This window comes from Rutidosis leptorrhynchoides, chromosome 3, assembly GCF_046630445.1.
Source record: "Rutidosis leptorrhynchoides isolate AG116_Rl617_1_P2 chromosome 3, CSIRO_AGI_Rlap_v1, whole genome shotgun sequence".
Taxonomy (NCBI): domain Eukaryota; kingdom Viridiplantae; phylum Streptophyta; class Magnoliopsida; order Asterales; family Asteraceae; genus Rutidosis; species Rutidosis leptorrhynchoides.
In genome coordinates, this window is record NC_092335.1 from 101,090,801 (window position 1) to 101,162,889 (window position 72,089).

The 72,089-nt window shown below is 33.9% G+C and overlaps 4 protein-coding genes and 2 non-coding genes across 8 annotated transcripts; 1 reads left to right on the plus strand and 5 right to left on the minus strand.

Annotated features, from left to right (window-relative positions):
* Window positions 1–18,938: 18,938 nt before the first annotated feature.
* Window positions 18,939–21,917, plus strand: LOC139896574 (thiol-disulfide oxidoreductase LTO1-like). Its single transcript, XM_071879219.1, has 7 exons — window positions 18,939–19,162; window positions 19,296–19,545; window positions 19,861–20,117; window positions 20,292–20,404; window positions 20,556–20,703; window positions 21,177–21,314; window positions 21,430–21,917. Exons 1-7 carry the CDS (start codon window positions 19,055–19,057, stop codon window positions 21,562–21,564), a joined length of 1,149 nt encoding a protein of 382 aa, XP_071735320.1. The 5' UTR covers window positions 18,939–19,054; the 3' UTR covers window positions 21,565–21,917.
* Window positions 21,918–22,285: 368 nt separating this feature from the next.
* LOC139903702 (U4 spliceosomal RNA) lies at window positions 22,286–22,436 on the minus strand. Its single transcript, XR_011778504.1, has one exon. It is a non-coding gene; the product is annotated as a U4 spliceosomal RNA (small nuclear RNA).
* Window positions 22,437–23,690: 1,254 nt separating this feature from the next.
* Window positions 23,691–23,843, minus strand: LOC139903698 (U4 spliceosomal RNA). Its single transcript, XR_011778501.1, has one exon. It is a non-coding gene; the product is annotated as a U4 spliceosomal RNA (small nuclear RNA).
* A 559-nt stretch (window positions 23,844–24,402) lies between these two features.
* Window positions 24,403–28,175, minus strand: LOC139900247 (cation/H(+) antiporter 2-like). Its single transcript, XM_071883037.1, has 4 exons — window positions 28,020–28,175; window positions 26,613–27,611; window positions 25,127–26,043; window positions 24,403–24,664 (listed from the first exon to the last, which is right to left on the minus strand). The coding sequence occupies exons 1-4, from the start codon at window positions 28,173–28,175 to the stop codon at window positions 24,403–24,405; spliced, it is 2,334 nt and encodes a 777-aa protein (XP_071739138.1).
* Window positions 28,176–28,632: 457 nt separating this feature from the next.
* Window positions 28,633–34,181, minus strand: LOC139896575 (ribonuclease E/G-like protein, chloroplastic). Of its 3 annotated transcripts, none has more exons than XM_071879221.1 (12): window positions 34,164–34,181; window positions 32,874–33,024; window positions 31,700–32,790; window positions 31,033–31,347; window positions 30,901–30,942; window positions 30,690–30,814; window positions 30,319–30,466; window positions 30,159–30,231; window positions 29,856–29,968; window positions 29,598–29,717; window positions 29,353–29,505; window positions 28,633–29,009 (listed from the first exon to the last, which is right to left on the minus strand). In XM_071879221.1, exons 2-12 carry the CDS (start codon window positions 33,001–33,003, stop codon window positions 28,812–28,814), a joined length of 2,508 nt encoding a protein of 835 aa, XP_071735322.1. In that variant the 5' UTR covers window positions 33,004–33,024; window positions 34,164–34,181; the 3' UTR covers window positions 28,633–28,811. The 3 variants fall into 3 exon arrangements, with proteins under 3 accessions (XP_071735322.1, XP_071735323.1, XP_071735321.1); XM_071879222.1 differs by lacking the exon at window positions 34,164–34,181 and adding an exon at window positions 33,176–33,255 and having other exon boundaries at window positions 31,700–32,712; XM_071879220.1 differs by lacking the exon at window positions 34,164–34,181 and adding an exon at window positions 33,176–33,255.
* Window positions 34,182–35,831: 1,650 nt separating this feature from the next.
* Window positions 35,832–38,242, minus strand: LOC139896577 (uncharacterized). The gene is made up of 7 exons (XM_071879223.1): window positions 38,111–38,242; window positions 37,886–38,018; window positions 37,337–37,440; window positions 37,072–37,243; window positions 36,846–36,986; window positions 36,663–36,754; window positions 35,832–36,560 (listed from the first exon to the last, which is right to left on the minus strand). The coding sequence occupies exons 1-7, from the start codon at window positions 38,203–38,205 to the stop codon at window positions 35,966–35,968; spliced, it is 1,332 nt and encodes a 443-aa protein (XP_071735324.1). The 5' UTR covers window positions 38,206–38,242; the 3' UTR covers window positions 35,832–35,965.
* Between the last annotated feature and the right edge of the window lie 33,847 nt (window positions 38,243–72,089).

The following is a 72,089-nucleotide window of genomic DNA, read 5'->3' on the forward strand; positions in this document are numbered from 1 at the left end:
AAATCTTATTCATCCACTCGTCCGAACCGACAATCATCCCGGTATAATAGAAGAAGTCAACGAGCTTCGCGCCCGAGTTGTAGCCTTGGATAATATAGTGCAAACCCTACCAGCTTCAGCAACAGCACCGGTAACACCAGTACTACCAATAACATAAGCCTCAACATCACATGCCTCAACATCGCAATCTATACCTCGAACACAGTCTTCGTTCTACATCTTGTTCTACATCGGTTATCTTCGTTCTTCATGATGATTATGTAATCTCTAATATTTTAGAGATTATGTATTCTAGTTATAACGGTAAATCAAATGAGAATAATATTATATTAACTCATTAAATCTATGATTACATCTGAAGAAAATATATATGTAAGTATATTTTCATAAAGATTGTAATTAAAAATTCTTTCGTACAAACTGTTAATGGTGAAAATATTTTAACGGGTAGGTAATACCCGAGGAATATTTAAATTTCACATTAATAAGTTAAACTGTACATTCTTCGAATCTAATTCAACAGTCATTCACTATCCTACTTACAACCACCGATATACGTATCCGTTCATCGCAGGATAACCATTTTCATCCAATTTCATATTTGGATTTTGATTTACCAGAATCCAACAAGTGGCATAATGAAGAAAATATTGGACAAAATAAAATTTGTTAGAAACAAACAAATTAACTATGAGAAATTTTGTTAAGAATCCACGCTAACTGTTCCTAGCTAATTGTTCCTAGCTAACTGATTACATTTTATTTGTCGCAATTTAATTATCGCAATTTATTTTATCGCAATTTAATTCTCGCAATTTTATTTATCGTCATTTAATTTCTGTTATTTATTTTACGCACTTTAAATATCGGGACACGTATACAAGGTTTTGACATATCATATCGACGCATCTATATATATATTATTTGGAATAACCATAGACACTCTATATGCAGTAATGATCGAGTTCTCTATATAGGGTTGAGGTTGATTCTACAATAATATATATAGTTTGAGTTGTGATCGAGTCTGAGACGAATACGGGTCACGATATGTATTAATTAATTCGAATATTATATATTAAACTATATATGAATTATCGGACTGTTAACTGTAGACTATCGACTGTGGACTAATAACATTGAACAATTAAAAATGAATTAAAATATTGATTATAACATATGAAACTAAACATTTCTTCAAGATTGCTACTGGAATTCATCTTAAACCTCATTTGTATCTTGACGATTACGATCTGCGATTCAAACCTTTCATAATTCTTGAAAACACTTCAATCGATAGGATGAACCAACCGCACTTCATCTACAGAAGAAGAGATTGATGCATATAGTTATGCACCTGAAAACACTCGGAACCTGAGTAAACGTTTAAAACGTGTATGTGCTAGCTCCTTTGGCATTGTTATTACCGAAAATAACATTTCAACTCTTTTTCAAATTAGCCAATTTTGTCACAGCTTCAGCAAATCAACCTCGACTTCCATTCGAATTAGCCTTATTATAACCTCGATATATAAGTTTGCCTGTCGTCATCGTTACTGGAGAACCGTTTATATTCCACCGCATTAGCAGTAAACTTATCAGCAACATCATTACTCATTGGCTTAAGTCTCTCCGAAAGACCATTAGATTTGTTCATTAAAACTCTATCATATACTCATCCGCATTTTGTAACAAGAATTGCAATACCAATTATCGAGAATTAGTAATTAGTATTTTGAATCTCGCTGAGTTACTACATCAACAATTATATGTAAACATATAACATTTATCTCTTAGAATTATGATCTTCCATTCTGAAATTTTGAAAAGCACTCAGTCTACAAATCAATACTCTGAATGTTGAAAAAGCTGAATGAAGCAGCAGAAACTGTAGACAACCGTAAACGACCTTAACCGTCAAAAGTCTGATGATAAAGAATAGTATGTTGGAAAAGCTTAGAAAAGTTGAAACTGGAAAACGGATTGAGCAAACTATGAAGAAGGCTGTGGACAAACCTCAAAGACTAAACCTGCCTTCAAAGAATCCAAATGATTCAATATCTGCTGAAGTCATTAACGGATACCTTGCTCCTTACTCTAGACCTTTGTGGACGATATTCTTCATCATCCTCTGATCTTAGATATTCCAAGATATCATCGTATATTTCATTATAAATATCCTCCATATTTCTGAAGATATTTTCATAACTATTCTTATCTGAAATCATTCATCTCTTCGCGCTATCAGTGTTACATCATATAAGAAACTGTTAGTTTCTATATTCTGTAAACTTTCGAGTTTAAACTATGAATGTTTTTGAATTAGTGTTGGGAACTGAAGCATGAGTTAGTATAATATAATGACACTTGATCAACGTGATTATATTACAGTAAGTCATGCTGAGTTTCTAATGGAACGTGATGATTCACAGATTATAACGTCATCATATGCCATGTTATATGACTCTTACATTCTATCTAATCTATAAACATATCAAGAACATATTTTCTTGATAGTCTTATCTATTCTCTTGAATTATGGTAAACTAACCAATCAAAATCATGCTATTACAATTTCTCTCTTAGATCGTTAGTCATGTTCATTCGAAACTTCATACTTACGAATTCTGAACCATTACTCGCTTTACTAGAGGTCGAGAAGAGAATAAAAAGGCAAAGAGCTCCAAAATATAAGAAAAGATATAAAATCCAATAACAACACGGAGGTTACAAACCTTGGATGTTAATACGAAAAGCAATATAAAGATACGGTATAATTAAAAATAGTATCACCCCAAGGTAATAGTAGAAGTAAACAGATTTTTCTGGTGGAAGATTGAGATGAAGGATGACAGAAATGTTAATTTGAAAAATATCAAGGATTAGAATGGAATTAAATATTTTCACAATCTTTTGGACGTATGAACTAAGAAAGAAAGTATAGGAATGGTGAGAATAATGGAACAGAAGAGCTTAATTTATAATGGAAATATCAGACAGAATAATCGAGGCAAATTCACTGTATTTAACTATAGAGATCTTAATTTCCTTATTCACCGAAGAATCATATCTTGTAGATTTCGAAGATTTTTTTTTTTAATCTCTTGAATTTCGGAATTCAACCAAGACAACATCAAAAGTTAAGACGAAACTTTATTTCTCCAATTCACTCTTTAGTGATAACTTCACTCATACGCTTCGAATAATCGAATTGTTTTATCTGTATTACTCAATAGTGATAAAACTCTAATTATCAATTAATATTCGTCATGAAAACATTCTTATTGTTAGTTATGACGACCCCACTCAAATTTCGGGACGAAATTTCTTTAACGGGTAGGTACTGTGACGACCCAGGAATTTCCGACCAAATTTAAACTTAATCTTTATATGTTTCAGATATGATAAGCAAAGTCTGTAATGTTGAGTCTCAAAATTTTGAATTGTTTTCATACAATCAAATTAACTTCGACCATTTCCGACGATTCACGAACTATTACATATAAATAAATAAATACATATATATTTAAATAAATAAATATCTATAATACTTTGAAATATAGTTGATTTAATATATGATTTAAATTATAAAATAATATAAGAGATAATAAAATTTATTATATAAAATATATATATATATATATATATATATATATATATATATATATATATACATAAAAAGTATATTAAATATATTTTGTGATTTCGAAATTATTTAGTAAACAACGGTAACGCTCAATTGTAATTCGATTAATATTAAATGAGTTAAAAAGGAACTTATGTGATTTTAAAATAAACTGTGATACGAAAAATGAGTTATATAAGTTATAGGCTTATTAAAAGTATATTTAGGACCTAATTATTTAATTTTAACACTTTTTACATTTTACCCATAAATGAGAGGAACCGTTGATGTAATTTTTATTTATTAAACTAATGACTGAATTTTATACCATAATGACCAAAATAAATAAATGGACTTAATTTTAAAATATGGGATTTTCTGAATTAAATTTATCCGTAACTGTTTAGCATTGAACCATGATATAACACTGTGTTGGAAAACCGTCGGTAGAAGACTCCAACTCTCTGGCGGCTACGCTATACATAATTGGAGTATGATTAATTTACTGTTTTCCTTTTTATTATATTTGTGTTTTAGTGTTTGTCATTGATTCCTTGCACCAACTCCATTTTTGCATACATAATATAGATATGCAAATGCAAATAGATTACACACACATACATGAAGAACCCTTCTACTCACCACCATCACCTTCAAACCTACTTGGTCACTTTAACTCATCACCACCATCGACTCATCTTCAAGCCGGACATTTCCACAACCCATCTTTGGTTCACCGTTCTCGATCACCACAAACCTCGCCATCGAAACCCATTTAGAACACACCAAGAATCATCATCAAATCACCCCATAACCTTTAACTACTACAACTATTTTTCTGTTTAGTACGTTGTATAAACAACCGGAACTATCACCACCCTCCATCACCTATGATCACCATGACCATGTAAACCACCACATACCCATACGCATCACCTTCACCCATATAATTGTTAATGCTACTGCTCGACTTATATTCATCAACGCCACCACCATTAGAACCGTCACCCTCGACCACAATATAAACCACGATGACCATCGTATGGTTTCTGTTTTTATTCCTGTTTTCCTTTCGACACCCAACACCACTGAAAACCACAATCTATGAACTGCAATTCGCTTCACTGTTACTGCTACTCTTTTTCTGTTTTTCTTCTGTTTTAACTGCTACACGACTCCTCCAGTTGCTATTGTTATAAGTTTCATAAACGTGGCCATATTCCAACAATGATGATAAAGATGTTCGTTTTCTTCTTGGCCGACATGTATCCAATAAGTGACCCACTTGGTTATTAAAGAAAAGAAAAAGAAACGAATCCTATAAGTTTTCTATTGCAACTTGATCGATTATTGATGTGGTAAAGAGAAGTGACGTCGCCATATATATATATAATGTTCGAATGTTCCTGTCACCATATATATATTTTTTTAAATCGCCCAAGGTATGAAATATCAAAAAGAACGTTCCATTTTTTTATTAAGGGTGTTGATATTTTAATGAACCCCACCCACTTTGCTTTATTCCTCTTCCTAATACCACCAAGCACCGACACTTGCAACTTTCAAACGCCTTTTCCTTTTTTATTAATTATTTCGCTGTTCTCATCAAAGTGATACTCGACTGCAGCTGTATGCAGATCACTTCTGTCACCATTTTTTTCAAAGGTGTCTGCCACATGAAGGTTAAAATAATATAGATAATGGTGACTTGATTTCCACTAATTACGTATGGACTTTCTGCTCTATGCCTTCAAAACTAGTCCCCACCTACACTTTATTTACGGATATGGAGTGATTAAGAATGATGAAGAATTAACGAGAATGATGATGACCTTTTTCTGTTTACACTCCTTTTGTCGTTCGACTTGTACCCGGCCAAACCCACACAATTTGCGTACATATTCAAAAAGAGGTAGAAACAAGTGTACAAATGATAAGGATAGTGGATTGGACTGCATGTTTTCTTTTCGATTCTGATTCATTAAAACAGTCCACGAATTGTGTTCTGTTGGGCCAAGGACTAATATTCTCCGTTGGGCCGAAACCCACTTTGGTCACAGTTAGTCGGACGATTAATGATAATGATGATAAGTAGTATAAGATTAAAATTTTGATCAAGATTGATAAAGTGGTGATTATGATAAAGATATTTGATGATACAGTGATGACTTAATGATAATGACGAATATAAAGATGATGATCGTGATAATGAGTTATGATGTTATGATTCATGAAATAATGAACATAAATATTGATGATTTGGGTTAGGAAGTTAAATAGATGATGAAGAAGAAGAAGGTAGTCAGATATTAGGTTAAAAGGATGTTATCGGGTTAGCGGGACGTCGTGGGTTCAAACCCGGATTTGAGCATTTTTGTTAGAATTACTTCTTTGAGGTAGTCATTACTAAAACTCTTATTATTATTACATTATTATTTTTATTGTTATTATTATTATTAATATTATTACTATTAACATTATTATTATTATTATTATTACAAATATAAAGATTATAGATATAAATATTACTATGGAAATGATTAAAATTTCAATTAAGTTACAATTTAATGAATTACCAATATTATTATTATCATTACTATAATACAATTTTTTTTCAAATAAACAATAGTTATATAAAAGTATAATTTATATATAAAACAAAACCTATATTAATATTTTTATGATAAATATTAAGTATTTATTTAAATATATAAAATAAATATAGTTAATTAAGTGAGAGAACATTTAATTTATTAATATAAAAAGTATATCACTAATAAAATATGAATCTGTTTGATTACCATTATATATGTTAATATATATATAAATGATATAGGTTCGTGAATCTGAGGCCAACCTTGCATTTGTTCAATGTCATCATATGTATTTTTACTACGAAATATAGTATTGTGAGTTCATTTACTCCCTTTTACTCTTTACATTTTTGGGACTGAGAATACATGCGCTGTTTTTACAACTGCTTTATTAAATGCCTTTGAAATATATTTTGAACTGCGAATACATGAAATGCTTTTATAAATATTTGACGAGATAGACACAAGCAAAACATTCCTCGAATGAATTATTATGCAGACAGAAGTTCTGCGGATTATTATTGAATTATGTGGACATGATAATTGCCACCATTGAATTATGTTGACAGGATAATTGCCACCATTGAATTATGTGAACATGATAATTGCCATCATTGGATTATGTGAACATGATAATTGCCACCAGTTGATGTGAATGTTATATATCGAGAGAATGATTTTTATACACAGGTTATGTGTATTAGTTTTTGTGCAAGAGATATGTGTACGGTTACTAAGATTTATGAAAAATGTTTTCGTACACGAGAAAGGTGTACTGTATTTAAAAGATATCGCATGTACATTACAGGTGGGTATAGGATTCGGGCCCATTTGTACCATGCAGGATTTAAATCTTGTGGTCTATCAAAATGATGAATTTTATTGTTTTATGATAAACCTATGAACTCACCAACCTTTTGGTTGACACTTGAAAGCATGTTTATTCTCAGGTATGAAAGAAATCTTCCGCTGTGCATTTGCTCATTTTAAAGACATTACATGGAGTCGTTCATGGCATATAGAGGTCCGTTCATCGTGATGATACCAGTTGTTGAAGACTTCGTCCAGGTGGATTAGGACGGGTCATCACACACATGCTTCCTTTGATCTCTCCATGCATTTGGTGGTGGTGATTACAAAATTCCTTGATCGTTTATAAATTTATCAACCATTGACCAAATTTCCTCCTCACCAACCCAATCCTTTTCCTTCCTTTTTCTCTTCCTTTTCTTTTTCTGAAAAAAAAATTAGAAATAAAGACGCAAAGACGCAAGAATTGTCTTGCGTCGGTGTAATGCAAACGCAAATACGCAATATAGGTCTTGCGTCCATCAGTGAAGTATACGCAAAGACGCAAGGTAATCCTTGCGTCCAACAATGAAGAAGACGCAAAGACGCAAGGTGATCCTTGCGTCATTCACTAACCTCATGCTGGTCTGCTTGTTTTTCTGCTTCATTAACCAATGGCAAATCAACTCCTTGCTCAATCTCCTCAGACACCAGAGCCACGTTCTCATTTTGTTTATCAACAGCTTTTTCAGCCCCTTTTTCAGTAGGCTTTTCAGTTTCCATTGGCAACACATTCTCAGCTTCTTTAGTCCCTTGATGAGAAACTTTCAGCCTTTTTACTCTAGAAGCTACTTCGTCAGACAACTGTATATAATCTATGAGTCAGCAAACATACGCAAGGACGCAAGATATATCTTGCGTATACCAAGACGCAAAACGCAAGGTCTTATAAACATCAGGCGCAAGGACGCAAGGAAAACCTTGCGTCTGGTGAATGTTACAGACATACCTTCTCCAATGGTTTTCTGTAGCCCGGTGTTGTGAAAGGGGAATTTAAAAAATGAGTGGGCCTTCTTTCTATTTTCCCACGTCTAACAACCCTCGGAGATGTATCATTGTCAGAGAAAGATCGAGGATCCACATATGCATCCTCGTTATCAACATACTATAATGAACAAAACGCAAAAAATAAGAAAAGTAGCCATACGCAAGGTCGCAAGTAAGTCCTTGCGTCTGAGTTAGGGACGCAAGTACAACCTGCGCCTAAATTACAATAAAGACGCAAGGACGCAAGATGGTACTTGCGTCTGATATAACATCAGGCGCAAGGACGCAAGTAAAACCTTGCGCCAACATAACAGGCAAGACGCAAGGTCGCAAAAAAAACTTGCGCCTAGTTTACCTGATGTTCCTGGTGTTCCTGTTCTTTCAAACGTTTTTCATGATCATCAAGCTTCTTTTTACAATCAGCCAACTCCTTTTCTTGATCATCCACCCTCTTAGTCAACATATTAACCATACGCAACAATTCCTGCAAATTGTTGCCTTTTTGTGTTGGATGAGGGTCCGAGGTCTGCTCTGACTCCTCCTGCAATAATTCCTTCAAACTGCCACCTAACTCCTCTTCAACTTGATTATCATCTTGTGTATTTTTCTCGTCTTCAACAACATCTCCTTGAAAGTAAGAGGAACTCTGGATCCACCATTGACAACCTCTCTCTGTCTCAGATGGGTGCAGGGAACGAAAAGGTCTTTTTCTCTTCGGACAATCATCCAGAAATGAAGTTATATTAGTAAAAACAAAAGGACGCAAGGACGCAAAAGTCATTTTGCGTCTAGACGCAAGAACGCAAAGATCATCTTGCGAGTAGACGCAAGGACGCAAGAGTAAACTTGCGACACACGCAAGGACGCAAGCATGATTCTTGCGCCTGTAACAAGTATAACCCAGGGTTCACACGGAAGGACGCAAGGATATCCTTGCGACACATGCAAGGACGCAAGGTGTATCTTGCGTCCTCATGCGACACACAAAACTGCTCTGTTAAAACAGAAACTACTGTATATACACTATATAAAAAGCTCTTGGAGATATTAACTAACCATTATATGTAGAAGTTTTAGGTAGTCAGACACTGTAAAGGTTTCAGCAGATGAACGCTTCCAAAATAATGCTCTTGGTACTCCATCCTTATCAGTTTTGGTTGCAAAACTCTTAATGGTACGACGGTATGCCTCGAGGATCCAAATCTTAAATGCCCACATAAAACCAGCCAAAGTGTAAGCCTTTCCACCCCCACTCTCTAATTGGCTTTCTCGAACCTCAAAACCTTCGCTCACCGCTGAGTAAGTAGCATCCCAAATACGAGACCCCCATGGGTACGCGTTCACCTTATTGAAATCTTCAACCAACCATAGAAACTGTTTACTAACCACATGTTGCCCCTGCTTCCCCATAAATGCTCTCTCTACGATCAAAATTATAGCTAGTCGAACAATATCATCGTCACTAACCTTGGGAACCTTTACATCACCTTGTTTTTTGATAAGGATGTTTTGTATATCACTAACCAAAATGTTGCTGGCATCGGGACATTCTGGAAAACAACGTCGTCTAATGGGTGCGGTCTTAGATTCATAATTTCGAGGGATGTAATGTGCCATGTCCGTCCGGCTACCAAACATAAAGCCGGTGACTAAACAAAATTCACGCCGACCAAATCTAATCATAAAATTAGGAGAAAAATGAAACCATATATCTTGTTGCTCTTCAGGGTACTTACTAGAATCTAATTTTGCTGAACGCTCACATTTCCGTTGGAGCATGGCATGTACTAGGCCAGGATCATTACCCGTGTATGAAAGATCTAACCAGGGACCAAAGCATGTACTTCTAAATAATTTTTCTTGTCTCTCAGTCAACATTTTCTTGACCTGAGGAATCACGGTCAACATATTCTTCATGATCAATTTACCTTCCACATAGCCCTGTAAAAGTCAGAAGAACAACAGAAGAAAATCACATAGACGCAAGCAAGCAAGACAGAGATTGCGTACAAGGCCGCAAGGACGCAAGGTTAACCTTGCGTAACAGATGTGCAAGACGCAAGGTTAACCTTGCGTAACTTATGATCAAGACGCAAGGACGCAAGGGTTACCTTGCGTGCACATGCAAAGGTAAAATTATAGCAAACGTAAGGTCGCAAATATCACCTTGCGTACATTGTGAGGCATACGCAAGGACGCAGGGATTGTCTTGCGTCTACATAGCAACAGAGTTACACAACTTGAATCTAGCAAAAATTCCTGGGTATCGTACGCAATCTCAATAATATACAATCAAAAACACAAAATACAAACAAATTTCGTTGACACATTTTTTCGAACAGTTGGCGTGCAAAGAGTGCAAAAACTTTGTTTTAGCACATAAATCTAAGCACTATGAAGTAGATCGAATAATATAACATAGATCTAAGAAATCTAACCTGTTCTTGAGACATAGTGAACGATGATGGTGTTTCGATGATGTTGGTGGCGTAGAAGCTCGCTTGTACTCGGGAAGATCGAAGATGGAAGGATGAAGAAGATCTAGTAACGATGAAGATGTGAGGAGGATGACGTGAGGATGATGATGAAGATTTTGCGAGTGATTTGCGAGTGTTTGGATCTTGCGAATGACGAGCGAAAGGGCACCAGAGAGGAGTTTGCGTATGTGTGTGGGAACAGTGAACGCAAACTGATCATTTAACTAGTTCTTTTACTGCTACACGCAAGGTCGCAACGTCGCAACGTCGCAATGACGCAAAGACGCAAGGTCGCAAGGACGCAAGCTCTCTTGCGCCTTGCGAGGGCAAATTGTCAAACTTTTTTTTTTTAGGGCTGTCAGTCAACAAACTTAAAAAAAAGGGCATTTTGGTGATAATCCCATTCCGAACATGTTGAAGCCTATTGGGATTTGGATGAAGAAAACAGGGAAGGTTGGGTGAAATATATTTTGAAAGACTAGTTGGGCTATATGTGTTAGTAAGGCCTACCAATATTCTTTTGAAACTTTCATGGATTAATTTCATGATTATGCAAATATTCAGCTAGTTCAGCAGTTAGCCATTTTTTGCTAAAATAGTATTATCAAACTTGGTTGGTGCAAGGGTTGTAAGTTTAACTAGCATTAATGTAAATGTGGTTGCCTTTTATGTATCAAGATCTGGTGTTATGGTACAAAATCTTGCAGGTTCTAATTTTATTACGTTGCATTAGATTTTATTAGCAAAGGGTAATTTTGTCATTGATGTCGAAATCCTTTGTTAAAAAACTGTCAACCAAACATGTAAAACGATTTTAAATCCCAGGATTTAAAATCCTTCAGGATTTCAAATTCCTCGGGATTTCAAATCCCGAGATTTCAAAAACTCGAACCAAACGGCACCATAGGTTAAATTCGACTTTTTTATGTGAAAAATGAACCAAAAGAGCGTAAATTTAAATTATGTTTTTCTTTTTCAAATTAACGAAAATCAAATCAAATTCAATTTTCGATTAAGTTTTGATTTTGTGTATGCCTCTAAAACTCTCATTTTGTGTATGCTTCTAAAACTTTCAAGCAATCACGACAAACAAAATTAAAAAATTCAAACACTGATAAGCATCAAATACAAAGTTGTAGTTTAATTTTTTTATTAATTATTGAATTAATCTCCTAAACTAATGTAGTATATTTATATATACTTAAGAGTTTTTCTACGTATGTTTTGTAACACACATTCAATTAAATTTATAAAGTAAATTTTTTAAAATTATTAGATTTATAATTAATACATGTATAAAAAGTGTTGTATATTATATATTATATTGAACTGAAAGTACGGAGTATGTTATAGGGGTGGACCTGGGTCCCAAGTTACAATTTGCAGTAAAAAGTCGAATCAAGAACGGATCATATATTTTTAATTCGGTATCGTTCATTTATATTTGGTGTTATTTTCTGGTTCGGTTGGGCAGAAGCATAGACTAAAAGTATGGCAAAATGTAGACCAAACTTAAATTGCTTGGTTCAGTTCGGGATGGGTTCGGTTCCTCCTTATAGGTTCGGTTCTTCGATTTTTTTCGTAATATGCACATCCTAAATATTACTCCTTCCGTCCCACTACAAGTGTGCAGTTTCTATTTTGAGATGTCCCATTTCAAGTGTTCAATTTGGATTTCAACAATGAGAAGGGGTTATTCTGGAGAGAGAAATTTTTTAATTGATGGATAATGAAGTTAGTGAAATTTCTTAAAACTGTATGCAAAAAATAAGTGGACACTTGTAATCAGACGGAATAAGTATATACTATATGAATATTCTGTTATTTATGAAAATCATAACACATTTAGGTAATTATATTTATATTTATATTTTTTAATAGCGTTAAGAGTCACTGACATGGTCTGAACGTAATGTCAGAACCCATTCACCAGACCACTTTCTGGGACAAACCAACACGGTCCTACCGTCTTAAAGAAGAAACTCATACGACGAATCTATACGAACATTGCGTGTGATAAAACCTCCTCGGATGATGTTCGAACGCAAGACGTCCTAGACCAATGAAATGGAAGGGTAACCTCGTATGAAATATTTTGCAGGTGTCGAACCCCTTGACCTTCCTTACAGGAAGCCACGCCACCAGCAATCCCCAACAACTTTTATATTTTATATAAATACAAATATAATACTCCGTAGTAGATTATATTTATATAATATAATATAATTTTTTAAAGGGGGGTGATTCTCACACACTGTTTTTTGATCCTCACACACCCTTTTACCCTATTATTAGGGAGGAGTTCAAGTAAATTGGTGTGTGAGGATCAAAAAACAGTGTGTGAGAATCATCCCCCTTTTTTATAATATCATAAAAAATATTAAATTTATATTTTATATTTGTTATAAAATATCTAGATTGTGTTATAAAATATCTAGATTGGATGTTAATTTTATTATTATTATATTTCTTGCATAGTAATATTTTATACTATAAATAGACATGTATGGTAACCATTTAAGGTACACCATTTCTCTTGAAATATCAATATCAATATTTCTTCTCTCCTTCTTCTTTCTTTTTCTCTCTTTGTTCTTATAACCATTAAAGGTAGTTATAAGCCTACTGAATTATAACACGTTATCAGCACGAAAAGCTTAGTGTAATTAAAAGATATCTCAAACGATCACGAATCACTAATCAAGGTATGAAATTATTAATAATTTTCAGACTCGAATATATCAAATTTTGGACTACTAACATTTATATTTATGTTATTTAAGTTATATATGGTCGGTTATACCACCTGAATTATATTTCTGTAATCTAACTTTTACTAACTTCACTAACATTTATATTTATGTTATTTAAGTTATATATGGTCGGTTATACCACCTGAATTATATTTTCTGTAATCTAACTCTTATTAACTTCACTAACATTTATATTTATGTTAATAAGACCTCATGATTGTACGCAACACGTCATTTGACAACACGGTACTTTATGTACGCAACACGTCATTTGACAACACGGTACCATGGGTCGAGATTAATTCCGATCAATACGAATACGACGGGGTCTTTATATGTTATCTAACATTTATGATTACTTATGCAATTAATCATTATTTATTTCATGCATACTAATGTTTATTCTTGAATTTATAATTTTAAAAGTTAAAATAAAAAAATAGTTTGTATTTTTATTAAAAGTAAATCTTAAAAGTTAAAATAAGAAAAAGTAGTTTGTACTTTTATTAAAAGTAAATCTTAAAAGTTAAAATACAAAAAGTAGTTTGTATTTTTATTAAAAGTAAATCTTAAAAGTTAAAATAAGAAAAAGTGTTTAAATGAGTTTTACAGAAAGGGGGAAAGCAAAGTAAAAAAAAAAACTTTTTTCCAAACAAAGGTAAATGAAAGTAGGACTTAATACAAGAAAAAAGTAAACATCTCCTAGACGTGATAAAATCTATCAATGATAAGTATTAGACTTGATGAGCTAAATGTGACAAAAATGTTTCAACATGTCTTATGTTAATTTTCTAAAATAAGTTATTATTATTCCGAGTTTAACACATATACATATGTTAATTAAAAACAACCTTTTTGTTCTTATGTAGTGTTGGGTTGCAATTTTGGTTGTATGCCATAATTCCATCCAGTAGAGTGACAATAGAAAACTTTTGATGATAATCAATAAAAAACTTTTTTCCAAACTTGTCAAATGTTTTGTTAAAAACGTGACCGTTGAAAAAAGGAGGTTGAATAATAAAACTTAAAAAACAAATTATTTTTTTAAGATTGTGCATCAAAATGGCCCGTTTAATAATGGGGAGTAAAAATATAGTCAAATTGTTTCAACGAACAAGGGTTCAATTGGATGTCTCTTAAAAAAAATCCGCGAGTACGGGTGATGGATCCAATGGATCCGCATCCACGACCCGCGGGTGCTATCCCTAATTGTGACAAGTACAAATCAACTAAAAGTCTAAAAAATAAATGCTCTTATAGGGACCAAATGTTCACAATAATTGCCTAAGCAATATATATGAAACAAATAGTTCATAAAAAAAAAGGTCGTTGTGCGTTTTCGGGATGATAGCCGAAATACACTTACAAAAGTAGGTCAGCCGTCAATTCTTTATGGCCATATCAACGTAGATCAATAAAATTATTTATGGTTTTGATAAAAGATTAATTAAAAATTAATTGTTTTTTGGTCTTGGATTCTCGGTAACAAAAGCAAAGGTTGTTTTTGGTTGCCACAACAAACAAGACAGAGGTTGTTGACTTTTGTTGTTAAACATGGTACAAGTGAACAATAACAATAGATTATTGTTTTTGAAAAGAATAATGATGCGTTAATTTTATTGTATAAAATAAAATTAAAGAAAATGGTTTTCATTGATGACTATGAACAAACGCAAACAAAGTGTTTGTGGTATTTGGTGATTAAAAAAAAAAGTGCATCTAAAGCTTCTACTGAAAATAATATGCATCTAAAGCTTCTACTGAAAATTAATGTGCAAGGTACAACGTATAACTATATGGTCAAATTCATTTGAGCCTTCGGAGTCACAAGTATATGATGTATATATATATTACTCAATTAACAAAATAGTAAATCTAAATTAATTCATATGAATAGTAAAACGAAATTAATTAATTTACTATTCACATAAAAAAGCGCATATGATAAAAAGCGCATCGCATATGATAAGCGCATATGATAAAAAGCGAATATGATGAAAAGCACAACGCATATGATGAAAATCGCATATGATTAAAAGCGCATATGGTGAAAAACACAGCGCATATGATTAAAAGCGTATATGGTGAAAAGGATATATGATAAAAAAAAACACATATGGTGATTTATAAAAATAAAAAAAAACACATATGGTGATTAATGGAAAGCACATATGGTGATTAATGAAAAGTATATTGTGAAAAAGAATCACAAATGTTTCTTGAAAGAATTCAAGGTAAGATATATGAACCAATTCATCCATCATGTGAACCATTTTGATATTTCATGGTTCTAATAGACGCATCTAGCGGATGGTCTCATATTTGTATGTTATCAAGCCGTAATATGGCATTTGCAAAGTTTCTTGCACAAATTATTAAATTGAGAACACATTATTCTGATTACACCATTAAAAGGATGAGACTTGATAATGCTGGTGAGTTAACATCTCAAGCATTTAATGATCATTATATATCTACAGGGATTGTTGTTGAACATCCAGTTGCTCATGTGCATACACAAAATTGGTTTAGCTGAATCAATAGATAAACGCTTACAGCTAATAACTAGACAATTGATAATGAGTACAAATCTCTCAATATTTATATGTGGACATGTAAATTTACATGCTGCGACATTAATTCGCATTATACCATGTGGAAGTCGTAAATATTTTCACTTAATACTTGATTTTGGCCAAGAGCCAAATATTTTCTACCTTAAAATATTGGTTGTGCAGTGTATGTTCCAATTGTATCACCACAACACAATAAAATGGTTCTTCAAAGAAAGATGATAATATATTTTGGATATAAAACATCTTCAATCATAAGATATATTGAACCCATGATGGGTGATGTTTTTACAGCACGTTTTGCTGATTGTCATTTTAATAAAACATTGTTCCCTAGATTAGGGGGAGAAATAAAAATAAAAAATAAAATGATGCTTCATGATGTGAACATCAATTAAGGTATATTGAACTCGCACAAAAGAATGTGAAACGAAAGTTCAAAAATAATGCATATGCAAGAACTTGCAAATTAATTACTTTATGCATTTACAGATATAAAAAAGTGACTAAATCATATATACCAGCGATAAATGCTCCAGCTTGAACTGAAATTCCAAAAGCTGGCAATAATGTCACTGTTGAGTCTTTGCCACGCATCAAACGTGGAAGATCAATTGGTTCCGAAGATAAAAATCCTCGAAAAAGAAAATCAGCTGATAATGAGGTAAAAGAAAGTGTTCAAGAAGAACCACAAATCAATATTCCTTCTGCATAGGATATTGATAAATGTAAATACTAAAATTGCGATAAATTATGCAATATTATGGAACCGAAATGAAACTAAAATCTCTATGAGATATTTTCATATAATGTTACAATGACATCATGAATAAAGATGATGATCTGGAACTAAAATCTGTCATTGAATATACAAAATGGACATGATTGAGCTCAATGGAAAGGAGCAATAAGAGCTGAATTAGAATCGCTCGATAAAAGAAAAGTTTTCGGATCAATCGTTATCACTTTTAAAGATGTGAAACGTATGGGATACAAATGAATTTTTATCCGAAAAGAAATGTGCAAATGAAGTTACAAGGCAAAACTAGACTTGTAACTCAATATTTCCCACAAAGACCAGAAATGAATTAGGAGGAAAAATTATCCTCCTGTAATGGATACAATTACTTATTAGATACTTAATCAACCTGGTAGTTATTTAAATGCATCTCATGAATGTTGTTACTGCTTATCTGTATGGATCACTTAATAGTGATATATATGAATATACCTAAAGGGTTAAGGTATCATAAGCATCTAATGTAAAACCCAAGGGAATATATTCCATTAAATCACAAAGATTTCTAAGTGGGTTTATACAAACGGGACGTATGTGGTATAACCGATTAAATGACTACTTGATAATAAAAAAGGGTATAAATATAAACTTATTTTGCACGTATGTTTTATAAAAACAATGTTCGGATATGAGATCGTAGTTGTTTATATCAATGTTCTTAACATCATATGAACAAATAAAGAGATCTATGAAATCATTCAACTTCTAAAGAATTATTTTGAAATGAAAGATCTTGAAAAAACCAAGTATTACCTTGGATTGCAAATTGAGCATATGCCTAATGGTTTACTTGTACATCAAACAACTTATACCGAAAAGATTTTAAAACATTTTTTTTAAAGACAAACTCATTGTTGTTAGATCACTCAATATTGACACTGATCTATTTCATCCCTGCGAAGATCATGAAAATCTTAACAGATCGGAAGTTCCATTTTTTTAGTGCAATTGAGGTTCTTATGTATCTTATAGATTGTACAAGACCTGACATTTCTCTTGCAGTTAATTTGTTGGCAAGATTCAGCTCAAATGACAATGGAGCGGGATCAAACACATATTTTGATACCCTTGAGGAACTGCTTATTTAAAATTATTTTATTCTAACGCTTCAAAACAAGATTTGGTTGATTATGTATATGCAGGTCATTCATCAAATCCTCATAAAGATAAATCTCAAACTCGATATGTATTCCTAAATGGAGGTACCACAAAATCATGGCGTTCTTAAAATAAACACTTGTTGCAACATCATCAAATCATGACGAAGTGATTGTATTATATGAAACTACTCGAAAATGTGTTTGGTTGAGATCAATGACACAAATCATTAATGATTCTTGTGGACTAGAACACTATAAAAGACCAACAACTATCTTCACCAATAACTATATATGAAGATAATGCAGCTTGCATAATACAAATGAAAGAAGAGTATCAAAAGTGACAGAACAAAATATAAATGTTGATGAGGCGCCAAAACCATAGACGATCTTAACGGTCATAAGTTTGATGGAAAAGAATGGTATGTTGGTAAGGCTCAGAAAAGACTACAAGAGAATAGGAATTGAAACAAGGGTTTGAGCAAACCATGAAGGAGACTGTAGACAAATCACAGGGGCTAAACTTGTACATAAAAGATTTAGATGATACAGTTTCAGATGAAAACCTCAGATTCTTCTCATATACTCAAGATCTCGTAAAAGACAACCAGATTAAAATGAGATACGTCCAATCAACAACTCTGCCGATCTTTATACCAAAGCACTGCCAACTGCTATTTTCAGAATACACGTTTATAATATTGACATGAGGCATGTTCAGAAGATGTAACAACTCAGACGTTGCCTACTTGAGGGGGAGTCAACTCTATGCTGCACTCTTTTTCCCTTAGCTAAAGTTTTATCCCAATGGGTTTTCTTTAGCAAGGTTTTTAACGAGGCAGTACTAGTTATTCTCTAATAAAATTGTCATTCAAGGGGGAGTGTTATAAAATATCTAGATTGTGTTATAAAATATCTAGATTGGATGTTAATTTTATTATTATTATATTTCTTGCATAGTAATATTTTATACTATAAATAGACATGTATGGTAACCATTTAAGGTACACCATTTCTCTTGAAATATCAATATCAATATCAATATTTCTTCTCTCCTTCTTCTCTCTTTTTCTCTCTTTGTTCTTATAACCATTAAAGGTAGTTATAAGCCTACTGAATTATAACAATATTTATATTTCACGTGAAGCACTGATATTCATGAAAATAAAAAAATAAAAAAAAATTAATTAACCAAAAAATGGAAATGGGGAAGTAAACCGGCCAATAGCACACCAATACCAGGCAACAATCAACTGGAGAAGATTAATCAAAGTTTACAAGCGCTACCAAATCAATCATGTCGACCTTCATCAACCTCTCATCTTCACTAATCTCTCATGGCACCATAAAACCTCAACATCCCCTTTCACTTTCACCTTCACCTTCATTCTCAAACACACTCAAGGTACTCTTTTGCTCTAATTAACTACCACTCTTCAGAGCTGAAGACTGGAGTTGTTGCCAAACTTAATGAAACATATAAAAATTCTAACTTTCTTTTGTGATCTGATGAAATGTTTGTTTGATTTGGTTTAAAGGGTAATGGAAGACTAGTGTTGTTGCGAGTCAAGTGTTTGAATGAGCAGAGTAGAGATGTTGTGGAATCTGGATCTACTTCAGATTCTACTGGCATTTCACCATACAGTTGGTGTGCAGGTATTGGTGGATTAGGGTTTCTTGAAACAAGTTACTTGAGTTATTCGAAACTCAGTGGTGCAGATGCGTTTTGTCCTGTTGGAGGTGGTTCTTGTGGTGATATACTTAACAGCAATTACGCTTTTGTTTACGGTACTTTTCGTTTATCTTGTAATTATGTTTACAACTAACTTACTACCACTGCTGCTTATATTGTTTATTAATTATATGTATCTGTTGAAATTAGACAACTTTAGTGAACATTTGTGACAAATTGTTTGAATGTAGAACAGTTGGCCTTAGTATGTATGTGTTAGGTTTTCATATTTGAAATGTATATTTTCATATCATCCCATATGATTACGCAAAGAAACAGTTACAGGGTGCAAAGATAGTAGTTATCAGCTCGAATTGTATGTTTATCGATGTATGAGTAAACGTTGGAAAATAATTGTTATATTTTGGCAGGAATTCCTCTTCCTTTGATTGGAATGGTTGCATATGGCGCTGCGACATTCTTTTCATTAAAGTTGGCTTCAAAGAACTTGCCTTTTGGGATTGATGAAAGTACCGGTGGACTGATTTTACTTGGCACAACTACATCAATGGCAACTGCTAGCGCTTACTTTTTGTACATATTAAACACACAATTTCCAGGAGCTTCGTGCTCTTACTGTTTGGTATCCGTTCTATTGTCATTCTCCTTGTTCCTCACATCTGCAAAGGTAAATGTGCACGTCTAAGCACTCACATTTACAAACAAAATATTCCCAATTTGTCTAAGTGAGTGAGCACTTAGCAAGTTAGATATTACTTTGAATAAAAAGAGAATATTTTTTTTATTTGATATTATGCTTTTTGAATCTGTTAATGAATAAACCTTTTCATTTGATATGAAGAATTTGGGGTGGCAAAAGATCCGAGATGAAGTGGGTTTGCAGTTATGTATAGCTGGTCTTGTTTTTGCTGCTTTAAATAACTCGTATAGTGCAACCCCTTCACCCCCTGCACGGTAACTTTGATGCTAATTCTCAGCAATATCTTTATGACACTCGTCTTTTACATTCATCCTATTTTGTTGTTAATTTGTTATGAAGGAATGATGCATCAGGTACTTGTAAATAATCTCTATGCTATTATTTCATTTCTATATATTTCTGTAGGTTTGGAGAAAAGTTTCTTCCATATACTCCAACTGAGATCAAGGCACCATCGAGTCCTCTAGCTCTTAAACTCGCAGCGCACCTGCGAGCTGTTGGTGCTAAAATGTATGGAGCTTTCTGGTGTTCACACTGTTTAGAGCAGAAACAGGTACTAATGAATGGAAGTACGCTTCATATATCTATGATTTTATCTTTTAGATCTCCACACGTTTCATAAAAAGTTATAACCAAAATGGGAACGTGTCAAATTGGCCGAATAGGTTTAAGGCCACTAAAACTTTTAAATTAACGATTTTGATTATTGTATGATATTACTGTATTTTTTGGAATCGTGATTAACACATTAATTGTTAAAAGACGGACACAAAGTGTGTGTCTGTCTATCAGTAAAACCCAACTTTACCTGTATTGACCTGTACTAAAAGTGACCTGTTTCCATCTGTTAATTAGTTTATTCATCTGTCGCTGCATCCTCTGTTTAAATCTTGACTAGTTGGCTTAACTCACCATATGAATATGTTAGACATTATTGAACTGATAATTTTAGAGTCCTGCGAATATATGCTCTACATTATTCGATCCAATGTCTTAATTGTGTGATTTCTCCTGGAATTTGTGTAGTTGTTTGGACGTGACGCAGCAAAACTGCTGGATTATGTTGAATGCTACCCAGATGGTTTCAAAAAAGGAACTGATATAAGCCAGGAATGTAAGGCAGCCAAGTTAGAATCTTTTCCAATGTGGGTCATCAATGGTCAGGTGAGGTTACCAACAGTTCAAAACTTTTTATTAAATTTTTTTTTGAATTTTTCAAATCTTGAAAAATTTTCATACTATTCATCTATGAAGGCATTACAATTTTGATACCCTGCAGGTACTAAAGGGATATCAAGAGTTTCCAGATCTCGCTAAAGCATCTGGATTTGAAGCCGGTGAATTCAGTGAACAACTAGCTCAGCTTGCTAAACAATCTGCAGAAGCTGAGGCCGCGGCCAATAATCAACCATGATGAATGTACAGAAGATATTATGTTGATACATTACCATTACCATTACCATTACCATTGTATACATGTGAAACCTCTATTTTTCACATATATGCATACGTGGAATATCCAGAGTGTTTGGTTGAGTTGATACGCAGGTGTTGTATGCTCAACGAACCTCATGTTGTATTAGGTTACCATGTAGAACAATAAGTCGAGATATTTCAGCTTTGTTATAATACATGTGTCCTACTTGGACACTCTACTAGTTTGTCACTATATCACTATACTATACAGAACTTTATTAGTAGATGCTTCATAAACATTGGGTTAAAACAACTTTGTGATCATGATGACAATGACAATTTATATTTTATATAATACTCGTACACGAGTCCCATATTGATTAGCTATACTTTTGTACCATCATTTGATTCTTTCATATGCTATCCATAACCAAAACCTTCAATTTTCGTTATAAAGCGTTACATCAAATACTTGTCAGCAATACACCTTGGATCCCTCATAGGGTTATCAATGAATTCTTGCTCCTCCATATCATTTAAAACACCAAACTTGTTAAAGCTTTGATATTCTCCTTCACATGAGTCTGTACCTTTTTAGGCACATACTGCATTTCATTTTAACTAATACTTTTGTGCCGACATTTGATTCTTTAATTTGCTCTCAGTTCAGTTTTTATTATATGCAATATGATGAACTATTTAGATTAGGATATTTGTAGGACTTTACCCAATGAGGGAGTCCTTCCAGAAATTCTCAACGGCCAAGGCAAAGCCAAAGCGGGGAGGGGGTTTGGAAATAGTTTTCAACCAGCAATTGACGCGTCTCGGTTATTACATCATTAACTGCATCATTGCCCCAAGCGCAAAGATACTTTTAACACCACCCCCAACTCTTCACTATATATTACCTTCTCCTTCTTCATTTTATGTCCGCAACCCAATGTGGGATAATTACATTCATCTGGTTATCAAATAAAATTCTATTCTATTCTAATGTGCTATGTGATGGGAATATGCCTACAACATACTCCGTAATATACTAACCTGGATGCTGAAACTAATGAACCCAACTTGATTTGCAAATGATACAACACATGAAAATCACAAAAGAATGATAATTAGTTCGTTATGCAATTTCAAATTGACAAGTATGCCTCTGAAAAATACTTCGGGTACTTGTGGTGTATCGGACAACCCTTTAATCACATGACCCGCACATGAGGGTATATATATCACATTTTCAACTACTTTATCTGCAGCGTTGCAACTTTCAAGTATAAAAGCATATGGGTTGGGTTGTAGAAAAAAAGAAGAAACTATTTGTATGGTTACCAGTGTACTTTAGCTAAGAGATTAAAGGATGAAAAATGAATTATTACAGTAGTAGTATTTAGCATAAAAGATTTTGATTTCGAATAATTTATGTATATGTTATTCGATAACCTCAAGAACAAAACTTGTACCGTATAACATATTCTGGATTCAAAGATAATGTGCCTCAAACAAATTATTGTTTACTTATTGTATGAAACATTGATATAATTGTATATATATCTTGTTGGTAGAAACAATTCACAAGTTAAATAAAAACCAAGCTAATCCCACTACTAAAACCTTATCCTTTCATTTTCTTCAAATTCTAGAAAAATAACATAATTTCTTTCTTTTTATGGTTTAATTCAACCTCGAATAACAAGATCATCAAGGGGATAGGGTTTAATTTTGAAAGATCCACATATAAGGGGGGAATAAAAATTTGTCCATGGGAACAATGTAGGATCCACGCTTTTCAATGGATAAGCACTTCTGCAAAAAAAAAAAAAAAAAAAAAAAAAAAAAAAAAAAAAAAAAAAAAAAAAAAAAAACTTTCATTTGAAATACAAAGTTGAGAGATCTTTTTACTGGTGCTTGTTTTTATACTGTAATAACATAAGCCTTTCGGCAATTTTGATATAAAATTTGATATTTTTATACTGATATTTATATTCATATTTCATATTTATATTTTATTGCCTTTCAAAAAAAAAAAAAAAAAAAAAAATATTTATATTTTATTAAAAAGGAAAATTCTTTTTCATATTTATATTTTATTAAAAAAGAAAATTCGAAACTAGTGATTTGTAGGACTTTACCCAATGAAGGGAGTCCTTCCAGAAATTCTCGATGGCTCCGGGAGACCCAAAGCCAAGGAGGGGGTTTGGAAATAGTTTTCAACCAGCAATTGACGCGCCTCGGTTATTACCTCATTAGCTGCGTCATTGCCCCAAGCGCAAAGATACCTTCTACTTCCTCCAACCTCTCCTTTTATACTACCTATCCCTGCTTCATACTCTTTCCTCCCACCGATGTGGGATCCCATAAATTCAACCATATTATTTTCAGTCCTCTTTCAATTTACTCTCTTTCTTTCTTTCTGCCTGCAACATTTATTTACATTTACACTTCAATTATCACTATCACTAAACTAAATTAAAGATTATGTATATTCTATATTCTACTAGTGATGACAACTTCAACTGCTTGAACCACAAAGATAATGGATCACCATGGAACAAAATCACCATCTCAAAAAAAATAATTAAAAGCAAATCTACATCTTCATACAAGTATACGAACAACCCGGCCTACCCTTTCTCTAACGAGTAACTATTACATGAAATCTACAACATACCATCTTTCGTTCGTGTCTACTACACATGATCATGACCAAAAAGTTCTCTCATTTAGATCTTACTACCCGTTTCTTGGATACAATGCTGCACTGTCCTTTACAACATGAGAGGTTAGATTTAGATCTCCTCATTCTTGAAAAGATTATATGTAAATCTAACTAAGTTCAAAACCGTCTACTTTGTTGGACAACTAAAACGGATCCACTAATATCAAACTCACTAGAAGCCAAGAAATCACCTACTACACCAAGCTCGGGGCACTCTTCCCAATCGCTGATTCCGGTAGTTAATATAGACTCTCCTCTACCACCTTTCCCTACTATAAACATTGAGTACGTCTCCGCCATGTCTCTTAATATCATTCCTGTTTGTGCGCCGTTGTCCACATACTTTTCTTGAAATCGTACTTTCCCTGATGTCACGTACCTGAATACCAACAATGACTAGTTTTTATACGCCATCAAGACAACCTTATCATATATTGTTAAGTTTTGAAAGTCCGGGTCAAAAAGAGACCACTTTCTAATGTGGCCGGGTTGGATTGGCCCCCTGTCAACAAGTTTTTGTTCACTTCTTCAGTTGAACTTCATTTGTTAATGTATCCAAGAAAAGTATAGAACTATATTATCAGCAGTTTAAGAAATTTAGTAAAAAATTTGGACTATATTTGACCTGAATGACCTATTTTTCAATCACTCGTAACACACAAATAGTTCATAAAAAAGTTTTAAACTTTTGGAATGATGTGTTCCACTTCAACTCAACTCGATTCGCCACAAAAAAAAATCTATCTGTCAGGACTCATTATCCAACCCGCCCATTTTGCCATATCTAAGAAGTACCATAAACCATAAAAGCTTGAAATTTTTGACATACACAATACGTTACCTGTGATAAAAATTGGCTAACGCAGAACTGTCAGCTTCATCAATCTCTTTTTGATGATCAATAGCCACTACCACATCATCATCCTTTTGGGAAACATTAATTCCTGTATTAGGATCTTTAGAAGGTACCGGGAGAAATCTAATAACAGTAACACTCGAATGATGATGTGTACTAAGACGTTTACTAAAACCCAACGCCTCACGATCATCTGGCCCACCAAAAAACAAAATCGCAATTTGCTGCAAAGATTCAGAACCCGCAGCCTGTGTACCTGTAGTCGTATGACCACGGTCAACAAGAATAGCAACCGAACATTGAGCATTTCGCAACACTTTTTGATTAGTAGTTCTTATTCCCTCCTTATCATTCTCAAATTTCCCATCTATTCTTTGATGTTTATGATATGGTAAAACAATAAACGATGCCCGAATATCATCAGCAAAATCACAAATATCTTCATACATTGTCACAAAAGGCGCTACCGTTTGAAAATGATGAATCATCATTTGTGTTTCTTCAATGAACACATCAACAGCTTCATTGATTTCAACCACATCATTATTATTGTAATCTTCATCATCACTATCATCATCTTCTTCTTGTTCATAAAATACCGATTTTTTCTTTATTTTTTCAGGAAGCTCAACTAAATGCATGAAATATGGTGATATCGGGACGTTATCTGACCCCCGTAACGACACAATGAGCTTTGCCATAGAGTTGAGCGGGTGGCGGCTATGTACACACGCGAGCAGTTTCAGTTCCTTATCGGGACTATGAAATTCCATTGGTATGTGCTTGATACCGATCGTATAGCTTTCTCTTCTTACCAAGAAACCGATTAGTGCAGCTGAAATTATCGAACTAATCACCACAGATGATACCATTAAATTGTAAAATATTGAACTGTTCACCACCTGCATTATCATAAAAAAGTTAAACTATCGTACAATTTATGTTAATGGGGATTGATAGCAACACATTAAGGGTCTGTTTATTTTCCATTTAATGATCTGTTTCTATACAATTCTTAATTCATTCAGTAAGTAAAATTGTTATTTCTTTATCACTTAATATATCACTTAATCTAAAATTTTGGTCCGTTTCTAGAAGACATAGATTCACCCCTTCCCAAATAGAGGCAAATGGAAACATGACTTAACACATAAAAAAGTAAACAACCCCTAAGTACTTATTTCCCCATCTGAATATGGAAAACGTCATATGTTTATCTGTTTACACATTAAGTACTTATTTCCCCATTAAGTGTTCGGATCCTCTTATATGTTGTCACAAGATATAATGAGCATACTACGGTGAGTTTGATAAAACGGAATGATTAACAAACAAACTGAATGCTGAACTGTTCAAACATTCAGATGTCAAAAACAAACGCACTGAATGCTAAACAGTTCAGCATTACCATTCAATCAAGAGGCAAAGAAACGCACTCTATGTCAAATCATCAAGTTACAAAAGTACTTACTTTATTCTGAAAAGCTGTTGTTAAGGTCAAAATATCAACATGCCCTTTCATGTTCAACAAAAAAGCAAGAAGAATACCCTCGTTCAAAGGCGTCTTTAAATACCAACAAGCAGCAAGTGTCCCTAAAATCTTGCCACCGATACTCAACACAATAACCATAACAACAATAGCAATTCTCTTCAACTCGTTCAAATAATTTGTATCTGCTTTAAACCCCGTGTAACCAAAGTAGATCGGGAAGATGAAGTTATGCACAGTATACGTTAAAATAGCCAACAACGTTCTAGCCGATTTCCCGCCACGTGGGAAAAAGGACCCCATTAGAAAACAAGCAATAATGCTACTAAATCCCATTGTTTCTAAAATCATAGCAGCAACAAGAATAACAGAACAAAGTAACATAACTTCAACTGCTTGAAGATTCTTTTCGTCTCTATTTCTTTTATTAAGCCAGTTAACTAAATACGTTGTTGCAAAAATGATTCCGATTAGAAGGCCAGCAGACAAAAAAGCCATAAGGGCCCAACCATTAACCGTTCGTTTATGTTTTTCACCTGAGATTATCACCAAAATAAACACAGCATACATGTCACCAATCAAAGAAGACGAAATAGCTAATCTTCCTATATCAGAAGTTGCAAACTTTAAATCTGCAGCTAAACGAAACACAATTGGTGATGCAGTGTTGGCTAAGATTACTGTTATGACTAAAGCCATTGTGAATCGGGACCCACGTGATCCTGTTTCTTCATAGACGAAGAACGAAATAGCGGTTGCGAATATTGTGCACATTATACAACCACCGCACGCGATAATGCCAGCTGGACGTAAGTTTCTCATTAAGTATGGGATATCCATTTCAAGGCCTATGAGAAACATGATACTTATTCTGCAGTATAACGCCATACTTTCGTAGAAATCAATAGCGAAATTTTGGAAGAAGAACACATGTATTGATGGTGCTCTTGATAAGACTGATGGACCTAGCACGAATCCGGCCTGTAGTATGATATAAGAACACAACAAATAATGAAAACTGAGTAAAGGTATGAAATTTGACAAAATTTTACATATTTTTTGAGGTTTAGAAGTGTAAAAATCAACCGAAAAGTGTTCATTTTAGTTTTCATTATGTCAATAACAAAAGACTTGTCTGAAAGTTATAATACGACATTAAAAGGTCATATCTTTAAAGTTTTTGATCTATAATTGCAAAATGACAAAAATGCCCTTGATCATATTGTCATCATACAAAATTTCAGTTATATTTTTGTTTTACAGATTTCAAAGACAAACACAATAATTCATATGTGGGTTGTTTTGAGGTATATGTGATGATGAATACAACATAGATCGAATAATTAGTATGAAAACATGAATGAAGAAAAGATTATGTGACGTACTTACGAGGATCTGAGCAAGAGGTGCGGGTTGGCCCAAACGTTTGAGGACTATCTGGAAAACATGAGACAAAACCAAAATGGCAGAGACTTGTGTCGTCATTGTTATTGCTGGGTTCATCATGTCGTTATCCGTACATGATAACTCCGACGTCTCATCCATGATTGCTTTCCTGTCTGTCTGTCTGCCTCCCGCACGTATATATATAATCAAATGTTATATTCTTTATCCCAGAAACGATGAAGAACGAAACAGGAAAGGTATTGAAAATGGAAACAGATTTTGTTGAAGATGAATTTGAAAGAAGAGAGATGAAAGAGAGAGATCAATAATCCTACAAAATTGTCATTTTTTTGGTTAATGGTTTGTGTTTGTTTTGAGACACAAAAAATTGGTTACAAGCATTTCATGACCAACCTGGACTTTAAGAATACAAACACAACAATATTATTAATGTTACAAAATAGAGTTTTTATTTGCTATTAATAAAATGAACTTGATAATTAGTTGTGGTCATTTCTAATACTAATAATAAATATGTTTGTTTCATATTTAGAAGGTATTCACGGTATCAATGGTTGAAATTCAAAATAATGGTTTAAAAAACGGTCACTAATTTGATAACTCAATTGAGAAGATTCGTTTTGATTAATAACACAGTCAAAATGGATGTGCGATACATACAAGTGATGAGAATAACGAATATTGTCATGAAAATAGAACATAATAAAAAGCACTCGGAAGCTCTTTAATATGTGCACAAAAGAAGAAAATAGGATGTTGTCTAAACAACAAATGTCATCTTCCGCGAGTCTTCCGCTTCTTGATCGGAAAGATGGTGATTTTCCTCCTAGATGTATTCATAGGCGCTGGCTGTATTAACGGCATGACAACTCGATCATCATCATCATCATCATTGTCATCATCATCTCCATCTTCCATCCCTTGTGTTAGTGGCTTGAGCTCAAATGCACCCCTTGTTAAACCTCTAGCAACCTGATGCATCAAAGTAGTCCCCATCGAAACAGTAGCATGTAACATAATCTAATTGAAATAAGGAATAAAAGAGCCGGAGATTTAACCATCACAAGATAGCCCAGTGGTTAGGGCCCTGAGTTCCTTGCAAGAGGTCTCAGGTTTGAATCCTGTCTAGGACGAGTATTTTGTGGTGGCCATGGAAGGGTTGAAAACAGCCAGGGAGTAATCCTGCTGGGCTGCGTACATCAGAGTATGGGGTCGGATTACTCGCCCTCCCGGGTAGCCCGAACAGGAAAATCCTTCTGCCTTTTACCTTAATAATATTTCTCGTTTTGAATATGCATATAGTGCTGATACATACCTTGAGCAGAATCCATACTTTATAAGAGCTGCTGAGTGTTGCTAATCTTGTTCGTTTACCAGATGTCAGGTAACTACACATGTACCGATCTACCCTAAGAATGAACTTTGGCCAAGATTTCGGTTTTCCAGGATCTGCTCGGTCCATCGACGCCTGGGAAAAAAGTAAAAGTGTATGAATACTTCAACCAAGTTTTTAGCAGATTAGAGTAGAGATAATCGTATGCACTTGAATGAATTACTGACAAGAAATCGGCAAATTTGGTGTTCGATTTTAGAAAATGAGGTCTCTAATGCTTCTACTCTTCCAGTAGCATGGCAACACGAGCACGGTTCACTGATCATAAATGTCACACTAGGTCGCACCTGTTAAGATTCCGATTAGATTATCTAAAACAGTAATTGTACATTAGATACTAAAATCAGACACCATCTCGAGTCTTGTTTCAACAAATAATTTTGGTCTCAAGTCTTAAACTTTTTCTATATGAACAGATATCATACCCTTCTTCTGGTGATCTCCATCAATCCATGCCTAGAAAGTTCAGAGACTTTGACCATTGACCGATCCCTGACAACTGCCTTTTTAACTTCTTCGTAGACCAGTCGCTTATTTGCTGAATAAAAAACATCATTGAAATAGACTAAATGAAAATGTAACTTATTGGTATTCTAGACCATCTTACAAAGGTAAAAAGGTCATGGTTATAAAAAAAAAAATTTTAAAAAAAAGAAAAGAAAAGAAAAAAGAAAAGAAAAGATAAGTTTATTTAAGAAACTGAAGTAAACAAACAGGTACAGACTTACAATCATCATGCATATCAATGAAATCAACTACAATAATCCCACCGATATCTCTTAGTCGTATCTCCCTAGCAATCTGAAATCAATTGACAGTTGGCACCTGTTATTTACTAATTTGCATGAATCTAAACCAGAAATGATGATTCATTAATCTTTAACAAACCTGTTTAGCAGCTGCAAGATTGACTTCTAAGATCGCCTTCTCCTGTGAAGTCCCGTTACCAAGCATACATTGGCCTCCATTTACATCAACCGAGACTAAAGCCTCAGTTTGTTCTATCACTAGATAACCTCCATTAGAGAGTGGTACTCTACAACACAAAGTTTAATATTGAAAGATAATCAAATTACAAATACACTGATAATTCAATTTTATAGTCTGATAAAACTTTAGGTTTCCTGAGATGAAAAGAATTTCCATTTTTGGCCCTTTAACAACCATCAGGTGCATGGCATATGACCGACTCTAACAGTTTTTTGTCTCAAGGAATGGCAACACACAACAGTGTTTATATATTATTAGCTGCTTCTCACCTTTTACTAAGCATGTTGTTCAATTCTTCTTCAATATTGTATTCGTCAAATAATGGATTTCTTTTACTGTATAATTCAACTCGATTACATAGATCCGGAGCTATTTCTTGAAGATAACTTGTAACCTGACCATAAATCCCAAAATTTACAAAAGCATTAAATAAATTATGTAACAACACATTATGTATTAGTCTTATTTACTAGATGCTACCTCGTGATATGTCACCGGGGAATCAACTACCATTCTCTGCACCTAAAGACAGCCAACTAAGCACAATTACTATAAAAAACTCAAGAAAATTCAAAATTCCTGTTAAAAGTCAAACATGTTTGACTTTATTACCTTGTCATTAAAAAGGTCTTGGACAACAGAGTGAGTCTGACCCATGGCCCGATGTAGCATAACCGGTACGGCACCCTCGACTCCATCTGCTGCAAGAGCACAAGATTTCGCTTGTTCTATAATACCGTTCCATGTAGAAAGCAAGCCATCCAAATCCTTTTGCAACTCTTCGAGTGTATGGCCCGCAGCAACGGTCCTTACGGTCAAACCAAACCCGGGTGGCTGCAAAGTCTTGGCTATGACCCGCAACCGAGTCCTCTCTAATCCATAAATTTTCTTGGAAATATGTACGCTAGTGTAACGAGTCATCAGAACCTGCATATCACTTACAATTAAAGGTAGTGATATGGGTGGGTCAGGTGGGTCAGGCGGGCCAGAATGGGTTGGCCCACAAACAAATTTTTACCATTCTATAAAAAATTTAATATGCAATTTATACACTAATTTGACTGTTTCCATTTAGTTTGTTTGTGTATTTGACCCAAGTGGGATTAAAAGCACTCCAAGTTGAGACATTTAAGATCAAGAATAACCCAAATTGACCCATTAATAAGGAAAATGAACTAAAGATGACACCTTTACTTAAATTTACACCTTAAAAAGAAACTTTGAATGAAATCTTGATAAGAAAAACGAGTACATAGAACAAATTAAGATCAAGACATACCCAGAATCGGCTCCTTAACTTTGGGAAAGCAGTAAGTGTTGGGCCTTTAGTACCCAATCCTTCTTTAACAACCTGTACAATTATTTTAGTTCCTTTTTGAACAAGGCCCCAATTACTTTCATCCGAATCACTCGCAAATTCGGTTCGCCGATGTAAACGTATCTTGCCATTAACTTTTTCATCATTAAACTCGTCATCCACGTTACGCTCTCCATCGTTTACAAGCATAGTTTGAACTGAATTTTCAATAACATCATGGTCCTTGATGATGTCATTAACTTTTGCTTGTTTTTTTCTTAGCTTACGATGGCTGCGAAATGGAGGAAATATATACGGTTCCCAGTTATGATTTGTATCCATAAGCGAAGGTCTAGAGCACCCGATATTTACAAAAGCGCCACCCATGTGAGGAACAAATTTTGTGACTATTCCTAAATATACACTATCGGATTGCACGTTATCTTTAACTGGTTCTAATAAAATCTCAACCAATTTTTCATCTTCCATAACCGCAATTCTTTGCATGGTACATAACGAAGAGTTAATCAATATAACTTTACTAATAGATTCGTGCACGTCTACCTTACTATCGTTACTTAACAAAAGATTTTCTAGAACTTCTTCAACCTCATCTTCGTTTTCTGTAACATTTCCATTTGATTTGTCACCAAAATTTTCAGTAATTTGTGGATGCTGATTATAAAAATTACCATCCTTTTCAATGTTTCCAATATATGATTCGAACAGCCAAGGTTCCTCGACAGGGTACTCAAGTGGTTTAAAATTCCTATTATTGGAATGAATAACTATATTTTCTTGCTCACGTGTGGCATGAGTCGGAGAGTTGACTTTAGAGTCAACTGAGAGCTCGCCTATATAAGTTGACTTTGGAGTCAACTGAAAACTTTCAAGAATCCAGGGCTCCTCTACAGGCTGGTAATTTCGGCTGAAAAGTCCACAAGAACCGTCATCCTTCTTAATTGTAGACGTAATCTCTTCAGAGTCAAACTTACCTTCAAAGTCAAAATCCAAAGTCAACTGCTTTGAAACCAAAAGGTCACTTTCGTGATCATTCAATACTTTGCCTTTATCTGAAAAGCACTGGAGAAACTTAGAGGTTTCAGCAACATATTAACAAATAAAAACAAAATTTATAAGCACAAAAGGTTGATACCTCTAGATCGAGCAAATGCTTGTCCAAAATTTTTACTAATTAATATTTTCCTACTACTTTTTCGAGCTACTTGTTGTAGTAAAGAAATTTCAGGTCTGAATATCCAAGACACGTCACACAAAGATTGCATAGAACTTTCTAGACCATGAATCTGCTCAAATCAAGACATTGAACAATTTATAATTGCAGAATGCATGGAGTAACAATTTAAAAGTTCAAAATATTATCAACTAATTATCAATTCAGAATCTCAAAAATTTGCAAATGATTATTATATATGTAAGTGACCCATGGTAAATTACCTTTGCTTCTGTGTTCAATAGCTTGGGATATTTTGTAGCATTAATGAACATGACCAACCCAGGTGTGGACCATCAGACGACAAACTAGGTAATTCGGTAATTTCTTATAGAGATTAAAAAATGGTTCCTTTAAAAGATCAAAATGTGCAGAGGTTGCTTAATATATTCAGCTGCACGCGTAACTTCCTAAAGAACAAGTATGAGGGAAAAGCATGAGCACCAGATATACACAGAAAAAAGTTGGACCTTGAAATATGCAGATAAAAAGTGAATGCATGTCAACTCATAAGAATTATCACAATATGAAATATTGAAGGATCAATTATTCTTGATTATACGTGAAGACAAACTTATGCAACTTTTAAGCTTTGACAGACAATCACAAAACTTCATGTATGTCCAATGCTAAAATCAACATAGAAAATCATCAAGATTGACCAACTTCAATATGCAAAGTTCACATGGATTTCCCTTCTGGATTCTGATATGCAACAGGTTACTTTACAGCTATAAAATTTACATGAACTTTTATATTTGAAAGACTATGTGCTAATTCTTTGTAACAGGTCCCATAAATTGAATAAAAACCATGGTAAAGTTGTAACTATAAAATGACTGAACCCTTTAATTAACAAAGGCGAAGCAGAGTCATTCATAATTTTATCAATAAAGGTTACCCTTTTACGAATGAAAGATACAGATAAACAAATTCTTGGATCACCCATGATAGTAAATTGAATAGACAAGACTATGAAGTTAAGCTACGCATTATAACAAACAGTTGGTGTACAAACCAAAACTACCCAACTGAAGCCAATGAAGAAAAACAAACAGTTGAACGTATTAGCCAAAATGGAACAAAGCTGCCTACAATAACTTTAAAAAATATGAGAAAAAATTGTAATACAATACTGTTGCACAAAATGAAACGTGGCAACTCAACGTCTACATAATTAAAAAAAAATGAGAAATGTTAAAGAGAGCGTACCGAGGTGGAGTATTGTAAACGGCAGTTGAAGAGCGAAGTACGTAACGAAGTAGAACCAGCAGATAGAAGGAAAACGGCTAGCTTTGCTATGCTATGATGTTTTTTTTTTTTATTTTTTAGTCTGCAAAGATAAGGAAGACGGAACTGTGAAAAGTGTCAATTTCTTTTAGTACTCCGTCACATTTATCCGAGGGAGATATATTTTGGCTTCAATTTTAAATATATATTCATCAAATAAAATTACAGTCTCAGTCCTAAAAATGTTATCCTAACAATTTTTATTGACCCAGTTATATTAAGATATATACAACTATAAATAACCGAGAGTAACAATGAAAGGCAAATTTAGTAAATCGGTGTTGTTAAAATGTTCACCTTGTTCTTTGTACAATTGATCAAAAAGATCAATGAACAATGGCTCAATCGGTCACCCTTACTTTTGGAGTCGGGGCTCTATGTGGGGAATTTGAGAAGTTGGCGCATGTTCAAGTCTCGTGGAGAACAAGTATTTTACCTTTGACTTACGATTTGTAATCAACCTCTCTGCATATCTGAGCCCGTTTGAAGCAGTATCAACATGCTTGTAGATCTAATCACCGAATACGGTAGGTACTATACTTGCCACTCATAGTAAGCCTTTAGGATAGACTCGTACCTGTCACTCAAGAGGTATTCGGTAAAGGAACTCTTACAATTTACAAAGCGTGTTTAGTGGGTTGCTAAATGCACCACGGGGTTTGGTGTCACTATCGGTCTACACCAGGGACGGAGCCATATGCATTGTTATGGGTGCACATGACCCCCTTCAATGTTTGGTAGAATAATGTTTTCATGTACACTTGATTCAATATATATTAGTTATAGAGCTTTTATCTTAACTTCATTGTAGCGTAAGAGGCAGTCAGGCAGATTATCAAAAATCACTTTAGTGTGGATATATACGCCCCAAGTTCAAGTCTTCTCCCTAGTGTATTATTTTTCTTTTTGTTGAAGAATGTCAATGAGGCCAACTTTGTTGTCTCATTCCATTCAATTCTTTAGTTGTTTTTTCCCCTGTCCTTTTAATAAAATTCAAATTGAATAAGTTCAAGGGTCATCTCATCTATAAATTAACCTTTGTCTGTTGAAAAAAGAAAAAAAAAATTATCTATAAATTAACCAATAAATACAATTGTAGCATAATACATTAATACCTTACTAACATGACAAACAATGTATTTCTAAAGTTTACGCTTTGAAAACAAAATATCCGAGATGTCATTATAGTTGTACAATGTACTCTAGATCAGCTATATATTATTCACGTATTCCTTTCCTAATTTATCATATAAAAGTGTACTGATTTTTTACACATAAGCTCGAAATATAGTGACACCATCAGTTATAATTTCCAGCTTCGCCGTTGACTCTACACGTTATTGACAATTGACCAAACAGCATAGTATTGTATCAAATTTCCTCATCATTGTAGACTCCATTCATGTTGGCCAATTTGTCAGAGATTGAACGGATTAAAGCAATAAAATATGTGACTGATGACTTTTATACATTATTACAAATGTATAACTGAACAATAGTAATGAAAATATACCAACATTTATACTCATATTGCAACAGACAGACATATATTGTGATACATGTAATGAATAACGAATGATTAAAGTCAAAAGAAGCAAAAACCAAGGTAGAACTCACTTAGAACAGAAAGCTTAACAGACCCATATCCAAATTTATCTACTACCACATATATTTTTCTTTATTATATATCATATAAAGCACCAAAAAGATTATCATCCACCATCTTATTTGTTTTGCTTGAGCGCTTCAAAACGAGCAGCGAGTGTATCATAATCTGGCAGTTTAGGATGAACTCGCTGACCCTGTTTCCCAGAAGGTGCAGGTGGTGCAGCCCGCTTTGGTGGACCCCGGTTGATTTCACTAAAACGATCATGTTCACGATCCATCTCAATTTCCTCATCATAATCAGACTCTGATTCATCAAACTTAACAGACGGAACTCGAGGTGGTGCACTGTAGGTGTGTCTTCGTGCAGGTCTATCATCTTCTTGACACATCTTGTCGTAATCGATTTCAGGTTGCTCATCATCACAATCCGACTCATCAAACTTAACCCCAGATGCGTTATAGCTGTATCTCCTTTGACCGTTTGATGAACCACGAGACTTTTCAGAACCCTGTCTGATGTCATCATATTTTGAATCATTTATGTATTCATGTGATTGAGTTGTTGACTGGTTTGACTCTTTGTTCGCCAAGTATGCAGCAGCTTCTGCAGCAGCAATTGCCATTTTTGCTGACTCAGCAGCAGCTTCAGCAGCTGATTTTGTGTTGTCAAAATGCATTACATTTTGACCATTTTGACCATTACCTGAGTATCTGATATATAATAGAATAAACAATTGACAACTTAATTATTACTCATATATATCAATTTTCTCTACCCTATTTTCTTCTATTTAAACGGGGTTTACTATTTACCTGCGCGATTGTGAGTTGTTTGGCTGAACAACTTGCTCACTCGTAGACTTAATCGGCATGGTAGAAGCACTCACAAAGGTCTGTGGTCCGTCCTGCAGAAAGAAAAAAAAAAAAACGACTGTATTGATTAAAAAAAAACATGTTTTTTAAGGTCATATATGTTGAATAATAATCAAGACATACAATAGGCTTTTCAGGTTGTTTGAGAAGTTCGGTTTCAGATTCTGTTGTGTCCCAATCAATTTGATATTCTTTCGCTATTTCCTTTAAGACCTTCAACTTCACTTCTCCAGCAGGGGTTCTAACAGAGAGCTTGTCAATAAGCTGCAAAACAAAACGTGATCATATGCTTAACATCTTCAAGTATATAATTATAAATAAATTATAAATATAGAATAAAAATGATCACCATTCGATTTACGCCGCAGTCAGGTCGTAGATCAGTAGCTGCACCGACAAAATCTTTGCCATATTTTTTCTCGAAGATATCTCTAAGTGCAACTAATTCTGGAATTTCAGAACATCTAGGGGCGGCAAAGATTAAACTCGATATCCCTTCTTTCAGATCTGCAGGGCAGTCCCTGTAAGAAATGAACCCAAAACAGTGAGTGGTTGCGTTAACGAAGTCTACATATTAAATAATAAATTTCTTCTATTTTGCAATTAATATATACCTTTGTTTTGCTATGATTGAAAGTCTTTGCACGATCAATTCACAAAAAAGCTCAACAAACTCGTTAGCAGCAAGAATATTCTGCTCCCTCATCACATGCTCAACCTTCACATGATAAAATTTTGCGTTAGTTATACAGAAAATAACAGTCAACTTCCAAAGTAATTTACCAAGATTCCATTTTACCTAAATTTACAACATCACATTTATAAAACTTTGTATTCCCAAAAGGAAAGAATTGTCATTCAGTCAATCAAAGTTCACATGGTTTATCACAAAAAATAAGCATTAGTTTATTCACCAAGTTTCCATTTCTACATATCTTTACAACAATTACTAAATCACACAATTTTGAATTCCCAAAAGGATAAAGCAGTCGTTCAGCTAATTAAATTCACATTATAATCATGAAATTCATGAGTACTCAACTACCAATACATAAAAACCAAATGTAACATGAAATCCACCATTTCTAATACTAGTAACTGTTCCGTCAATGAATTAAGTAAAAGGTGAATAACAAATATAAAAACTTAATAAAAAAACAAACCCTAATTCGAGCGGTAGCATCTTGACCAGACTGAAGTAACAAAGCAATATCACGCCTCATTTGTCTGATGACCACCTGTCTTTTATTCCTCAAGAGCTTTATCCGAGCTACCGCTAGCTTAGCAGCTGTTTTACTGAAATTTCACATTCAAATAGTTAGGGCTCAAAACTTGTAAAAACTAATTTCGAAAATTTAAAGTAGAAAATGAAGATCTGAGTATCTGACCATTTGGAATTGTTGAAGCGATTGAAGAAGAGTGCTTTTGTGATGTTAGCTGCTTTCTTCCAATGGCTTTTAGCTGCCATACTGCTGCTGCTCATTTTTGCAATGTTAACAATGGAGATGAGTGTGTTTTTGTGTGACTGTGTGAGAGAGAATAGATGATGGGTTTTTATTGGGGTTTTATGTGTAACGGTCGAGAAGAAATGAATGGGAAAAGTAAAATTTTTTATTAATTAAAAAAATAGAAAACGGAAATTAAAGGAACGTGGCGTGGTGTGATGGGGCCCACTGTCTGGTATTGATTGGTGTCGACAGGAAAAGAAAACGGATCTTTTTGTATGAGTTTTGGATTTCTTACCATTGAAGCTTTTTGCATTGCAAAGCTTTTTTTAAGAAAAAATAAAAATTAAAAATAAAAATTTCGGTATAGTTATTACGGAGTAATAGTATTATACTCTACTAGACACTATTTGTATTTTTTGTGTTATCGTATAGTTCACTTTTTTATTTATAAAAACAAAAATAGGGTTTAGTATTTTTATTTTCAGACATGTAAAATTAAATATAGATAAAAAGTAAATAGTAAAATTGTAAATTTAATATTCAATATAAAATATAATATGAAAATATGATGATGAAATTGTATGTTTTTATCAAATATACATGAGATGGATGGAATACATATAATTTTGTGTGAACTGATATTTATGTAAAAGTTACTTGTTTTTTCAATTTTTTTTCTGAAACGCAAACTCACCCCCCATCTAATACTAACATGAATATATACACCACGAAATGTTCTAAGCAACATTCGAACCCTCAACTTCAAGGTAGAGTCTTGAGTGAGATTTATATCACAAATTACACGAAGTCAAAAGTTTAAGCTCTTGCACCTACAAATAACACTTGCTAAATGAGTTCGATATGCTGTGTGTTAGAGATTAATGGTATGCGGAAGCAAGGATTGCAAACAATGATTAACAATAAAATTGGTAACATAAAAAATAAAGAACACAAACGATTTACGTGGAAACCCCCAACTTAATGAGAGGAAAAACCACGGGCAACGACCACGAATAATTCACTATATTCAAACGATTACAATACTTCACCGGTGTATAGGCCGTATGAAGGAAATAGCAAAACCGAATTTAGCTCAGAAAAATATCGAATGCAGAAAATATGTGAATCATAAAAATTATGGGATTGGAGCATGTATTTAAATACATGAAGGTAGCATGCGTATGATCAGATAACCACAAGGGTTTTCCTCCATCGAATTGGACTCCTAATTGTATTTGCATTAGGAGAGCTTTACTTGGACTCCTAATTGTATTTTCATTAGGAGATCTTTACACAGCCCAACCCACTTGTCCAATTACTTTTGGGGCACGTATCCAACAATCTCCACCTTGAACCAAAAGTTATTGTAGTCGTTGCCGCACCCCGAAGGGTATTAAACACCAATGATCCCGACTAAGTTCAAACAATGGTTGAACTTAGACGGTGGAAGTACCTTTGTTAACATGTCGACCGGGTTGTCATTAGTGTGTACTTTACCAACGGTAACTTCTCCTTTCTCTACAATGTCGCGAACAAAGTGATGTCTAACCTCAATATGTTTGGTTTTAGAGTGGAGCTTGTTGTTTTTGGTTAGATGAACAGCACTTTGATTGTCACAATACACAACGAGTACGTCTTATGACAAGCCTAGTTCATTCACCATGCCACGAAGCCATATAGCTTCTTTAACACCTTCGGTGGTAGATATATATTCCGCTTCAGTGGTTGACAATGCGGTTATAGCTTGTAAAGAAGAGTACCAACTAATAGCAGCGCCACAATGAGAAAATATGTATGAGGAGAGGCTTTTTCGTTTATCCAGGTCATCACCATAATCCGAATCAACATATCCCTTGACACCATTTTGACTAGTTCGATCCTTCTCGAATGATAATCCCAGAGAACTTGACCCCTTTAAGTAACGAAATATCTATTTTACAGCTTCCGAGTGAGTCTTGCCCGGGTTGTGCATGTATTGGCTTACAATGCTTACGGCATAAGCGAGGTCGGGTCGTGTACAAACCATGGCGTACATTAAACTACCAACCGCACTAGAATATGGAATAAGAGACATGCGCTCCTTATCTTCATTAGATGTAGGACACTGATCAGAAGATAATTTGAAGTGAGGTGCGATCGGTGTGAGCACGGGTTTACAGTTTCCCATGTTGAATCTAGTGAACACTTTGTTGATATAATCAGTTTGAGATAAGGTGAGTTTGCCCGCAATACGGTCTCGGCGTATCTCCATTCCTAATATGCGCTTAGCAGGACCTAAGTCCTTCATGTCGAATTCACTACTTAGTAGGTCCTTTAATTCCCTGATTTGTGTAGTGCTTGGAGCAGCAAGGAGCATGTCATCTACATAAAGTATGAGATAGATGTATGCCCCATCAGGCCATTTATGAAAATAAACACATTCATCATATTTACACCGTTCATATATGTGGCTTATTATGTGAAATGTCCCGTTCTTATTGATTAAAAACGTTCCATATTAATTGATTTCGTTACGAGGTTTTGACCTCTATATGAGACGTTTTTCAAAGACTGCATTCATTTTTAAATAAACCATAACCTTTATTTCATCAATAAAGGTTTAAAAAGCTTTACGTAGATTATCAAATAATGATAATCTAAAATATCCTGTTTACACATGACCATTACATAATGGTTTACAATACAAATATGTTACAACAAAATAAGTTTCTTGAATGCAGTTTTTACACAATATCATACAAGCATGGACTCCAAATCTTGTCCTTATTTAAGTATGCGACAGCGGAAGCTCTTAATAATCACCTGAGAATAAACATGCTTAAAACGTCAACAAAAATGTTGGTGAGTTATAGGTTTAACCTATATATATCAAATCGTAACAATAGACCACAAGATTTCATATTTCAATACACATCCCATACATAGAGATAAAAATCATTCATATGGTGAACACCTGGTAACCGACAATAACAAGATGCATATATAAGAATATCCCCATCATTCCGGGACACCCTTCGGATATGATATAAATTTCGAAGTACTAAAGCATCCGGTACTTTGGATGGGGTTTGTTAGGCCCAATAGATCTATCTTTAGGATTCGCGTCAATTAGGGTGTCTGTTCCCTAATTCTTAGATTACCAGACTTAATAAAAAGGGGCATATTCGATTTCGATAATTCAACCATAGAATGTAGTTTCACGTACTTGTGTCTATTTTGTAAATCATTTATAAAACCTGCATGTATTCTCATCCCAAAAATATTAGATTTTAAAAGTGGGACTATAACTCACTTTCACAGATTTTTACTTCGTCGGGAAGTAAGACTTGGCCACTGGTTGATTCACGAACCTATAACAATATATACATATATATCAAAGTATGTTCAAAATATATTTACAACACTTTTAATATATTTTGATGTTTTAAGTTTATTAAGTCAGCTGTCCTCGTTAGTAACCTACAACTAGTTGTCCACAGTTAGATGTACAGAAATAAATCGATAAATATTATCTTGAATCAATCCACGACCCAGTGTATACGTATCTCAGTATTGATCACAACTCAAACTATATATATTTTGGAATCAACCTCAACCCTGTATAGCTAACTCCAACATTCACATATAGAGTGTCTATGGTTGTTCCGAAATATATATAGATGTGTCGACATGATAGGTCGAAACATTGTATACGTGTCTATGGTATCTCAAGATTACATAATATATAATACAAGTTGATTAAGTTATGGTTGGAATAGATTTGTTACCAATTTTCACGTAGCTAAAATGAGAAAAATTATCCAATCTTGTTTTACCCATAACTTCTTCATTTTAAATCCGTTTTGAGTGAATCAAATTGCTATGGTTTCATATTGAACTCTATTTTATGAATCTAAACAAAAAAAATATAGGTTTCTAGTCGGAAAAATAAGTTACAAGTCGTTTTTGTAAAGGTAGTCATTTCAGTCGAAAGAACGACGTCTAGATGACCATTTTAGAAAACATACTTCCACTTTGAGTTTAACCATAATTTTTGGATATAGTTTCATGTTCATAATAAAAATCATTTTCTCAGAATAACAACTTTTAAATCAAAGTTTATCATAGTTTTTAATTAACTAACCCAAAACAGCCCGCGGTGTTACTACGACGGCGTAAATCCGGTTTTACGGTGTTTTTCGTGTTTCCAGGTTTTAAATCATTAAGTTAGCATATCATATAGATATATAACATGTGTTTAGTTGATTTTAAAAGTCAAGTTAGAAGGATTAACTTTTGTTTGCGAACAAGTTTAGAATTAACTAAACTATGTTCTAGTGATTACAAGTTTAAACCTTCGAATAAGATAGCTTTATATGTATGAATCGAATGATGTTATGAACATCATTACTACCTTAAGTTCCTTGGATGAACCTACTGGAAAAGAGAAAAATGGATCTAGCTTCAATGGATCCTTGGATGGCTCAAAGTTCTTGAAGCAAAATCATGACACGAAAACAAGTTCAAGTAAGATCATCACTTGAAATAAGATTGTTATAGTTATAGAAATTGAACCAAAGTTTGAATATGATTATTACCTTGTATTAGAATGATAACCTACTGTAAGAAACAAAGATTTCTTGAGGTTGGATGATCACCTTACAAGATTGGAAGTGAGCTAGCAAACTTGAAAGTATTCTTGATTTTATGAAACTAGAACTTTTGGAATTTATGAAGAACACTTAGAACTTGAAGATAGAACTTGAGAGAGTTCAATTAGATGAAGAAAATTGAAGAATGAAAGTGTTTGTAGGTGTTTTTGGTCGTTGGTGTATGGATTAGATATAAAGGATATGTAATTTTGTTTTCATGTAAATAAGTCATGAATGATTACTCATATTTTTGTAATCTTATGAGATATTTCATGCTAGTTGCCAAATGATGGTTCCCACATGTGTTAGGTGACTCACATGGGCTGCTAAGAGCTGATCATTGGAGTGTATATACCAATAGTACATACATCTAAAAGCTGTGTATTGTACGAGTACGAATACGGGTGCATACGAGTAGAATTGTTGATGAAACTGAACGAGAATGTAATTGTAAGCATTTTTGTTAAGTAGAAGTATTTTGATAAGTGTATTGAAGTCTTTCAAAAGTGTATAAATACATATTAAAACACTACATGTATATACATTTTAACTGAGTCGTTAAGTCATCGTTAGTCGTTACATGTAAGTGTTGTTTTGAAACCTTTAGGTTAACGATCTTGTTAAATGTTGTTAACCCAATGTTTATAATATCAAAAGAGATTTTAAATTATTATATTATCATGATATTATGATGTACGAATATCTCTTAATATGATATATATACATTAAATGTCGTTACAACGATAAACGTTACATATATGTCTCGTTTCAAAATCATTAAGTTAGTAGTCTTGTTTTTACATATGTAGTTCATTGTTAATATAATTAATGATATGTTTACTTATCATAATATCATGTTAACTATATATATAACCATATATATGTCATCATATAGTTTTTTTACAAGTTTTAACGTTCGTGAATCACCGGTCAACTTGGGTGGTCAATTGTCTATATGAAACCTATTTCAATTAATCAAGTCTTAACAAGTTTGATTGCTTAACATGTTGGAAACATTTAATCATGTAAACATCAATCTCAATTAATATATATAAACATGGAAAAGTTCGGGTCACTACAGTACCTACCCGTTAAATAAATTTCGTCCCGAAATTTTAAGCTGTTGAAGGTGTTGACGAATCTTCTGGAAATAGATGCGGGTATTTCTTCTTCATCTGATCTTCACGCTCCCAGGTGAACTCGGGTCCTCTACGAGCATTCCATCGAACCTTAACAATTGGTATCTTGTTTTGCTTAAGTCTTTTAACCTCACGATCCATTATTTCGACGGGTTCTTCGATGAATTGGAGTTTTTCGTTGATTTGGATTTCATCTAACGGAATAGTGAGATCTTCTTTAGCAAAACATTTCTTCAAATTCGAGACGTGGAAAGTGTTATGTACAGCCGCGAGTTGTTGAGGTAACTCAAGTCGGTAAGCTACTGGTCCGACACGATCAATAATCTTGAATGGTCCAATATACCTTGGATTTAATTTCCCTCGTTTACCAAATCGAACAACGCCTTTCCAAGGTGCAACTTTAAGCATGACCATCTCTCCAATTTCAAATTCTATATCTTTTCTTTTAATGTCAGCGTAGCTCTTTTGTCGACTTTGGGCGGTTTTCAATCGTTGTTGAATTTGGATGATCTTCTCGGTAGTTTCTTGTATAATCTCCGGACCCGTAATCTGTCTATCCCCCACTTCACTCCAACAAATTGGAGACCTGCACTTTCTACCATAAAGTGCTTCAAACGGCGCCATCTCAATGCTTGAATGGTAGCTGTTGTTGTAGGAAAATTCTGCTAACGGTAGATGTCGATCCCAACTGTTTCCGAAATCAATAACACATGCTCGTAGCATGTCTTCAAGCGTTTGTATCGTCCTTTCGCTCTGCCCATCAGTTTGTGGATGATAGGCAGTACTCATGTCTAGACGAGTTCCTAATGCTTGCTGTAATGTCTGCCAGAATCTTGAAATAAATCTACCATCCCTATCAGAGATAATAGAGATTGGTATTCCATGTCTGGAGACGACTTCCTTCAAATACAGTCGTGCTAACTTCTCCATCTTGTCATCTTATCTTATTGGTAGGAAGTGTGCTGATTTGGTGAGACGATCAACTATTACCCAAATAGTATCAAAACCACTTGCAGTCCTTGGCAATTTAGTGATGAAATCCATGGTAATGTTTTCCCATTTCCATTCCGGGATTTCGGGTTGTTGAAGTAGACCTGATGGTTTCTGATGCTCAGCTTTGACCTTAGAACACGTCAAACATTCTCCTACGTATTTAGCAACATCGGCTTTCATACCCGGCCACCAAAAATGTTTCTTGAGATCCTTGTACATCTTCCCCGTTCCAGGATGTATTGAGTATCTGGTTTTATGAGCTTCTCTAAGTACCATTTCTCTCATATCTCCAAATTTTGGTACCCAAATCCTTTCAGCCCTATACCGGGTTTCGTCTTCCCGAATATTAAGATGCTTCTCCGATCCTTTGGGTATTTCATCCTTTAAATTTCCCTCTTTTAAAACTCCTTGTTGCGCCTCCTTTATTTGAGTAGTAAGGTTATTATGAATCATTATATTCATAGATTTTACTCGAATGGGTTCTCTGTCCTTCCTGCTCAAGGCATCGGCTACCACATTTGCCTTCCCCGGGTGGTAACGAATCTCAAAGTCATAATCATTCAACAATTCAATCCACCTACGCTGCCTCATATTCAGTTGTTTCTGATTAAATATGTGTTGAAGACTTTTGTGGTCGGTATATATAATACTTTTGACCCCATATAAGTAGTGCCTCCAAGTCTTTAATGCAAAAACAACCGCGCCTAATTCCAAATCATGCGTCGTATAATTTTGTTCGTGAATCTTCAATTGTCTAGACGCATAAGCAATCACCTTCGTTCGTTGCATTAATACACAACCGAGACCTTGCTTTGATGCGTCACAATAAATCACAAAATCATCATTCCCTTCAGGCAATGACAATATAGGTGCCGTAGTTAGCTTTTTCTTCAATAACTGAAACGCTTTCTCTTGTTCATCATTCCATTCAAATTTCTTCCCTTTATGCGTTAATGCAGTCAAGGGTTTTGCTATTCTGGAAAAGTCTTGGATGAACCTTCTGTAGTAACCAGCTAGTCCTAAAAACTGGCGTATGTGTTTCGGAGTTTTCGGGGTTTCCCACTTTTCAACAGTTTCTATCTTTGCCGGATCCACCTTAATACCTTCTTTGTTCACTATGTGACCGAGGAATTGAACTTCTTCCAACCAAAATGCACACTTTGAAAACTTAGCGTACAATTCTTCCTTCCTCAATACTTCTAACACCTTTCTCAAATGTTCACCGTGTTCTTGGTCATTCTTTGAGTAAATAAGTATGTCATCAATGAAAACAATGACAAACTTGTCAAGGTATGGTCCACACACTCGGTTCATAAGGTCCATGAACACAGCTGGTGCATTAGTTAAACCAAACGGCATGACCATAAACTCGTAATGACCGTAACGTGTTCTGAAAGCAGTCTTTGGAATATCATCTTCTTTCACCCGCATTTGATGATACCCAGAACGTAAGTCAATCTTTGAATAAACAGACGAGCCTTGTAGTTGATCAAATAAGTCGTCGATTCTCGGTAGTGGGTAGCGGTTCTTGATGGTAAGTTTGTTCAACTCTCGGTAGTCGATACACAACCTGAATGTACCATCTTTCTTCTTGACAAACAAAACAGGAGCTCCCCACGGTGATGTGCTTGGTCGAATGAAACCACGCTCTAAAAGTTCTTGTAATTGGCTTTGCAGTTCTTTCATCTCGCTAGGTGCAAGTCTGTAAGGAGCACGAGCTATTGGTGCAGCTCCTGGTACAAGATCTATTTGAAATTCAACGGATCGATGTGGGGGTAATCCCGGTAATTCTTTCGGAAATACATCGGGAAATTCTTTTGCAATGGGAACATCATTGATGCTCTTTTCTTCAGTTTGTACTTTCTCGACGTGTGCTAGAACAGCATAGCAACCTTTTCTTATTAGTTTTTGTGCCTTCAAATTACTAATAAGATGTAGCTTCGTGTTGCCCTTTTCTCCGTACACCATTAAGGGTTTTCCTTTTTCTCGTATAATACGAATTGCATTTTTGTAACAAACGATCTCCGCTTTCACTTCTTTCAACCAGTCCATACCGATTATCACATCAAAACTCCCTAACTCTACTGGTATCAAATCAATCTTAAATGTTTCGCTAACCAGTTTAATTTCTCGATTCCGACATATATTATCTGCTGAAATTAATTTACCATTTGCTAATTCGAGTAAAAATTTACTATCCAAAGGCGTCAATGGACAACTTAATTTAGCACAAAAATCTCTACTCATATAGCTTCTATCCGCACCCGAATCAAATAAAACGTAAGCAGATTTATTGTCAATAAGAAACGTACCCGTAACAAGCTCCGGGTCTTCCTGTGCCTCTACCGCATTAATATTGAAAACTCTTCCACGGCCTTGTCCATTCGTGTTCTCCTGGTTCGGGCAATTTCTAATAATGTGGCCTGGTTTTCCACATTTATAACAAACTACATTGGCATAACTTGCTCCGACACTACTTGCTCCGCCATTACTCGTTCCGACACCATTTGTTCCTTTCGTTCTATTAACCCCTGGTCCGTAGACCTCACACTTCGCCGCGCTATGACCATTTCTTTTACACTTGTTGCAAAATTTGGTGCAGAACCCCGAGTGATTCTTTTCACACCTTTGGCATAGTTGCTTCTGATTGTTGTTGTTGTTGCGGTTATTATTGTTGTTGGGATGATTGTTGTAGTTGCTGTTGTTGTTGTTGTTGTTGTTGTTGTTGGGCCGTTTGTTGTAGTTGCGATTGATGTTGCGATTGTTGGGATAATTGTTGCGATTATTGTTGTAATTGCTGTTGTTGTTGTATTGGTGATTCTTATCACCGTTTTCCTCCCACTTTCTTTTGACTTGCTTCACATTGGCCTCTTCAGCAGTCTGTTCTTTAATTCTTTCTTCAATCTGGTTCACTAGTTTGTGAGCCATTCTACATGCCTGTTGTATGGAGGCGGGCTCGTGTGAACTTATATCTTCTTGGATTCTTTCCGGTAATCCTTTCACAAATGCGTCGATCTTCTCTTCCTCATCTTCGAATGCTCCCGGACACAATAGGCACAATTCTGTGAATCGTCTTTCGTACGTGGTAATATCAAATCCTTGGGTTCGTAACCCTCTAAGTTCTGTCTTGAGCTTATTGACCTCGGTTCTGGGACGGTACTTCTCGTTCATCAAGTGCTTGAATGCTGACCACGGTAGTGCGTACGCATCATCTTGTCCCACTTGCTCTAGATAGGTATTCCACCATGTTAACGCAGAACCTGTGAAGGTATGCGTAGCGTACTTCACTTTGTCCTCTTCAGTACACTTACTTATGGCAAACACCGATTCAACCTTCTCGGTCCACCGTTTCAATCCGATCGGTCCTTCGGTTCCATCAAATTCCAAAGGTTTGCAGGCAGTGAATTCTTTGTAGGTGCATCCTACACGATTTCCTGTACTGCTAGATCCAAGGTTATTGTTGGTATGTAGCGCAGCCTGTACTGCGGCTATGTTTGAAGCTAGAAAAGTACGGAATTCCTCTTCATTCATATTCACGGTGTGTCGAGTAGTCGGTGCCATTTCCTTCAAAATAGTTAAATGGAACAAGTTAATCATACAGAATATTAAGAGTAGTTAATAGTATTTCGTAGCATAATATGAACTCATTTATAAAAGCTTTTTCTTCATATTAGCGTTTTATAAGTTTAAATTCGGGTAGTACCTACCCGTTAAGTTCATACTTAGTAGCTAATATACAATTCAACTACTACAATTCTATATGAAAAACTGATTATAATAATATTTCGCGTTCAAACTTTTATACAATATTTTACAAACTTACAATACCGCTTATTTTACATAAAGCATGAAATATAGCACACAATAACTTTGATACAAGATAGTTGTGAAGACAATTCTAGCTAGTACACAAGTCGTTCAGCAAAGGCAATAAAGACACGTAATTCATACGTCCAGAAACAAGTCATGCATTCTGGTTTTACTAGGACTACTTCCCATCCTTGGTCTTGTGCAACATAACCGTTATGGCCGTTGATAAGACAGCGTGTTGTAACGTCATCAAAGGGACGAGGGTTACGTAATGTCCAACAGTCCCGTAATAATCTAAAAACCTCATTTCTTACCCCAATTACCGACTCCGTCACTTGTGGAAACGTTTTGTTTAATAGTTGTAGCCCGATGTTCTTGTTCTCACTTTGGTGAGAAGCGAACATTACTAATCCGTAAGCATAACATGCTTCTTTATGTTGCATGTTAGCCGCTTTTTCTAAATCACGAAGTCCAATATTCGGATATATTGAGTCAAAATAATTTCTTAACCCGTTGCGTAAAATAGCATTTGGGTTCCCCGCAATATATGCGTCAAAGTAAACACATCGTAACTTATGGGTTTCCCAATGTGATATCCCCCATCTTTCAAACGAAAGTCTCTTATAAACCAAGACATTCTTGGAACGTTCTTCGAATGTCTTACAAACTGATCTCGCCTTAAATAGTTGTGCCGAAGAATTCTGGCCGACTCTAGACAAGATTTCATCAATCATGTCTCCGGGTAGGTCTCTTAAAATATTGGGTTGTCTATCCATTTTGTGTTTTTAAACTGTAAAATAGACAAGAGTTAGATTCATAAAAAAAATACTTATTAATACAAGCAATTTTTACATATATCATAAAGCATAAGAACACTATATTCCATATATTACACCACACGAATACAACTATCTTATTCCGACTCGCTCGTTTCTTCTTCTTCGGTTTTGGTTCGTTTTGCCAAGTTTCTAGGGATATATGATGTTCCCCTAATACGAGCCGTCGTTGTCCACATTGGTTTAGAAAAACCTGGTGGTTTAGAGGTTCCCGGGTCATTGTTACAACTTAAGGACTTCGGGGGTTGACGATACATATAAAGTTCATCGGGGTTGGAATTAGATTTCTCTATTTTTATGCCCTTTCCCTTATTATTTTCTTTTGCCTTTTTAAATTCAGTTGGGGTAATTTCTATAACATCATCGGAATTCTCGTCGGAATCCGATTCATCGGAGAATTGGTAATCCTCCCAATATTTTGCTTCCTTGGCGGAAACACCATTGACCATAATTAACTTTGGTCGGTTGGTTGAGGATTTTCTTTTACTTAACCGTTTTATTATTTCCCCCACCGGTTCTATTTCTTCATCCGGTTCCGATTCTTCTTCCGGTTCCGATTCTTCTTCCGGTTCCGACTCTTCTTCCGGTTCCTCTTCGGGAACTTGTGAATCAGTCCACAAATCATTCCAATTTACATTTGACTCTTCATTATTATTAGGTGAGTCAATGGGACTTGTTCTAGAGGTAGACATCTATCACATAATATCAAACACGTTAAGAGATTAATATATCACATAATATTCATATGTTAAAAATATATAGTTTCCAACAAAAATGTTAAGCAATCATTTTTAAAGAAAACACGGTCGAAGTCCAGACTCACTAATGCATCCTAACAAACTCGATAAGACACACTAATGCAAATTTTCTGGTTCTCTAAGACCAACGCTCTGATACCAACTGAAATGTCCCGTTCTTATTGATTAAAAACGTTCCATATTAATTGATTTCGTTACGAGGTTTTGACCTCTATATGAGACGTTTTTCAAAGACTGCATTCATTTTTAAATAAACCATAACCTTTATTTCATCAATAAAGGTTTAAAAAGCTTTACGTAGATTATCAAATAATGATAATCTAAAATATCCTGTTTACACATGACCATTACATAATGGTTTACAATACAAATATGTTACAACAAAATAAGTTTCTTGAATGTAGTTTTTACACAATATCATACAAGCATGGACTCCAAATCTTGTCCTTATTTAAGTATGCGACAGCGGAAGCTCTTAATAATCACCTGAGAATAAACATGCTTAAAACGTCAACAAAAATGTTGGTGAGTTATAGGTTTAACCTATATATATCAAATCGTAACAATAGACCACAAGATTTCATATTTCAATACACATCCCATACATAGAGATAAAAATCATTCATATGGTGAACACCTGGTAACCGACAATAACAAGATGCATATATAAGAATATCCCCATCATTCCGGGACACCCTTCGGATATGATATAAATTTTGAAGTACTAAAGCATCCGGTACTTTGGATGGGGTTTGTTAGGCCCAATAGATCTATCTTTAGGATTCGCGTCAATTAGGGTGTCTGTTCCCTAATTCTTAGATTACCAGACTTAATAAAAAGGGGCATATTCGATTTCGATAATTCAACCATAGAATGTAGTTTCACGTACTTGTGTCTATTTTGTAAATCATTTATAAAACCTGCATGTATTCTCATCCCAAAAATATTAGATTTTAAAAGTGGGACTATAACTCACTTTCACAGATTTTTACTTCGTCGGGAAGTAAGACTTGGCCACTGGTTGATTCACGAACCTATAACAATATATACATATATATCAAAGTATGTTCAAAATATATTTACAACACTTTTAATATATTTTGATGTTTTAAGTTTATTAAGTCAGCTGTCCTCGTTAGTAACTTACAACTAGTTGTCCACAGTTAGATGTACAGAAATAAATCGATAAATATTATCTTGAATCAATCCACGACCCAGTGTATACGTATCTCAGTATTGATCACAACTCAAACTATATATATTTTGGAATCAACCTCAACCCTGTATAGCTAACTCCAACATTCACATATAGAGTGTCTATGGTTGTTCCGAAATATATATAGATGTGTCGACATGATAGGTCGAAACATTGTATACGTGTCTATGGTATCTCAAGATTACATAATATATAATACAAGTTGATTAAGTTATGGTTGGAATAGATTTGTTACCAATTTTCACGTAGCTAAAATGAGAAAAATTATCCAATCTTGTTTTACCCATAACTTCTTTATTTTAAATCCGTTTTGAGTGAATCAAATTGCTATGGTTTCATATTGAACTCTATTTTATGAATATAAACAAAAAAAATATAGGTTTCTAGTCGGAAAAATAAGTTACAAGTCGTTTTTGTAAAGGTAGTCATTTCAGTCGAAAGAACGACGTCTAGATGACCATTTTAGAAAACATACTTCCACTTTGAGTTTAACCATAATTTTTGGATATAGTTTCATGTTCATAATAAAAATAATTTTCTCAGAATAACAACTTTTAAATCAAAGTTTATCATAGTTTTTAATTAACTAACCCAAAACAGCCCGCGGTGTTACTACGACGGCGTAAATCCGGTTTTACGGTGTTTTTCGTGTTTCCAGGTTTTAAATCATTAAGTTAGCATATCATATAGATATAGAACATGTGTTTAGTTGATTTTAAAAGTCAAGTTAGAAGGATTAACTTTTGTTTGCGAACAAGTTTAGAATTAACTAAACTATGTTCTAGTGATTACAAGTTTAAACCTTCGAATAAGATAGCTTTATATGTATGAATCGAATGATGTTATGAACATCATTACTACCTTAAGTTCCTTGGATGAACCTACTGGAAAAGAGAAAAATGGATCTAGCTTCAATGGATCCTTGGATGGCTCAAAGTTCTTGAAGCAAAATCATGACACGAAAACAAGTTCAAGTAAGATCATCACTTGAAATAAGATTGTTATAGTTATAGAAATTGAACCAAAGTTTGAATATGATTATTACCTTGTATTAGAATGATAACCTACTGTAAGAAACAAAGATTTCTTGAGGTTGGATGATCACCTTACAAGATTGGAAGTGAGCTAGCAAACTTGAAAGTATTCTTGATTTTATGAAACTAGAACTTTTGGAATTTATGAAGAACACTTAGAACTTGAAGATAGAACTTGAGAGAGTTCAATTAGATGAAGAAAATTGAAGAATGAAAGTGTTTGTAGGTGTTTTTGGTCGTTGGTGTATGGATTAGATATAAAGGATATGTAATTTTGTTTTCATGTAAATAAGTCATGAATGATTACTCATATTTTTGTAATCTTATGAGATATTTCATGCTAGTTGCCAAATGATGGTTCCCACATGTGTTAGGTGACTCATATGGGCTGCTAAGAGCTGATCATTGGAGTGTATATACCAATAGTACATACATCTAAAAGCTGTGTATTGTACGAGTACGAATACGGGTGCATACGAGTAGAATTGTTGATGAAACTGAACGAGAATGTAATTGTAAGCATTTTTGTTAAGTAGAAGTATTTTGATAAGTGTATTGAAGTCTTTCAAAAGTGTATAAATACATATTAAAACACTACATGTATATACATTTTAACTGAGTCGTTAAGTCATCGTTAGTCGTTACATGTAAGTGTTGTTTTGAAACCTTTAGGTTAACGATCTTGTTAAATGTTGTTAACCCAATGTTTATAATATCAAAAGAGATTTTAAATTATTATATTATCATGATATTATGATGTACGAATATCTCTTAATATGATATATATACATTAAATGTCGTTACAACGATAAACGTTACATATATGTCTCGTTTCAAAATCATTAAGTTAGTAGTCTTGTTTTTACATATGTAGTTCATTGTTAATATAATTAATGATATGTTTACTTATCATAATATCATGTTAACTATATATATAACCATATATATGTCATCATATAGTTTTTTTACAAGTTTTAACGTTCGTGAATCACCGGTCAACTTGGGTGGTCAATTGTCTATATGAAACCTATTTCAATTAATCAAGTCTTAACAAGTTTGATTGCTTAACATGTTGGAAACATTTAATCATGTAAACATCAATCTCAATTAATATATATAAACATGGAAAAGTTCGGGTCACTACATTATGAAGGAGTCAAACCTTTTATACCATTGGCGTGGCGATTGTTTTAAACCGTAAAGAGACTTCTTCAACTTACACGCGTAGTCCTCTTTACCCGCGACTTTAAAACCCTCAGGTTGTCGTATATATATTTCTTCTTCAAGGTGTCCGTGAAGAAACGCGCGGTCTTCAAGTCCATTTGTTCTAGCTCTAAATCTTTCAAGGCAACGATTGAGAGTAATAATCGAATAGATGTGTGTCGTACAACCGGAGAGAACACTTCATTGAAATCTATTCCTTCACGTTGATCAAAGCCGCGAACCACAAAGCGGGCTTTATATCTTTTATTTTCGACACCTGATATGCCATCTTTGACCTTAAACAACCACTTGCAACTAATTGCACGCTTTCCTTTGGGAAGTTTTACTAAGTCCCAAGTATCATTCTTAATCAAGCTTTCCATCTCCTCTTGCATTGCCACTGCCCATTTACTGCTTTCATTACTCAAAACCGCCTCAGCATAACTAGCAGGCTCATGGTGTTCAATGTAGGAGGCTGCAGCAAAACCGTAAGCAAATAAGTTACATTTGTAATCTTGATACCTGGGTGGTCGTATAGTTTGTCGTCGTTCACGGTCTCGAGCAAGAAGGTAATCAGCAGGCTGATTATTAGGTGGAGTGTATGCATCACCATCTACTTGTGTATTAACAATGTCTTCTACTTCGACCTCAACTTCCACCTTACCGGGTGTACTATCATTCGAACTAGCCTGCTTATCAATGACCTTATTTGCCTCTTCGTGTTGTAGTATAGCTTGTTCATTAAATGTTACGTCCCTACTGAATATCACCTTGCGATACTTCGGGTCAGGGCACCAAACACGGTACCCTTTGACACCTAACTGTAGCCTAGAAACACACACTTTATGGCTCGAGGGGTAAGTTTTCCTTCATTTATGTGAACGTAAACTGGACAACCGAATATTCTTAGGTGTGAGTAATCAATAGTCTGTAAAGACCCGTCCTAATCCATAAGAACGAATACAATAACATATGATTACACGCGAGGTATTTGACCTCTATATGATACATTTTACAAACATTGCATTCGTTTTTAAAAGACAAACTTTCATTACTTCGAAAGTTGACGGCATGCATACTATTTTATAATATATCCAACTATAATTGACTTAACATTAATCTTGATGAACTCAACGACTCGAATGCAACGTCTTTTGAAATATGTCAGGTATGACTCCAAGTAATATCTCTAAAATGAGCAAATGCACAGCGGAAGATTTCTTTCATACCTGAGAATAAACATGCTTTAAAGTGTCAACTAAAGGGTTGGTGAGTTCATTAGTTTAACATAAATAATCATTTCCATCATGTTAATAGACCACAAGATTTCATTTATTCGATAATCATACACTCGCAAGTGTTTAAAATTCATTCATTTGGATTGAACACCTGGTAACCGACATTAACTAGATGCATATAAGAATATCCCCTATCATTCCGGGAAATCCTTCGGACATGATAAAAACGAATTCGAAGTACTAAAACATCCGGTACTTTGGATGAGGTTCGTTAGGCTCAATAGATCTATCTTTAGGATTCGCGTCAATTAGTAGATCGGTTTACTAATTCTTAGGTTACCAAGCAAAAGGGGCATATTCGGCTTCGATCATTCAACCATATAATGTAGTTTCAATTACTTGTGTCTATTTCGTAAAACATTTATAAAAATTGCGCATGTATTCTCAGCCCAAAAATATAAAGGGTAAAAAGGCAAATGAAACTCACGCATATAAATATTGTAAAACAGTTAATAAAGCATTTGCATGTATTCGCAGTTCAAAAATATATTTCAAAAGCATTTAATAAAGCAGTTATAAAAGCAGCGCATGTATTCTCAGTCCCAAAAATGTAAAGAGTAAAAGGGAATCAAATGAACTCACCAACCTTTTGGTTGACACTTTAAAGCATGTTTATTCTCATGTATGAAAGAAATCTTTCGCTGTGCATTTGCTCATTTTAGGGATATTACTTGGAGTCATACATGACATATTTCAAAAGACGTTGCATTCGAGTCGTTGAGTTCATCAAGATTAATGTTAAGTCAATTATAGTTGGATATATTATGAAATGGTATGCATGCTGTCAACTTTCGATGTAATGAAAGTTTGTCTTTTAAAAACGAATGCAATGTTTGTAAAATGTACCATATAGAGGTCAAATACCTCGCGATGTAATCATATGTTATTGTATTCATTCTTATTGATTAGGACGGGTCTTTACATGTGGTATCAGAGCGGTGGTCTTAGCGAACCAGGTCTTGCATTAGTGTGTCTAACTGATAGTTGTTTAGATGCATTAGTGGGTCTGAACTTCGACCGTGTCTGCATGTCAAAAGTTTTGCTTATCATTTAGTGTCGAAAATCATCTACTTTTCATCCTTAGGAAATTGGCTGCTTATTATTCCTAGTCTAGACACATCTTACTGCATTGTTTGCATGAATAGTGTATAGACAAATCCATATCTTAGCGTATCTGTTACTGTAGACTTTATCTGACACGTTTACTTAATTTCCTCCATAATCTACGGGATCTTCTGTACTATATTAGATATTCTATATACTTAGAATATTATCCGATAACCGAAAATCATTTCATATCGAAAATCCTCTAACTGATCATAAGAGATGAATCCTACACCTAGCTTGGATTCCATTAGTTTCGAAAGCAATTTCGAGATGCGTATTGAAGTAGACTCCGAAGTCAATGAACCCGAAGTGTCTCCACCATTTAGCTATTTTTCTTTCTGGAGGAGATGGGGGTGGGTCCGAGACTTACTCACTCGATGGAGAAATGAAGAAGGCGAGCCCTACCGCGAACCAAACTTACCTCCTAACATCGGAGAAAATGATGTACTCACCGGTGAACCTATGCGCAACACTGTATTCACCCTTCTTGCTAAAGTTTTCCACCTCGAAGGTCGCGTTACTGCAATCTCAGAAAATATTCAACCTCTACTTCCGAATACCAATCGAAGGGGAATATTAGAAGAAGTTAGGGAACTTCGAATTGATAATCAAGATCTATCGAATCAGATGAGTGGATGGATAGAAATGATAGAGGGTAGGATAGAAACCCTGACAAGAATGGTGCGTGATTTACAAGCTATACTTACTACACCAACATCATCACCAACCTCAGCACCAACAACACTTGTAGCACCGACAACAACAGTACCACCATCAGTAGCACCAACAGCATAACCAATACCAACAACAACAACATCATCACACGTCTCAACCTCGCAATCTATACCTCAAGCATAATCATCATTCTACGAATCGTTCTACATAAACTATCTTCGTCCTTCATGGCGATTATGTAATCTCTAATGTTTTATAGATTATGTACTCTAGTTCTAGCCGTAAATCTGATGAGTTTAATATCACATTGACTCATTAAATCCATCATTACGTCTGAAGAAAATATATATGTTTATATGTTTTCATAGAGATTGTAATTAAAATTTTTATTGTACAAACTGTTAATGGTGAAAATATTTTAACGGGTAGGTAATAGCCGAGGAATATTTAGATTTCGCATTAATAAGTTACACTATACATTCTTCAACTCTGATTCAACAGTCATTTACTATCCTACTTACATCCACAGATATACGTAACCGTTCACCACAGAATAATCATTTTCATTCAATTTCATATTTGGATTTTAATTTATCAGAATTCAACAAGTGGCATAATGAAGAAAACATTGGACAAACTAAAATTTGTTAGAAACAAACAAATTAACTACGAGAAATTTTGTTAAGAATACACGCTAACTGCTCCTAGCTAACTGTTCCTAGCTAACTGATTACATTTTATTTATCGCAGTTTAATTATCGCAATTTTATTTATCGTCATTTAATTTCTGTATTTATTTTAAGAACTTTAAATATCAGGACACGTATACAAGGTTTTGACATATCATATCGACGCATATATAAATAATATATATATATATATATATATATATATATATATATATATATATATATATATATATATATATATATATATATATATATATATATATATATATTATTTGGAATAACCATAGACACTCTATATGCAGTAATGATCGAGTTCTCTATACAGGGTTGAGGTTGATTCTATAATAATATATATACTTTGAGTTGTGATCGAGTCTGAGACATGTACACGGGTCACGATACGTATTAATTAATTCGAATATTATAAACTATATATGAATTATTGAGTTAGTGACTGTGGACTGCAAACTGTGGACTACCAAGATTGGACAATTAAAATGAATTAAAATATTGATTATAACATATGAAACTAAACAATTCTTCAAGTTGCCACTTGATTTCATCTTAAACCTCATTTGTATCTTGACGATTCCAATCTGAGTTCAAACCTTTCATAATTCTTAAAAACACCTCAATCGAGAGGATGAAGGGGATGAACCAATTGCACTTCATCTACGGAAGAAAAGATTGATGCATATAGTTATGCACCTGAAAACACTCGGAACTTGAGTAAGCGTTTAAAACGTATATGTGCTAGCTCCTTTGGCATAGTTATTACTGAAAATAACTTTGCAGTTTCTTTTCAAATTAGACAATTTTGTCACAGCTTCAGCAAATCAACTTCGACTTTCATTCGAATTAGCCTTATTATAACCTCGATATATAAGTTTGCCTGTCGTCATCGTTACCGAGGAACCGTTTATATTCCACCACATTAACAGTAAACTTACCAGCAACTTCAATGAATTTGGATTTTTTGAAAAATCATTATATTCATAGAAACTCCATCGTGTATTCATTTATACCATGTAACAATAATTGCCATACCAATTGTCGAGAATCAGCAATCAGTATTTTGAATCTCGTAGCATTTCTACATTAATAGTTATATGTATACATATAACAATTATCTCCTAGAATTACGACCTTCAATTCTGAAATTTTGAAAAGCACCCAGCCTACGAATCAATACATTGAACTTTGAAAAAGCTGAATGAAGCAGCAGAAACTGTGGGTAACCGTAAACGACCTTAATCGTCAGAAGTTTGATGATAAAGAATAGTATGTTGGAAAAGCTCAGAAAAATTAGAACTGAAAAACTGATTGAGCAAACTACGAAGGAGTCTCTGAACAAAGCACAAGGACTAAACTTGTACATTAAGAATCCTGATGATTCTGTTTCTGATGAAATCTTTAGCGAATACCTTGCTTCTGACTCCAAACTCTTGCGGACAAATTTTCTTCACCATCCTTTGATATTAGAAATTCCAAGATATCATCGTATCTTTCATTATAAATATCCTCCATATTTTTGAAGATATTTTCATAACTATTCTTATCTGAATCATTAATCTATTAGTGCTATCAGTGTTACATCATATAGAAACTATTAGTTTCTATATTCTGTAAACTTTCGAGCTTAAAATATGAATGTTATTGAAGTAATGTTGGGAACTGATGCATGAGTTAGTATAATATAATGACACTTGATCAACGTGATTATATTACAGTAAGTCATGCTGAGTTTCTAATGGAATGTGATGATTCGCAGACTATAACGTCATCAAGTGCCATGTTACATAACTCTTTCATTCTGCTTAACTTCAGAACATATCAAGAAGGTATATTCTTGATAGTTCTATTCTCAGTGATTCTGGTAATTTAACAAATCAAATCGTGCTATTACGTTCTTTCTTGTTTAGAACATTAAGTTCATTCGAAACTCCATACTTACGAATTCTGGACTATTACTCGCTTTACTAGAGGTCGAGAAGAGAATAAAAAGGTAAATAGCTCCAAAATATAAGAGAAAATATAAAGCCCAATAATAATACGGAGGTTACAAACCGTGGATATTAATACGAATAGCAATATAAAGACACGATAGAATTAAAAATAGTATCAACCCAAGGTAATAGTAAAAGTAAATAGATTTTTCTGGTGGAAGATTGAAAAGAAGGATGACAGAAATGATAATTAGGAAAAATATCAAGGATTAGAACTGGATTAAGCATTTTCACAATCTTTTGGATGTACGAACTAAGAAAGAAAGTTAGGAATGGTGAGAATAATGGAACGGAAGAGTTTAATTTATAAAGGAAAATCAGACGTAACAATCGAGACAGATGACCGCATTTAATTAAAGAAATCTTAATTTCCTTATTCGCCAAAGAATCAAATCTTTTAGATTTCGAAGATTTTCTTTTAAATCCCTGGAATTCCGGAATTTAAACGGGGCTACGTCAAAAGTTAAGACGAATCCCTATTTCAATCTTTTGCGACAGCTTCACTTATACTCTTCGAATAAATGAATTATTTTATCCTTATTACTCAATGGTAATAAAACTCTATTATTCAGCTCATATGAGTCATGAAAACATATTTATCGTTAACCATGACAACCACACTCAAATTTCGGGACGAAATTTCTTTAACGGGTAGGTACTGTGACGACCCGGAAATTTCCGACCAAATTTAAACTTAATCTTTATATGAATTCGACACGATAAGCAAAGTCTGTAATGTTGAGTCTCAAAATTTTTGAACCGTTTTCATACAATTATTTAACTTCGACCATTTCCGACGATTCACGAACTATTACTTGTAAATAAATAAATACATATATATTTTAAATATATATATATATATATATATATATATATATATATATATATATATATATATATATATATATATATATATATATATATAAAATAATTTGAAATATAGTTTGATATAATATATGATTTAAATTATAAAAAGATATATGAGATAATAAAATTTATTATTAAAATAAATCTATATATACATAAAATATATATTAAATATATATTTTGTGATTTCGAAGTTATTTAGTCAACAACGGTAACGCTCAATTGTCATATTAATTGACCATAAACGAGTTAAAAAGAAACTTATGTGATTTTAAAATAAACGGTGATTCAAAAATGAGTTTAATAAATTTTAGACTTAATAATAATATATGTAGAACTTGTTTGTCAAATTTTAAAACTTTTTATATTTTACTTGGGGGTTGGGAGTAAATAATTAATGTAATTTTTATTTAATAATTAATGATCGAATTTTATACCATAATGACTAAAATAAATAAATATAGCTAATTTAAAAATATAGGATTTTTCTGAACACTTTTATCCGCCACTGATTTTCGCACGATACACAGTCCGTGAAAACTGTCGGTAGTATGAAAACAAATAAACTTCACGAGGGTCAGATTATTAAAGTAAGGTACTGTGTTAATTCAAATTCTATATTATATTTTGCAGTCCATTCTCTGCCAGCTCACTCATCACTATGAATATATTTAAGATTTAAATTATGTACGTTGAATTCAAATTGTTGATATATGATTACTATGCTTGTTCCTGGTACACATTTATATATATATATATATATATATATATATATATATATATATATATATATATATATATATGCATGAGTTTACATACAAACCACACAAGCAATTGATTATCAAAACACACCTATCTTACTTCTACTGCACCTACCCAAACCAACTTAACCCATCTTGTTAATTCTTTTTACTTGACACCAATAACCACATATCATTTCTATGGTCTTGTTCCATTTCCGCCACCACAATCATCAAAGCTCGATCACCACTCTTATATTTTCCTGGTTACGGTTTTGCCTCACCCAACACCCCAACAAATCACTCACACTATGTTGACCATCCCTGTAGTGACTCGAACTTTTCCATGTTTATATATATATTCAATGAAATTGTTATTTACATGATTAAGTGTTTCCAACATGTTAAGCAATCAAACTTGTTAAGACTTGATTAATTGAAATAGGTTTCATATAGACAATTGACCACCCAAGTTGACCGGTGATTCACGAACGTTAAAACTTGTAAAAACTATACGATGACATATATATGGTTATATATATAGTTAACATGATTTTATTATAAGTATGTATCTCATTAGGTATTTTAACAATGATTTATATACATAAAAATGAGACTATTAATTTAAGAAACTCGAAAACGATATATATAATGATTATTGTTATAACAACGTCTTACTAGGTACATATGAATCATATTAAGATATTGATACACTTGGTTAATTATGTTAAATGATAAGTAAATATATTATTAAGTGTATTAACAATGAAATACATATGTAAAAATAAGACTACTAACTTAATGATTTCGAAACGAGACATATATGTAACGATTATCGTTGTAACGACATTTAACTGTATATATATCATACTAAGATATATTATATATCATAATATAATGATAATATAACAATTTAACATCTCATTTGTTATAATAAACAATGGGTTAACAACATTCAACAAGATCGTTAACCTAAAGGTTTCAAAACAACATTTACATGTAACGACTAACGATGACTTAACGACTCAGTTAAAATGTATATATATGTAGTGTTTTAATATGTATTCATACACTTTTGAAAGACTTCAATACACTTATCAAAATACTTCTACTTAACAAAAATGCTTACAATTACATCCTCGTTCAGTTTCATCAACAATTCTACTCGTATGCACCCGTATTCGTACTCGTACAATACACAGCTTTTAGATGTATGTACTATTGGTATATACACTCCAATGATCAGATTTTAGCAGCCATGTGAGTCACCTAACACATGTGGGAACCATCATTTGGCAACTAGCATGAAATATCTCATAAAATTACAAAAATATGAGTAATCATTCATGACTTATTTACATGAAAACAAAATTACATATCCTTTATATCTAATCCATACACCAACGACCAAAAACACCTACAAACACTTTCATTCTTCAATTTTCTTCATCTAATTGATCTCTCTCAAGTTCTATCTTCAATTTCTAAGTGTTCTTCATAAATTCCAAAAGTTCTAGTTTCATAAAATCAAGAATACTTCCAAGATTGCAAGTTTACTTCCAAGTTTTCTAAATCCATTCCAAGTAATCATCCAAGATCAAGAAACCTTTGTTACTTACAGTAGGTTATCTTTCTAATACAAGGTAATAATCATATTCAAACTTTAATTCAATTTCTATAACTATAACAATCTTATTTCGAGTGGAAATCTTACTTGAAATTGTTTTCGTGTCATGATTATGCTTCAAGAACTTTCAAGCCATCCAAGGATCCTTTGAAGCTAGATCTATTTTTCTAATTTCTAGTAGGTTTATCCAAGGAACTTGAGGTAGTAATTATGTTCATAACATCATTCGATTCATACATATAAAGCTATCTTATTCGAAGGTTTAAACTTGTAATCACTAGAACATAGTTTAGTTAATTCTAAACTTGTTCGCAAATAAAAGTTAATCCTTTTAACTTGACTTTTAAAATCAACTAAACACATGTTCTATATCTATATGATATGCTAACTTAATGATTTAAAACCTAGAAACACGAAAAACACCGTAAAACCGAATTTACGCCGTCGTAGTAACACCGCGGGCTGTTTTGGGTTAGTTAATTAAAAACTATGATAAACTTTGATTTAAAAGTTGTTATTCTGGGAAAATGATTTTTATTATGAACATGAAACTATATCCAAAAATTATGGTTAAACTCAAAGTGGAAGTATGTTTTCTAAAATGGTCATCTAGACGTCGTTCTTTCAACTGAAATGACTACCTTTAAAAATGACTTGTACCTTATTTTTCTGACTATAAACCTATACTTTTTCTGTTTAGATTCATAAAATAGAGTTCAATATGAAACCATAGCAATTTGATTCACTCAAAACGGATTTAAAATGAAGAAGTTATGGGTAAAACAAGATTGGATAATTTTTCTCATTTTAGCTACGTGAAAATTGGTAACAAATCTATTCCAACCATAACTTAATCAACTTGTATTGTATATTATGTAATCTTGAGATACCATAGACACGTATACAATGTTTCGACCTATCATGTCGACACATCTATATATATTTCGGAACAACCATAGACACTCTATATGTGAATGTTGGAGTTAGCTATACAGGGTTGAGGTTGATTCCAAAATATATATAGTTTGAGTTGTGATCAATACTGAGATACGTATACACTGGGTCATGGATTGATTCAAGATAATATTTATCGATTTATTTCTGTACATCTAACTGTGGACAACTAGTTGTAGGTTACTAACGAGGACAGCTGACTTAATAAACTTAAAACATCAAAATATATTAAAAGTGTTGTAAATATATTTTGAACATACTTTGATATATATGTATATATTGTTATAAGTTCATGAATCAACCAGTGGCCAAGTCTTACTTCCCGACGAAGTAAAAATCTGTGAAAGTGATTTATAGTCCCACTTTTAAAATCTAATATTTTTGGGATAAGAATACATGCAGATTTTATAAATGATTTACAAAATAGACACAAGTACGTGAAACTACATTCTATGGTTGAATTATCGAAATCGAATATGCCCCTTTTTATTAAGTCTGGTAATCTAAGAATTAGGGAACAGACACCCTAATTGACGCGAATCCTAAAGATAGATCTATTGGGCCTAACAAACCCCATCCAAAGTACCGGATGCTTTAGTACTTCGAAATTTATATCATATCCGAAGGGTGTCCCGGAATGATGGGGATATTCTTATATATGCATCTTGTTAATGTCGGTTACCAGGTGTTCACCATATGAATGATTTTTATCTCTATGTATGGGATGTGTATTGAAATATGAAATCTTGTGGTCTATTGTTACGATTTGATATATATAGGTTAAACCTATAACTCACCAACATTTTTGTTGACGTTTAAAGCATGTTTATTCTCAGGTGAATACTAAGAGCTTCCGCTGTTGCATACTAAAATAAGGACAAGATTTGGAGTCCATGTTTGTATGATATTGTGTAAAAACTGCATTCAAGAAACTGATTTCGATGTAACATATTTGTATTGTAAACCATTATGTAATGGTCGTGTGTAAATAGGATATTTTAGATTATCATTATTTGATAATCTACGTAAAGCTTTTTAAACTTTTATTTATGAAATAAAGGTTATGGTTTGTTTTAAAAATGAATGCAGTCTTTGAAAAACGTCTCATATAGAGGTCAAAATCTCGCAACGAAATCAATTAATATGGAACGTTTTTAATCAATAAGAACGGAACATTTCAGTTGGTATCCGAGTGTTGGTCTTAGAGAACCAGAAAAATTTGCATTAGTGTGTCTTATCGAGTTTGTTAGGATGCATTAGTGAGTCTGGACTTCGACCGTGTTTTCTTTAAAAATGATTGCTTAACATTTTTGTTGGAAACTATATATTATTAACATGTAAATATTATGTGATATATTAATCTCTTAACGTGTTTGATATTATGTGATAGATGTCTACCTCTAGAACAAGTCCCATTGACTCACCTAATAATAATGAAGAGTCAAATGTAAATTGGAATGATTCGTGGAATGATTCACAAGTTTCCGAAGAGGAACCGGAAGAAGAATCAGAACCGGAAGAAGAATCAGAACCGGAAGAGGAGGAACCGGAGGAGGAAATAGAACCGGTGGGGGAAATAATAAAACGGTTAAGTAAAAGAAAATCCTCAACCAACCGACCAAGGTTAATTATGGTCAATGGTGTTTCCACCAAGGAAGAAAATATTGGGAGGATTATCAATTCTCCGATGAATCGGATTTCGACGAGAATTCCGATGATGTTATAGAAATTACCCCAACTGAATTTAAAAAAGCAAAAGAAAATAATAAGGGAAAGGGCATAAAAATAGAGAAATCTAATTCCAACCCCGATGAACTTTATATGTATCGTCAACTCCCGAAGTCCTTAAGTTGTAACAATGACCCGGGAACCTCTAAACCACCAGGTTTTTCTAAACCGTTGTGGAAAACGACAGCTAGTATTAGGGGAACATCATATATCCCTAGAAACTTGGAAAAACGAACCAAAACTGAAGAAGAAGAAATGAGCGAGTCAGAATAAGATAGTTGTATTCGTGTGGTGTAATATATGTAATATAGTGTGCTTATGCTTTATGATATATGTAAAAATTGCTTGTATTAATAAGTATTTTTTTTTTGAATCTAACTCTTGTCTATTTTACAGTTTAAAAACACAAAATGGATAGACAACCCAATATTTTAAGAGACCTACCAGGAGACATGATTGATGAAATCTTGTCTAGAGTCGGTCAGAATTCCTCGGCACAACTATTTAAGGCGAGATCAGTTTGTAAGACATTCGAAGAACGTTCCAAGAATGTCTTGGTTTATAAGAGACTTTCGTTTGAAAGATGGGGGATATCACATTGGGAAACCCATAAGTTACGATGTGTTTACTTTGATGCATATATTGCGGGGAACCCAAATGCTATTTTACGCAACGGGTTAAGAAATTATTTTGACTCAATGTATCCGAATATAGGACTTCATGATTTAGAAAAAGCGGCTAACATACAACATAAAGAAGCATGCTATGCTTACGGGTTAGTAATGTTCGCTTCTCACCAAAGTGAGAAAAAGAACATCGGGCTACAGCTATTAAACAAAACGTTCCCACAAGTGACGGAGTCGGTAATTGGGGTAAGAAATGAGGTTTTTAGGTTATTACGAGACTGTTGGTCATTACGTAACCCTCGTCCCTTTGACGACGTTACAACACGCTGTCTTATCAACGGCCATAACGGTTATGTTCCACAAGACCAAGGATGGGAAGTAGTCCTAGTAAAACCAGAATGCATGACTTGTTTCTGGACGTATGAATTACGTATCTTTATTGCCTTTGCTGAACGACTTGTTTACTAGCTAGAATTATCTTCACAACTATCTTGTATCAAAGTTATTGTGTGCTATATTTCATGCTTTATGTAAAATAAGCGGTATTGTAAGTTTGTAAAATATTGTATAAAAGTTTGAACGCGAAATATTATTATAATCAGTTTTTCATATAGAATTGTAGTAGTTGAATTGTATATTAGCTACTAAGTATGAACTTAACGGGTAGGTACTACCCGAATTTAAACTTATAAAACGCTAATATGAAGAAAAAGCTTTTATAAATGAGTTCATATTATGCTACGAAATACTATTAACTACTCTTAATATTCTGTATGATTAACTTGTTCCATTTAACTATTTTGAAGGAAATGGCACCGACTACTCGACACACCATGAATATGAATGAAGAGGAATTCCGTACTTTTCTAGCTTCAAACATAGCCGCAGTACAGGCTGCGCTACATACCAACAATAACCTTGGATCTAGCAGTACAGGAAATCGTGTAGGATGCACCTACAAAGAATTCACTGCCTACAAACCTTTGGAATTTGATGGAACCGAAGGACCGATCGGATTGAAACGGTGGACCGAGAAGGTCGAATCGGTGTTTGCCATAAGTAAGTGTACTGAAGAGGACAAAGTGAAGTACGCTACGCCTACCTTCACAGGTTCTGCGTTAACATGGTGGAATACCTATCTAGAGCAAGTGGGATAAGAAGATGCGTACGCACTACCGTGGTCAGCATTCAAGCACTTGATGAACGAGAAGTACCGTCCCAGAACCGAGGTCAATAAGCTCAAGACAGAACTTAGAGGGTTATGAACCCAAGGATTTGATATTACCACGTACGAAAGACGATTCACAGAATTGTTCCTATTGTGTCCGTGAGCGTTCGAAGATGAGGAAGAGAAGATCGACGCGTTTGTGAAAGGATTACCGGAAAGAATCCAAGAAGATATAAGTTCACACGAGCCCGCCTCCATACAACAGGCATGTAGAATGGCTCACAAACTAGTGAACCAGATTGAGGAAAGAATTAAAGAACAGACGGCTGAAGAGGCCAATGTGAAGCAAGTCAAAAGAAAGTGGGAGGAAAACGGTGATAAGAATCACCAATACAACAACAACAGCAATTACAATAATAATCGCAACAATTATCCTAACAATCGCAACATCAATCGCAACTACAATAAACGGCCCAACAACAACAACAACAACAACAACAACAACAACAACAACAACAACAACAACAACAACAACTGCAACAATCGTCCCAACAACAACAACAATCAGAAGCAGCTATGCCAAAAGTGTGAAAAGTATCACTCGGGGTTCTGCACCAAATTTTGCAACAAGTGTAAAAGAAATGGTTATAGCGCGGTGAAGTGTGAGGTCTACGAACCAGGGGTTAACAGAACGAAAGGAACAAATGGTGTCGGAACGAGTAATGGCGGAGCAAGTAGTGTCGGAGCAAGTTATGCCAATGTAGTTTGTTATAAATGTGGAAAACCGGGCCACATTATTAGAAATTGCCCGAACCAGGAGAACACGAATGGACAAGGCCGCGGAAGAGTTTTCAATATTAATGCGGCAGAGACACAGGAAGACCCGGAGCTTGTTACGGGTACGTTTCTTATTGACAATAAATCTGCTTACGTTTTATTTGATTCGGGTGCGGATAGAAGATATACGAGTAGAGATTTTTGTGCTAAATTAAGTTGTCCATTGACGCCGTTGGATAGTAAATTTTTACTCGAATTAGCAAACGGTAAATTAATTTCAGCAGATAATATATGCCGGAATCGAGAAATTAAACTGGGTAGCGAAATATTTAAGATTGATTTGATACCAGTAGAGTTAGGGAGTTTTGATGTAATAGTTGGCATGGACTGGCTGAAGAAGGTGAAAGCAGAGATCGTATGTTATAAAAATGTAATTCACATTGTACGAGAAGAAGGAGAACCCTTAATGGTGTACGGAGAAAAGGGCAACATGAAGCTACATCTTATTAGTAATTTGAAGGCACAAAAACTAATAAGAAAAGGTTGCTATGCTGTTCTAGCACACGTCGAGAAAGTACAAACTGAAGAAAAGAGCATCAATGATGTTCCCGTAGCAAAAGAATTTCCCGATGTATTTCCGAAAGAATTACCGGGACTACCTCCACATCGATCTGTTGAATTTCAAATAGATCTTGTACCAGGAGCTGCACCAATAGCTCGTGCTCCTTATAGACTCGCACCCAGCGAGATGAAAGAACTGCTGTGACGATCGCTCCAAATCCATATGGACGAACACATCATTCATTGATTTCATTGCGAGGTATTTGACCTCTATGTGATACATTTTGTAACATTGTATTCGTTTGAAAAGGTATTTCATAAATGAATATATAAATTCCAGGTTTTTAACATCTGATGATTTCTACGTATAGACAATCACCATTTAATGGTTTACAATAATACATCTGTTGACAATACAGTCAAAATAAGATACATGGTAATGGTTTGGTGAATGCAAGTTTCTTGTATATAGCATGTATGACTCCAAGCACATATCTTGTATCACGTATAAGCAAACAGCGGAAGACTTCTAGAATCCTGAGAATAAACATGCTTCAAGTGTCAACACAAAGGTTGGTGAGTTCATAGTTTTAATATTACACATAATCCGTATATCAATGTGGATTACAAAAGTTCAGTTGTTTTATTCAAAATGTTTATCAATAGGTTTTACATAAAAGGTGGATCACAAGATTTCAGTTGTTTCATCCGAAACGTTTATCAATCGGTTCTACAAAATTGAGCACCCTGGTAACTAAACTTTAATGCTTATATTATTTGTACCCTTTGTATAATCATCTTAATAATACACGCAAACCAACGTGTACGCTTCTCAAATAGCATACGTCCGTTAAAAGGCTAGCGCTCTAGCTCGGACGGGGATATCAAGCCCTATGGATCCATATACTACTACTCGCGCCCACCAGTTCTTATAACTGGCAGTTACTAGTTACCAAAGCTAAGGGATTTTCGGTTCAAACTCAGTGTAGAATTTAGTATGTACTTGTATCCATTGCGTTTAAAATAAAGTGCATATATTCTCAGCCCAAAAATATATTGAGTAAAAGGGATCATATGAAACTCACACTTTATAATTATTGTAAAACAGTTATTAAAGCATTTGCATGTATTCTCAGCCCAAAAATGTAAAGGGTAAAAGGGATCATATGAAACTCACACTTTATAATTATTGTAAAACAGTTATTAAAGCATTTGCATGTATTCTCAGCCCAAAAATGTAAAGGGTAAAAGGGATCATATGAAACTCACACATATAAATATTGTATATACAATATTGTAGGAAAGCACGTAGACGCATCGGAGATGATAAACACGAGGTTTGATTCACAAAAATACCCCCGAACATTACCCATAATTTCCTTGGCAACCCATATTTTCCTTAGCTCTAGCTCGCTCGGAAACTTGTTTTGAAAATTACTTGGACAGCACTCCGTCGTAATATTTTATGTACATTATTATTTTTGTATCGCAAAAATAATAATACTAATAATAAAAATAATAAGATTAATAATAATCTTATTATTAATAATAATAATAATAATAAATAATTAAAATAAATACGGAGTAATATGTATATTTGTGTATGTTTTTTTTTTCTTTCTTTACTCGGCAGAAAATGTTGCAATTTATAGAACCTGGCCTGAAATCTGGAGTCATGCGACTCGCATGGAAATGGCCTTCTGGTGCATAGTAGACTAGATATTTTTGGTCCGTTGCGTCGGGCGTTTCTTCTTGACTCGGGTCCCGGTTCCGGATTTTCAGACGTCCTTGCGTACTATTTTATATCGTGTACTTTGCGTTCCGCAACTTGTACTCTTGTCATTTTTAGACGTTCTTCATCAATAATTTGAACCTTTTTAATTGTATCTTGTACATTTGAGCATTTTGGACCTTTCCGTCTTCAATTCTTCGTTTTCGCCTTTTGTCTTCGCACTTATTAAATATAAACGAATATTACTTGAATATGGAACAATTACAACTAAAATCCTGTCTTTCTTGGGGGATAATGCTATGAAATATATGTTCCTTTTTAGCCTTATCAATAGCCTTAAATTATCCCTTAATTATATCACTCAAAGTGTATCTTAAACTTTCGAGTGTTTTGGTCATTTACTTCTATAAATCATCGTCTCGCTATTTGTTAAAATACATTTTTATAATAGCGTTTTACTGTAGCAAAGTCAAATTTTACTGTAGCAATTCACTGTAGCAAAGTCAATTTCACTGTAGCAAATAGTGATTTTCGAAAACACTGTAGCATTTTGAGTAATGTGGCAATTTGAAAACACTGTAACAAATTAGTATTTAACTGGTTCATCTTAAACGCTTTAGTTAACTTATCTAAATATCAATTGAATCAATAAACGAATGTTACTATCGTTTATTATATATATGTATATATCTTTTTAATATACATAAATCAGTTTTTAAATACACATTGGAAGTTATTTATAAATAAATTTTAATAATAAATATTTCAACTTATCATATACATTCAAATAGATATTTAAACCAATAAGTTTAATGTACGGTATCAAACAATTAATACATTGTTACCTTTTCATGTTATAGTATATACGTATCTATTTACATATAATTGTTCGCGAATCGTCGAAAACAACCGAAGGGTATTTAAATATATAAAAGTAATTCAAAAATTTTGAGATTCAGTTTTACAGACTTTGCTTATCGTGTCAGAAATGTTAATCATACAAAGATTAAGTTTAAATTTAGTCGAAATTTCTGGGTCATCACAGTACCTACCCGTTAAAGAAATTTCGTCCCGAAATTTGAGTGAGGTCGTCATGGCTAACAATAAAAATGTTTTCATGACGAATATGTGTTGATAAATAGAATTTTTTTTTTTTTTTTTTTATCACCGTTGAATAATATGGATAAAACAATCCAATTACTCGAAGCGTATGAGAGAAGTTATCGTAATAGAGTGAAATGGAGAATAGAGATTCGTCTTATCTCTTGACGTAGTAACGTTTGATTTCCGGAATTCAAGGAAATTAAAAGAAAATCTTTGAAATATATACAGGATTTGATTCACCGGGATTTAAGGAAATTAGGATCCACTTTAATTAAATGTGGTAACCTGCCCTGGCTACTTTGTCCGGTATTTCCATTATAAATTGACTTCTTCCGTTTCATAATATTCACCACCCTTAAAACTTTCTTCCCCAATTAATACATTAAAAAAATTTTGTGAAAATGCTCAATCCAGTTCTGGTTCTTGACCTAATATTGACGTTTGCCACAATCATCCTTCTTTTCCAGCTCCCACCAGAAGAATCTGTTTATTTCTATTATGCTCTAGGGATTGTTGTATTTATCATTCTCCCGTGTCTTTATATTGCTATACGCATTGATATACACGGTTTGTAATTTCAGGTTTGTTATCGGGCTTTATATCTCCCCTTATATTTTAATGTCCCTACTCCTGTCTTCTA

Excerpts from the sequence above, each read along its gene's own strand:
- LOC139896574 (XM_071879219.1), top strand. The coding sequence starts at position 19,055 with ATGTCGACCTTCATCAACCTCTCATCTTCACTAATCTCTCATGGCACC. Across the intron at positions 20,405-20,555 it reads ACCCCTTCACCCCCTGCACG|GTTTGGAGAAAAGTTTCTTC; the intron begins GTAACTTTGATG and ends ATATTTCTGTAG. Across the intron at positions 20,704-21,176 it reads ACTGTTTAGAGCAGAAACAG|TTGTTTGGACGTGACGCAGC; the intron begins GTACTAATGAAT and ends GAATTTGTGTAG.
- LOC139900247 (XM_071883037.1), bottom strand. The coding sequence starts at position 28,175 with ATGGATGAGACGTCGGAGTTATCATGTACGGATAACGACATGATGAAC. Across the intron at positions 27,612-28,019 it reads CACCTCTTGCTCAGATCCTC|GCCGGATTCGTGCTAGGTCC; the intron begins GTAAGTACGTCA and ends ATCATACTACAG. Across the intron at positions 26,044-26,612 it reads CAACAGCTTTTCAGAATAAA|GTGGTGAACAGTTCAATATT; the intron begins GTAAGTACTTTT and ends ATGATAATGCAG.
- LOC139896575 (XM_071879220.1), bottom strand. The coding sequence starts at position 33,226 with ATGTTCATTAATGCTACAAAATATCCCAAGCTATTGAACACAGAAGCA. Across the intron at positions 31,348-31,699 it reads AGTTAAGGAGCCGATTCTGG|GTTCTGATGACTCGTTACAC; the intron begins GTATGTCTTGAT and ends AGTGATATGCAG. Across the intron at positions 30,467-30,689 it reads AACAACATGCTTAGTAAAAG|AGTACCACTCTCTAATGGAG; the intron begins GTGAGAAGCAGC and ends TTTGTGTTGTAG.
- LOC139896577 (XM_071879223.1), bottom strand. The coding sequence starts at position 38,205 with ATGAGCAGCAGCAGTATGGCAGCTAAAAGCCATTGGAAGAAAGCAGCT. Across the intron at positions 36,755-36,845 it reads AACAACCTGAAAAGCCTATT|GACGGACCACAGACCTTTGT; the intron begins GTATGTCTTGAT and ends TTCTTTCTGCAG. Across the intron at positions 36,561-36,662 it reads AACAACTCACAATCGCGCAG|ATACTCAGGTAATGGTCAAA; the intron begins GTAAATAGTAAA and ends ATTATATATCAG.